The 70806-nt window shown below is 45.0% G+C and overlaps 2 protein-coding genes across 11 annotated transcripts in view; both read left to right on the top strand.

Annotated features, from left to right (window-relative positions):
- The first annotated feature begins 2185 nt into the window (after nt 1-2185).
- On the top strand, nt 2186-54306 carry DIXDC1 (DIX domain containing 1). Of its 10 annotated transcripts, none has more exons than XM_070765821.1 (22): nt 2214-2299; nt 3621-3779; nt 20453-20630; nt 24297-24426; nt 24581-24706; nt 25536-25785; nt 26666-26770; nt 35590-35723; nt 36636-36841; nt 38279-38368; nt 39239-39292; nt 41058-41108; nt 43027-43131; nt 44138-44191; nt 44580-44672; nt 45211-45282; nt 47227-47316; nt 48400-48561; nt 48639-48705; nt 49908-50016; nt 50175-50283; nt 51601-54306. In XM_070765821.1, the coding sequence occupies exons 5-22, from the start codon at nt 24631-24633 to the stop codon at nt 51679-51681; spliced, it is 1908 nt and encodes a 635-aa protein (XP_070621922.1). In that variant the 5' UTR covers nt 2214-2299; nt 3621-3779; nt 20453-20630; nt 24297-24426; nt 24581-24630; the 3' UTR covers nt 51682-54306. The 10 variants fall into 10 exon arrangements, with proteins under 10 accessions (XP_070621916.1, XP_070621915.1, XP_070621917.1 ...); XM_070765822.1 differs by having other exon boundaries at nt 47230-47316; XM_070765815.1 differs by lacking the exon at nt 20453-20630 and having other exon boundaries at nt 2186-2299; nt 47230-47316.
- A 1641-nt stretch (nt 54307-55947) lies between these two features.
- The window catches only part of DLAT (dihydrolipoamide S-acetyltransferase), a 19319-nt gene continuing 4460 nt past the window's right edge, over nt 55948-70806 (top strand). Inside the window, exons 1-12 of the mRNA XM_070765850.1 lie at nt 55948-56281; nt 57190-57291; nt 57511-57635; nt 58827-58989; nt 60402-60528; nt 61729-61922; nt 62655-62784; nt 63302-63369; nt 65833-65928; nt 68030-68137; nt 69379-69494; nt 70761-70806. The exon at nt 70761-70806 is cut by the window's right edge and continues 117 nt beyond it. Of these exons, the coding sequence (XP_070621951.1) occupies nt 56048-56281; nt 57190-57291; nt 57511-57635; nt 58827-58989; nt 60402-60528; nt 61729-61922; nt 62655-62784; nt 63302-63369; nt 65833-65928; nt 68030-68137; nt 69379-69494; nt 70761-70806 (1509 nt within the window). The 5' untranslated portion in view covers nt 55948-56047. The remainder of the gene's footprint in view (nt 56282-57189; nt 57292-57510; nt 57636-58826; nt 58990-60401; nt 60529-61728; nt 61923-62654; nt 62785-63301; nt 63370-65832; nt 65929-68029; nt 68138-69378; nt 69495-70760) is intronic.

Here is a 70806-nt window from a genome sequence, read left to right on the forward strand (position 1 = left end):
ACAAACCTTTGAAAGCATCACAACTAAATATGGGAATATTGTATGCTCTTTTTTTAAGTATTAAATCCACTGTAAGGTATCAGTTGCTGGTTATTTTCAAGCTAATTTACGCAACACTTTTACAGAAACAGCACAAAAGTGTCCTTTAAAAAAAGAAGAGTTAGCATTTGCAAATCTTGTGAATTCTATGCGGATGCAGGCAGGCTGATCAACCAGGTCATTTCAGCTTTGGAGATGCCACCTTGCAATAATTATCTTTCAATATCAGGGTTAATTTTTATCCAGTCTCCCTGATAAGTTATGAGTTTATGAATTGCTTACGAGTATTTCAGCCCGAACGGATCTCATTCTGGCCTTCTAAAGTCCACAAGAATAGATGTGGGTGAAATGTTTTTTCTCTCTAGAACATTAGATGTTTTATTTTATTTGGCCCTGTGGGTGTATTTTTGCTGGTGTTTACTTTCACAGCTGTTTTTCATATTGAACAATTCTTGATCTGAGCACAGGCTGTTTTCTCTTGCAAATAATGGAACTACCGACAGTTTCCACTGGTAAAATCATAATAAAATGGAGCAATTACTCTGTTAAACATTATATGAAGGAAATGGAATTCTGTGATCCTTTTCAGCCGCCGCCAAGCTGAATAGCATCAAAATCTGTGTATCCCCTTTTTCTAATGATTAATATTTGTTCGACAAATAGTTTAATAACGTTAGAAGCCCTGCAAAGAGAAAATCTTCTGGAAAGTGAGTCTTTTTTTAAAGGTCTGTTTTCTTCCTCCTTTTGGTGTTTAGACTATTAGACTATTAGTTAATAATTTCCTGGCTCCTGGTTCATGAGCTGCACCTTTTATTACAGAAGAATAAATATTTTTATAGCTAACCCTGGAAACTGTGTTGATTTTATTGTGGGAAAAAATGTCATCCTTCCCCTGGGTTTCGTTTCCTTCCTTTCCTTCCTTCCTTCCTTTCCTTCCTCCCTCCCTCCTCCCTCCCTTCCCCCTCCTTCCTCCCTCCCTCTCTCCCTTCTTCCTTCCTTCCTTCCTCCCTCCCTCCTTTCTTCTCTCTCTTTCTCATCATCAAGGTGAATTGCCTATTGCAGTGTTTCCCAACCTTGGCAACTTGAAGATATTTGGACTTCAACTCCCAGAATTCCCCACCCTCCAACTTCACATCCGAAGGAGGGGCCATTTTCTAGTTGGTGTGTTTATTTTATAATTTATATTTGTAATTAATAAATTTCCATCTGGATCTCCAAAGCAACTCTGAGCAGATAGAATAGAATTCTTTATTGGCCAAGTGTGATTGGACACTCAAGGAATTTGCCTTTGGTGTAGATGTTTTCAGTGGACATAAAAGAAAAGAGACATTTGTCAAGAATCATGAGGTTAAAAACACTTCATGATGGTCATAGGGGTCAAATAGGCAATGAGGAAACTAACAATAAAAATCTTAAGGATACAAGCCACAAGTTACAGTCATACAGTCATAAATAGGAGGAAATGGGTGATAGGAATAATGAGAAAAAACTAGTAACAGTAGTGCAGACATAGTAAATAGTTTGACAGTGGTGAGGGAATTATTTGTTTAGCAGAGTGATGGCCTTTGGGGGAAAAACTGCTCCTGTGTTTAGTTGTGTCCAGGATGCGAAGGGTCAGTAAATATTTTCACCACCCTCTTTTTGACTTGTGCAGTCTGCAGGTCCTCAATGGAGGCAGGTTGATGGCCTTTCTTTCTTTCTTTTCTTTCTTTCTTTCTTTCTTTCCTTCCTTCCTTCCCTCCCTCCCTACTTACTTACTTACGTACTTACTTAGATTCCTATGCCGCCCTTCTTGAGGCAACTCAGGGCAGCATGGAAACTTTATGTGTGCATTTATCTTTTATATTTATACTGTATTTGCAATCAATCCATTTCCATCTGGCTCTCCAAAGTGACACTGGGCAGCTTGCAATGCAGCAGAAACACACAAGGGCCAAACATCAGCACAACTCAAGGGACAGCAACACCGACTGAAAACAAAACTCCGCAGCCAGTTCGGCCCATGCATTTTGTTCTGCCCATCATTTTGCTCCAGCAGCCGGCCTGTCAATGCAAAAGGGGCGCGTGTTTGCATTTGGGTGATTTAATCTGGATTTCAAATGAGGCTTTCTGCAAGCGGTTTGTGGTCCGGCCGCCAGGTGGCGCTGCGGCGCGCGTCTCCAAGGCAACGGGAACGCGCTGGGATGGCGGGCTGCTCCCAGGAGGCGATGCAACCCCGCCGGGCGGGCCGGGCCTTGCTGCAGGCGGGGAGACCCCGAAGGTGGGTCCTGGGGGGAGGGAGGCCCCCCAGCAGTAGGTCCCCGGGGTCCATGGGGGCGGGGCCACGAGCCTGGCTCCCCCCGGGCAGCCCCGCCCTTCCCCTGCCGGCCCAGGCCGCTTTTCCAAGAGGGGGGGGGGCACAGTGTGTGTGTGTGCGGGGGCTGTTTTTGCAACGTTGCAAAACTTTGCGGGGAGGGGGCGGGTCAGCAGGGACGGAGTGCAATATTGCAACAAAAAAAAAGGGGGGGGGGGGTGGCAGCATGGAATGGAGTTTGCAATGTTGCAAAAATTGAGGGGGGGGGCAGCAGGGAATGCTGATATTGCAAAAATGGGGGGGGGGCACAGGGAACGAACTTTGCAATGTTGCAAAACTTTGCGGGGAGGGAGCGGGCCGGCAGGGACGGACTGCAATATTGTAAAAAATAAAATGGGGGTGGGTGGGGTGGGAGCAGGGAACGGACTTTGCAATGTTGCAAAAATTGAGGGAGGGGGGTTGGGCAGAAGGAAATGCTGATATTGCAAAAAAAAATATGGGGGTGGGGGCAGAGGGAATGAATTTTGCAGTGGTTCCAAAAATTGGGGAAGGGGCAGCAGGGAAAAAGGGGGTTTGCAAATAGGTCCCAAAGTTGTTGGATTTGAAGGGGAAACGAATGAGTGGAGGAGATTTGGGGGGAGATTTTTTTTTGCCAGATTATCCTCCTATACGTACATGCAAAATCCCAGCGACCAGTTCGGTCCCACAGAGTGGGTCTTCTCCGGGTCCCGTCAACTAAACAATGCCACTTGGCGGGACCCAGGGGAAGAGCCTTCTCTGTGGCGGCCCCGGCCCTCTGGAACCAACTCCCCCCAGAGATTAGAATTGCCCCCACCCTCCTTGCCTTTCGTAAGCTGCTTAAAACCCACCTCTGCCGTCAGGCATGGGGGAATTGAGATCCTCTTTCCCCCTAGGCCTTTACAATTTTATGCATGGTATGTCTGTACGTATGTTTGGTTTTTATATTAATGGGTTTTTAATCGTTTTTACTATTGGATTATTTTGTATACTGTTTTATTATTGTTGTTAGCCGCCCCGAGTCTCCAGAGAGGGGCGGCATACAAATCCAATCAATCAATCAATCAAAATCAAGTCAGAAATTTCCACTGATAAGAGCATTTTTGCCATGGTTCTTAAGCAAATTGTTTAGTGAAGTCCATATATTTTTAAATTGCCACATTGGGCAACCCTGTTCTACCGGCAGAAACCTGTTCTCCCAGCGTAGATCGTGGTACTCCTGCAACATCTGCTCTTCACGCGCACACCTGGCTTTTTAATTTTCTTTCAGGTGGCACAGGGAGCTTGACATCTTTTTAAGACAGAAAATGGACCTGGGCTTGCTGGAAGATCTCTGCCTCTCTGCTCATCCAGGTTTCTAAACACCAGCATGGAGACCCCAGTCGAGGAAGGACGAGCGGGCTGTCCGTCACAGCCGAGAGAAACTTCAGTAAGTCCTCCAACAATTATTTGCGGGACCGTATGATTCCCAGCGACCGATTAGGTCCCACAGAATCGGCCTTCTCCAGGTCCAGTCAACTAGACAATGTCGCTTGGCGGGGGTCAAGGGGAAGGGCCTTCTCTGTGGTGGCCCCAGCCGTCTGGAATCAGTTCACCCCTCCTGGAGATTCGCACTGTCCCCACCCTCCTGGCCTTTCATAAAAGTCTTAAGACTCACCTATGTTGGCAGGCTAGGGGCAATGAGGTCTCAGCCCCCTGGCCAACGAAAGGAGATTATGATTGAACTGGTATGATTGTTTTTAAATATTGGATTTTTAGATTGTAATTTTAAATGTACAGTAATTAGATTTGCCATTGTATTGTATTGCCATATGCTGTGAGTAGCCCCGAGTCCTCGGAGAAGGGTAACATATAAATCAAATAAAGGAAGGAAGGAAGGAGGGAGGGAGGGAAGGAAGGAAATAAAGAAGGAAAGAAAAAAAGAAAGAAGGAAGGAAAGAAATAAAGAAGGAAAGAAGGAAGGAAGGAAAGAAGGAAGGAAGGAAGGAAAGAAAGAAAGAAAGGATTTGAAGATGGATACTAATAATAATTGATTAAACCAGTAGGCCACCCTAATCTCAATAGCCACCTTGCAACCATCGAAGAAAGAAATTACAATTAAAATCGACAAAAATAGGGATAAGATTACAGATAGGACTTTTTTGACTCTTTGACACCTGGGTGATTCCCAAAAGAGCCTCCCATGTGCCAAGCAGTCTATCTTCATAATGTGGGCAACCAATGTGTCCATAAATACCGTGTTGGTTAGGAGCAAAATACTGTTTGGTTTTGCAAGGCAGCTCTGAATTGAAATTCTTGCAATTAGAAACATAGAAATATAGAAGACTGACGGCAGAAAAAGACCTCATGGTCCACCTAGTCTGCCCTTCTACTATTTTCCATATTTTATCTTAGGATGGATCTATGTTTATCCCAGGCATGTTTAGATTCCGTTCCTGTGGATTGACCAACCACGTCTGCTGGAAGTTTGTTCCAAGCATCTACCACTCTTTCAGTCAAATAATATTTTCTCATGTTGCTTCTGATGTTTCCCCCAATTGGAGGATGCATGTTAATTTTTTTAAATATGCAGATTTAAAAAAAATTAGGAATGATATCTGACTATATCATGGCACAGATCAGTGTCTGGACAGGGAAAAGGAGATATTTGTGGACAGAAGGATTTATTTTATTAGAATTGACCAGCAGAGGTCATTATCAACCAGGTGTAAATTTATATTTTAGGTAACTAGATAATTCCCTGCTACCGTAAAATTGCTGCCTGCTTTCCTTAATTTTTGCTTATTTGAGGCTGCATTCACAGGTTATTTCTGTGGCTGTAACCTTTATAGAAGTACTTTTATCTGAATGTTTGAAGTTTGTTTTTGGAATGGATAAGATATTATTTGGAATCAAAAACTGGTGCAGCTCCCTTACCAATGGCCTTGCTTAGCAGTGGAAATTTTGTTCTTGATAATGAACTGTTAAGTTGAAGGGGTTTTTTTTTGTGGGGGTGCCTCCACGCTAGGACTGGGTGATCCGTATTTTTATTACTTTTATCACCCTGTTGACAGACAATCTCTTTCCTAAGCTGGCCTGAGCAGCTTTGCTCCAGTGACCTCATTTATTATGATTTCTGGAGATGAATGAAAGGCGTTATTGTGCCCCCTTTGCAACCCATGGGCAGAACCAACTCTCAGGGAAAAAAAAGGTCTTACACTATTTTCATTTGCAAAAAGGCTGACTCCAGTGACATTGGGCTCAGCAAATCCGGAGATCAATTTCTCAACTTCCTGCCTTTTAAAAACCAATTTTCAGATTTCGGGGCTCTATCCAAGATTGATCTTACGTGCTTTGAAATCTCAGCCTGGCAGAGGAGAGACCCGTTTGAAGGAATGAAATCTTTGGAAGAAATTTGGAATATCAATATTTTTTTAAAAAATTATTAGAAAAAATAAAATTTATATACAGATAAGAGCAACAAAACATCCTGCAAATTGTTTCTGGCAGCATTCTTGGGGGAATTTTTGAAGGATTTCAGAATCTATGGAGGGGCAAAAAAATAGCCATTTTTGAAAGCTAAGTGCTGAGAACGAGAGACAGCTGTCCGTGATTTGCACTGAAAATTCCCCTGTGTCTTACACTAATAAGTCCAATTTGGTTTCATTAGCTATGGTTCCCTTTTCCCTGAGATTGTATGAGGAGGGGACTTTTGACATACTTCCATTGTGAATGTTTCGGTATTGGGTTTCGTGGGCATTTTGAGTAGACAATAACAAGCATCCTTTTTGTAATACAATAATATAGGGAGGTGGCTACATCCGAACATCATAACTTTAGAAATAGTAAAAAGATTGTGTGTAAATGTTCATTCCCGGTGCATTGAGACCTCAGAAGTTAGTGGAGTTCTGACATAATAATAATAATAATAATAATAATAATAATAATAATAATAAAAACAACAACAACAACAGAGTTGGAAGGGACCTTGGAGGTCTTCTAGTCCAACCCCCTGCTTAGGCAGGAAACCCCACACTACTTCTGACCAATGGTTATCCAACATCTTCTTAAAAACGTCCAGTGTTGGGGCATTCACAACTTCTGGAGGCAACTTCTGTTCCACTTATTAATTGTTCTGACTGTCAGAAAATTTCTCCTTAAGTTCTAAGTTGCTTCTCTCCTTCTTTAGTTTCCACCCGTTGCTTCTTGTTCTAGTCTCAGGTGCTTTGGAGAATAAGTGGACTCCTTTGTGGCAGCCCCTGAGATATTGGAAGGCTGCTATCATGTCTCCCCTGGTCCTTCTTTTCATTAAACTAGCCATGCCCAGTTCCTGCAACCGTTCTTCGCATGTTTTAGCCTCCAATCATCCCCTAATCATCTTTGTCGCTCTTCTCTGCACTTTTTCTAGAGTCTCAACATCCTTTTTGCATCGTAGGGACCAAAACTGACCGTAGTCTTCCAAGTGTGGCCTTACCAAGGCCTTATAAAGTGGTATTAACCCTTCACGTGATCTTGATTGTCTCCCTCTGTTGATGCAGCCTAGAACCGTGTTGGCTTTTTTGGCAGCTGCTGCACATGGCCGGCTCCTGTTTCAATGGTTGTCCACTAGGATTCCAAGATCCCTCTCAAAATTACTACTGTTGAGCAATGTACCATCTATACTGTACCTGTGCATTTTGTTTTTCTTGCCTAAATGTAGAACCTGACTTTTTTCACCACTGAATTTCATTTTGTTAGGTAGCGCCCATTGTCCACGTTTGTCAAGGTCCTTCTGTATTTTCCACCTATCTTCTGGAGTGATGGCAATTCCTGCCAGTTTGGTGTTATCTACAAATTTGATAAGTTTCCCATCTACCCCCTGGTCATGTTTATTTTATAACATTTTAGGAAGTCCACGTTGCGCACAGAAACACCTGTATGGACAGGTAAAGAAGTAAGATCTATCTGGATGCTTGGCTGCATAGCTAGAGGTATAACAAGCAGGAAGAGGGAGATTGTGATCCCCTTATATAGAGTGCTGGTGAGACCACATTTGGAATAATACTGTGTTCAGTTCTGGAGACCTCACCTACAAAAAGATATTGACAAAATTGAGCGGGTCCAAAGACGGGCTATAAGAATGGTGGAAGGTCTTAAGCATAAAACGTATCAGGAAAGACTCCATGAACTCAATCTGTATAGTCTGGCGGACAGAAGGAAAAGGGGGGGACATGATCGAAACATTTAAATATGTTAAAGGGTTAAATAAGGTCCAGGAGGGAAGTGTTTTTAATAGGAAAGTGAACCCAAGAACAAGGGGACACAATCTGAAGTTAGTTGGGGGAAAGATCAAAAGCAACGTGAGGAAATATTATTTCACTGAAAGAGTAGTAGATGCTTGGAACAAACTTCCAGCAGACGTGGTTGGTAAATCCACAGTCACTGAATTTAAACATGCCTGGGATAAACACAGATCCATCCTAAGATAAAATACAGAAAATAGTATAAGGGCAGACTAGATGGACCATGAGGTCTTTTTCTGCCGTCAGTCTTCTATGTTTCTATGTTTCTATCTGTTTCAATGCATGGTCATAAAACAGGCAAAACATTTCCTAAAATTAGGTTGGCCAGGTGGCCGACCTATTTTACAACCATTATGACTTAACCACCAGGCTCCCTGATGGTCATAATATTTATTATACTTATTATGTTTATATCATATTTATTGCAGAGGCATAGAGGGTGTATGTGTGTGTGTGTTAAAATATTAAGATGGTGGCTACAACAGGACAAATTGTTTTTGACATATGTTGTACGTGGTTTGTATGTGAAAAGGTACCGCACAATTGCAAACCCTCGTTTTGATGTTTTTGCAAAATCCTCTCTTTTATTAGCATTTATCTCACTTCTGTGCAGTGAGAAAGCGGGAAGGAAGACTGTTGGAGAACAATGACTTTATTTCGAAGCCGCCCTTCGTAGCTCAGAGAGGAAAACGCTTCCTTGGGTTGGTTGATTGAAAAAGAAAAACCACAAATAAATGGATATAATCAGCTCTGCAGACAGGATTATTCCTGAGGTTGACCTTGATACTTCCCCATCTGTTTTCTCAACAGTGCTGGGAGACCCTACCCCCCCCCCCCATTAAATTGTTAAAAAAATGGTTTTATTTAAAAAAAAAAGTGGGATGCTTTTAAGAAGAGATTGGACAGATACTTGTCTGAAATGGTACATGGTCTTTTGCATTGGAAAACCTTCAAAGTCCCTTCAGACTTTATTTTCTGTATTCTAAAAAAAAAAAGGATTTCCCCCCAAAAAAATAGAAGAGAGAAGCAAAGTAATTTACTGTTTTCTTTGCATGATTCCATTTTTACTCATTTTTACTCACTGTTTCCGAATGTAGCTGAGATATTAACTGCATCCACTTCCTGGGTCTTGCCATTTGATTATTGTCCCATTTTTGTGCAGATAAATACATCGAAACTTTTCTACTTTTATTGGCACTGTATAATCTCCCCTCTGACCTTCAGCTCTGCTTTTTAAAACACGAGAAATATGCAGAAAAGAGTTAAGAGGCCAACACAACTCACATCCCTAACCAAACTTCATTTAGCTTTCTCTAACTACTCTGTGACTTTCTGAACTGTAATTTTAAATTACCGGCATGTTTTTTTTTAACCTTTTCCTATAGTATTTCAGTAATGTCCATATTAAAAACAAAATGCACTCACAATATTTCATTGCTTGATTTCCATTTAAGCTGGGACCCTGTTTTCCCTAGGAATTCCCCTTGGAATTGTGTAAATTCAAACAATGCGACTATTTTGTGTGGTTAATTAACTTTGCTAAATGAGATCTACCTGCAACGCATTCCAAAGTTATTCCTTCCTTCCTTCCTTCCTTCCTTCCTTCCTTCCTTCCTTCCTTCCTTCCTTCCTTCCTTCCTTCCTTCCATTTATTTCTTTATTTCTTTCTTTGTTTGTTTGTTTGTTTAGCCAAGCATGTATTATATAACAGATAAAAGAAGAAGATGATAGGACAGTGGGTCATGGACGGTAGGCACAATGGTGCGCTTATGCACGCTCCTTATAGACCTCTTAGAAAAGGGGAGAGGTCGACTGTAGACAGGTTGAAGATTTGGGGGTTCAGGGAAGAAACCAGAGTCCGGTAGTGCATTCCAGGTGTTCATCACTCTATTGCTGAAGTCGTATTTTCTGCAGTCGGGTTTGGAGCGATTTACATTGAGTTTGTATCTTATTATGTGCTTGTGTGTTGTTTCGGTTGAAGGCGAAGTAGTCACTAACAGGAAGGACATTTTGGCATTTGACTTTATGAACTACAGTTTGATCAGATCAGAGGCGATGTGATTGTAAATTGTCTAATCGCAGCATTTGCAATCTGGTGGAAGAAGGTATTTTGCTGTGAGCGTAGGAGTGGAGGACTCTGATTGCTCAAAAATAAAAATAATGGGAACACTTAAAAGACAGAATATAACTTCAAGTAAATCAAACTTCTGTGAAATCAAACTGTCCACTTAAGAAGCAACACTGATTGACAATCAATTTTCCATGCTGTTGTGCAAATGGAATAGTTGTGCAAATGAGAATATTTCATTCATTCAGATCTAGGATGTGTTATTTGAGTGTTCCATTTATTTTTTTAAAGCAGTATATTTCTGGACTCTCTCGCTTGTATTAATGCCCGAGATGCGATGCGGGTTTATAAATGAATCTAATTACAGTGTTCCCTCACTTTTCGGGGGGGATTCGTTCCGAGACCGCCCGCAAAAGTCGAATTTCCGCAAAGTAGAGATGCGGAAGTAAATACAGTATTTTTGGCTATGAACAGTATCACAAGCCTTCCCTTAACACTTTAAACCCCTAAATTGCAATTTCCCCCTCCCTTAACAACCATTTAGATTATTACTTATCATGTTTATTTATTAAAGTTTATTTTAAAAAATATTTATTAAAGGTGGACGAATGTTTGGCGATGATATATGACGTCATTGGGCAGAAAAAAACAGGGTATAGGGGACAAAACTGCAAAGTATTTTGTAATTAATATTTTTGAAAAACCGTGGTATAGACTTTTTGCGAAGTTCGAACCCGCGAAAATCGAGGGAACGCTGTATAAATGAAATGAATTCTCTATAAATTGTGTTTATAAATGAATTGTGTGTCTTCTGGCTTGGGGCTAAACTTTCCAGAAAGTTTCAAAAGTTGGAAGCCCTGTTAACCTTTGGCTTCTTTTTATATATATATATATATATCACACACACACACACACACACACACACACACGATCTTAATGCACTTCCCTTTTTTAGCTGAGCCTCTTTGGACCTCCATCCCCCTCCTCACCCTCCCTTCCTTCCTTTAAATGCTCCCAGCCTCCTTCAGATGGGGAGAGAGAGAGAGAGAGAGGCCACCATATTCTGGAAATATGTTTCAGATGTTTTTCCTGTGTCGTTCCTGGGATTTGCAGAAGGAGCTGTTCTGCGCGAACAGATGGGGTGGGGGGAAACCCGCTACTTTCCTTGGAGCATGCCCAGTGCAAGCCTTGACCCGGGGTCCAGGACCCCCTCTGCGGTAAGGAGCTGCCCCTAAGGGACCCTGGAGGAGGTTGCCATCAGCTGCGCTCCTTCGTCTTCGGTGGAAGGAGGAAAACGACTCGTCTCCAAGGCAGGAGGAATCGCTCCATGCGAATCAGGAGTTGCATACTCGGGGAAAATGCTCCCTTCCCAGGGGTTTGTGGTGCACGAGAGCTTCACAGAGGTAAAGGATGCATTGACTTCGTCCCCAGTCCTTGTTCCATTGCTGTGGGGGGGAGTTGTGGGATGCGGGAGAAGTTGGAGGGAGATTTTTTAGGTTTTTTTTTAGAGGTCTGGAGTGGAAAGGCTGGGCAGTTTGACCGATGCTTTGCAAAGAATCCTTCGTTTTGGTGGGATTTGCACCAACGTTTCTCAAACCCTGACCTCCCGTTCGGCTCTGCTTTTTAAAACACTAGAAATATGCAGAAAAAGAATAAAGAGGGCAACACAACTCCCGTCCCTTAGATTGTGGGGAGAACCAAACTTCATTTAACTTTCTCTAACTTCTCCGTGACTTTATTTATTTTATTTATTATTTGGATTTGTATGCCGCCCCTCTCCGAAGACTCTCTGAACAATAATTTTAAATTACCGGTATGTTTTTTCAAAAAAAATATTTTTCTATAGTATTTGAGTAATGTCCAAATTAAAAACAAAATGCATGCACAATATTTCATGGCTTGATTCCCATTGAAGCTGGCGCCCTATTTTTTTCTACGAATGCTCCTTGGAATGGTGCAAATTCAAACAATGTGACTGTTTTGTGTGATTTATTGACTCCACTTCGTTCCCAGGCGGTGCTCTGTTCCTCTGGGGCTGTGCGTGGAGAGTTGTGGGGTGCAGGAGAAGTTGGAGGGAGATTTTGGAGTGGGGGGTGTTAGAGGTCTGGAGTGGAAATGCTGGGCGATTTGGCCGATGCTTTGCAAAGAATCCTTCGTTTTGATGGGATTTAAATCAATGTTTCTCAAACTTTACTAACTTTTAAGAGAGATGGACTTCAACTCCCAGAATTCTTTGCTGACTGGGGAGTCTGTCTGTCTGTCTGTCTGTCTGTCTGTCTGTCTGTCTCTCTCTCTCTTCATTCCATGGTAGTATACAAAGATATAACAATCTTTATATACATTATACTAGTAAGAGAAAAACATTAGGACAGGGGACGGAAGGCACGCTGGGGCCCTTATGCACGCCCCTTACTGACCTCTTAGGAATCAGGAGAGGTCAACAGTGGACAGTCTAAGGGTCAGGTTTTGGGGGTTAGGTGATGATACTACAGAGTCAGGTAGTGAGTTCCATGCATCAACTACTTGGTTACTAAAGTCGTATTTCCTGCAGTCAAGTTTGGAGCGGTTTACTTTGAGTTTGTATCTGTTGTGTGCTTGTGTGTTGTTGTGGTTGAAGCTGAAGTAGTCGTTGACAGGAAGGATGTTGCAGCAGATAATTTTATGGGCTACGCTTCTGTTGTGTTTAAGGCGACGTAGGTCTAAGCTTTCTAAACCTAGGATTGTAAGTATAATTGCGTAGGGCAGTGATGGCGAACCTATGGTAAGGGTGCCACAGGTGGCGTATGGAGTCATATCTACTGGCACGCAAGCCGTTGCCCTAGCTCAGCTCCAATGTGCCTGTGTGTGCTGGCCAGCTGATTTGTGGCAGGCACAGAGGCTCTGGGAGGGCATGTTTGGCTTCCAGAGAGCCTCTGGGGAGTGGGGGAAACTGTTTTCGCCCTCCCCAGGCATTGAATTATGGGTGTAGGCACTCGCACATGCGTGATAGCATGCACCCATGCTCTTTTGGCACCCGAGGGAAAAAAGGTTCGCCATCACTGGTCTAGGAGATCCATCTTTCAGTTGACTTTGTCTAGGAGATCCATCTTTCACTTGACTTCGTCTAGGAGATCCATCTTTCACTTGACTTCTTCTAGGAGATCCATCTTTCAGTTGACTTTGTTTTCACTCCTACTAAGAGCAGCTGATAAACCTCTTGATAAATCTCCGTTTCCAAGTTTCAGTAGGGTGTTTCTCCCCAACCCAACCCATGTATTCCTGTCTTGTACTTCGGACAACCTTATGTTCATCTTTCACAGTCAATACCACCATTAGTCTGGCTTGTCCTGAAAATAATTTCTCTTCCTTTTCTCTTGCTAAGAGCTTCAAATACGGGTAGGAAATAGGATAAATATATCCTGGGTAGCTTATTCCAGCTTTCAAAGCAAGTTTCCTGCAGAGAACTGAGGCTCCCGCGACTTTAAGTTCTCTGACTTCCTGCTAGTTCTTTAAAAACCAGCTCAGATCTTCAAAGCTTTTGGCCCCGTGTGGAGCATTTCCTTGGGTACAGCATGAACCTCCTTGGGGTGGGGCGTTCTATCTGCTCATCTAGTCTGCAGCTGCTGGACATTCACAGGAGTTTGTTTTGCAGTTTAAGCAATTCCAAGCGTTCGGAAATCACGGATTGTGCAGAATGCAGCTACGCGAGCAGTCATGCGCCTCCCAAGGTATGGCCATGTTTCTTCCGCACTCCGCGGACTGCATTGGCTGCCAATTGGTTTCCGGGTGTGATCCAAGTATTGGTCATGATCTATAAAACCCTACATGGCATCAGACCAGATTACTTACAGGATCGCCTTCTGCCACATGAATCCCAGTGACCGGTCAGGTCCCACAGAGTCCCAACAACTAGGCAATGTCACTTGGCAAAGCCTAGGGGAAGAGCCTTCTCCGTGGAGGCCCCAGCCCTCTGGAATCAGCTCCCCCAGAGATTTGTACTGTCCCCACCCTCCTCGCCTTCCACAGGAATCTGAAAACTTATTTATGCCTCCAGGCTTGGGGTCACAAGACCTTAGCCTGTGGCCAAGGAGTGTGTGGTATGTTTGTGGTTTGAATTTGAATGAATGTTTTTTAATGTTTTAGCCTTTTTAGAATGTTTATATTAATTGGATTTCAGATGTGTTATTGTTGTTTATATATATATATATGTTGTGAGCTGCCCCGAGTCCACGGAGAGGGGCGGCTTACAAAAGGAAGGAAGGAAGGAAGGACAGACAGACAGACAGATAGATAGACAGATAAATGATAGATAGATGAAAGATAGATAGATATAGATAAATGATAGATAGATGAAAGAAAGATAGATAGATAGATATAGATAAATGATAGATGAAAGATAAATATATATAGAGAGAGATACACGATAGATGAAAAGAAAAAAGATAGATAAATGATAGATACAAGAAAGAAAGAAAGAAAGAAAGAAAGAAAGAAAGAAAGAAAGAAAGAAAGAAAGAAAGCACTTGTATTCCAATCCAGTTAGTTTGCTCCTAGAAATGTATGGCTTGGAAAGGAGGCACACCATTAATCACGGTGACGGAGGAAAAGTGCTTTTAAGTGCGTTGTACAGCAAGGAACATATGGCTACGTCCAATAATCCCCGTCTTGTTTTCATTCATCCCAGCCGAAATGCATTTTAGGCCCTGGGGAATTTGGCAGCCGGTCTGCAGCCGGACTTGGGAAGGCTGGTGGAGCAATTTCCTTTGTTTCTGCTTCTTCCTGCCTTCTTTTTGATGGCTGGGGGCTCTCAATTGGGCCAAAGAGAATAGGGGGGTCTCTGTTTTGCACCTCCAAAACATGTTTTCAGGACGAGGAGGTCTGTAAGGGGCCACACGCGTACAAGCGCATCGATATGCCTATCGTCCCTGTCCTAATATTCCCATGTAATCTCATAACCATCTCATGTATGCGGGTTTATACTTTCACTGTAATCTTATACAGTGGTATCTCTGCTTATAGATTTAATTCGTTCCGTGACCAGGTTCTTAAGTAGAAAAGTTTGTAAGTAGAGGCAATTTTTCCTGAAGGAATCAGTGTAAAAGCCAATAATGTGTGCGATTGGGGAAACCACAGGGAGGGTGGAGGCCCTGTTTCCTCCCAGGAGATTCCCAGAGAGGCCCCGCGGAGGCTTCTCCCCGCCTTTTCAGGTCCTGTTTCCTCCCAGGAGATTTCTAGAGAGGCCCCGCGGAGGCTTCTCCCTGCCTTTTCCGGCCCTGTTTCCTCCCAGGAGATTCCTAGAGAGGCCCCACGGAGGCTTCTCCCCGCCTTTTCAGGTCCTGTTTCCCCCCAGGAGATTCCTAGAGAGGCCCCATGGAGGCTACTCCCCGCCTTTTCAGGTCCTGTTTCCTCCCAGGAGATTCCTAGAAAGGCCCCACAGAGGCTTCTCCCTGCCTTTTCTGGCCCTGCTTCCTCCCAGGAGATTCCTAGAGAGGCCCCACGGAGGCTTCTCCCCACCTTTTCCGGCCCTGTTTCCTTCCAGGAGATTCCTAGAAAGGCCCCACAGAGGCTTCTCCCTGCCTTTTCTGGCCCTGCTTCCTCCCAGGAGATTCCTAGAGAGGCCCCACGGAGGCTTCTCCCCACCTTTTCCGGCCCTGTTTCCTTCCAGGAGATTCCTAGAAAGGCCCCACAGAGGCTTCTCCCTGCCTTTTCTGGCCCTGCTTCCTCCCAGGAGATTCCTAGAGAGGCCCCACGGAGGCTTCTCCCCACCTTTTCCGGCCCTGTTTCCTTCCAGGAGATTCCTAGAAAGGTCCCACAGAGGCTTCTCCCTGCCTTTTCTGGCCCTGCTTCCTCCCAGGAGATTCCTAGAGAGGCCCCACGGAGGCTTCTCCCTGCCTTTTCCGGTTACATTTTCAGAAGCTTGGATTTGTAAGTGGAAAATGGTTCTTGAGAAGAGGCAAAATAATCTTGAACAGCCGGTTCTTCTCTAGAAAAGTAGAGGTGTTCTTAGGTAGAGGTACCACTGTATATACTGTACAGCACTATATATATACATTTTATATATATACAGCACTATATATATATATAATCCTGTGGAAGTTTCCAGTTTGGTCATCCTGGGAGATAAAACTTGAATAATTATGGAGCTGCTGACTGCCATTATCATGATCTTGTGACTTGGAGAGTGATAGGAGGAGAAAGAATTTATTTTCCTTGAAGGGAAAAAAGACCTGACCAGATGACCAACATGGGATGGAACAGGCACTTAATGGCCTTTTTGTTTTGTTGTTTTTGAGGTTTTAGAATCTGGAGATTTCTGGGGGAGGGGGCGGAAAAGACCCTTTTAAATAATTTCTAATATTTGGAATGGGGAAATATTTCTGAAGGCTGGGAATGAATTGCTTGATAAGGAAACCTTTTAAAAGTTCACCCACCACCCAAATTTGTAAGACTAGCTGCCTGGAAAGAGATTGATGAGATGAGATTTATCAGGGAGAGAGAAGCTTTTTTTAATAAATGAAGTTGTCCTGTCTTTGGACGGTTGGTTGACCACTAGAGTTGTACCGAAAAGATTTGATTGACAATGCTGGTGTTTCCGGGACTGTGAACGTCAGAACTCAATTTTATTAGGAGACTGGAGGCTAAAACATATGAAGAACAGTTGCAGGAACTGGGTATGTCTTGTTTAATGAAAAGAAGGACTAGGGAAGACATGATGGACACAAGATAGTTGTGAATGCTCCAATACTAGACGTTTTTAGGAAGAGACTGGACAGGAGATTAAAACATACGCAGAACGGTTGCAGTCCCAATGGACGACCATTTAAATAGGAGCCAGCCGTGTGCAGCAGCTGCCAAAAAAGCCAACACAGTTCTAGGCTGCATCAACAGGGAGAGAATCAAGATCACACAAAGTGTTAATACCACTTTATAAGGCCTTGGGAAGGCCACACTTGGAAGACTGCATTCAGTTTTGGTTGCCATGATGCAAAAAGGATGTGGAGACTCTAGAAAAAGTGCAGAGAAGAGTGACAAAGGTGATTAGGGGACTGGAGGCTAAAACATACGAAGAACGGTTGCAGGAACTGAGCATGGCTAGTTTGATGAAAAGAAGGACCAGGGAAGACATGATAGCAGCCTTCCAATATCTCAGGGTTTGCCACAAAGAAGAGGGAATCAAGCTATTCTCCAAAGCTCCTGAAGGCAGAACAAGAAGCAATGGGTGGAAACTAAACAAAGAGAGAAGCAACTTAGAACTAAGGAGAAAATTCCTGACAATTAGAACAAAATCAGTTGCCTCCAGAAATTGTGAATGCCCCAACACTGGAGGTTTTTAAGCAGATGTTGGATAACCATCTGTCTGAAGTGGTGTAGGGTTTCCTGCCAAAGCAGGGGGTTGGACTAGAAGACCTCCAAGGTCCCTTCCAACTCTGTTGTTGTTGTTGTTGTTGTTGTTGTTATTATTATTATTATTATTATTATTATTAACAATACAACACAGCAAGCAAGATCACTATGCTGGATTTCGTATTTCATCACCAGTCGGGCGCTTCCCAAGCACCTAGGACTGCGTGATGTAGCGGCGAATTATGTTTGCCGATCCCAGTAAAGGGGCCTTTTGCAATTGACAGATGGAGATTGTGTCAATTCCGATGGTTTTCAAATGTCCACTGAGATCCTTGGCACTGCGCCCAGCATGCCAAGGACCACTGGGACCACTTTCACGGGCTTATGCCAGAGTCGTTGCAGCTCAATTTTCAGATCTCTGGTTATCATCATCATCATCATCATCATCATCATTATTATTATTATAATATTGGATTTCTTGGCTGTGGACTCAGGGTTGCTTACATAATAAAACGAATACAGTACAAAATCTGAGAAACCCATATAAATGCTAAAAAACCCTATATAAGGTCTGAACTAAAACCCCACATAATTTAAAAGCGTTTCAATGACATTCATTCCCAATCAATCATCCATTCCTTTCCCAATCTCTACCGGCTTCAGGGGGGTTAATTGCTGAATTCTGACAGCAGAACCCAATTTCATCCTGTCCCCTGGTTGCCTCTCCTTGGAAACGGGAGAAAAAATAAGAGGAAAAAAATGTGCCAGCTATTTTTACATTTCCTGAACCTGTTGCTAGGCACTGCGGTGTACAAGGTGGTCTGTTTGGAGAGGGAGAAACGTGGCTGGCGAAGAGAGAAGCCGAGATGGATTCCTGTTGCAGCCACGTCTGATGCCACAAGGAATATGCGAACAGTGATGGGCTGCCAACATTATTACCGCCACACTGCGGGCGTGGCTTCTTGTATGGGTGTGGCTTGATGGTCACGTGACCGGGTAGGAGTGGTTTGCGGCCATGTGACCAGGTGGGAGTGGCTTGACAATCCTGTGACTGCGTAGAGCACGGGTAGGCAAAGTTGGTTCTTCTATGATTTGCGGACTTCAGCTCCCAGAATTCCTGAGCCAATCAGGCTGTCTCAGGAATTCTGGGAGTTGAAGCCCACATGTCGTAGAAGAGCCAAGTTTGCTTAGAGGTATCACAAGCAGGAAGAGGGAGATTGTGATCCCCTTATATAGAGCGCTGGTGAGACCCCATTTGGACTTCTGCGTCCAGTTCTGGAGACCTCACCTACAAAAAGATATTGGTAAAATTGAAGGGGTCCAAAGACGGGCTGCAAAAATGGTGGAAGGTCTTAAGCATAAAACGTATCAGGAAAGACTTCATGAACTCCATCTGTATAGTCTGGAGGACAGAAGGAAAAGGGGGGACATGATCGAAACATTTAAATATGTTCAAGGATTAAATGAGGTTCAGGAGGGAAGTGTTTTTAATAGGAAAGTGAACACAAGAACAAGGGGGCACAATCTGAGGTGAGTTGGGGGAAAGATCAGAAGCAACGTGAGAAAATATTATTTGACTTAAAGAGTAGTAGATGCTTGGAACAAACTTCCAGCAGACGTGGTTGGCAAATCCATAGTCAATGAATTGAAAAATGCCTGGGATAAACACAGATCCATCCTAAGATAAAATACAAGAAATAGTATAAGGGTAGACTAGATGGATCACAAGGTCTTTTTCTGCTGTCAATCTTCTATGTTTCTATGGCCGGTCACAGCCCACAGAGTCGGCCTTCTCCAGGTCCCGTCAGACAAGCAATGCCGCCTGGCGGGGCCGAGGGGAAGGATCTCCTCTGTGGTGGCTCCGGTCCTCTGGAACCAACTCCCCCCAGAGATTTAAGCGAATTAAAGCCATGAGCCTTGTCTAATCCTAACCAGGCACTGACCGTTAGTTAAGAAGATTCCTGTGCAAAAGACTTTTAGCAATAAATCAGTTTAGTTGAATCTTCACTGGTGGACCTGGTCATAAGATGTTTATTTATTTTTTTATTTGTTTGTTTTGTCACGTACACATTGGTGGTAGACAAAGATATAATATTCATATACATGATACTAGTAAGAGAGAAACATTAGGGCAGGGGATGGAAGGCACACTGGTGCACTTATGCACGCCCCTTACTGACCTCTTAGGAATCAGGAGTGGTCAACAGTGGACAGTCTAAGGATAAAGTTTTGGGGGTTAGGTGATGATACTTAATGAGTTCCAGGCATCAACTACTTGGTGACTAAAGTCGTATTTCCTGCAGTCACGTTTGGAGCAGTTTACTTTAAGTTTGAATCTGTTTTGTGATCGTATGTTGTTGTGGTTGAAGCTGAAATAGTCTTTGACAGGAAGGACATTGTAGCAGATGATTTTAACAGATTAACAGAGTTGGAAGGGACCTTGTAGGTCCTCCAACCCAGTGTTTCCCAACCTTGGCAACTTGAAGATATCTGGACTTCAACTCCCAGAATTCCCCAGCCAGCAAATGCTGGCTGGGGAATTCTTGGAGTTGAAGTCCAGATACCTTCAAGTTGCCAAGGTTGGGAAACACTGATCTAACCCAACCAGATGTTGTAGTGGTCAGGTGGATCTTCCCCAGGGAGAGAAAAAGGATGAGATCCAGACTAGACATAAGCTGATGAGATTCCACTTTTCGTAATTTGCCGGGGTCTCCAGCCATATAATATAGAAACATAGAAGTCTGACGGCAGAAAAAGACCTCATGGTCCATCTAGTCTGCCCTTATACTATTTTCTGTATTTTATCTTAGGATGGATCTATGTTTATCCCAGGCATGTTTAAATTCAGTTACTGTGGATTTATCTACCACGTCTGCTGGAAGTTTCTTCCAAGGATCTACTTACTCTTTCAGTAAAATAATATTTTCTCATGTTGCTTTTGGTCTTTCCCCCAATTCACTTCAGATTGTGTCCCCTTGTTCTTGTGTTACTTTCCTATTAAAAACACTTCCCTCCTGGACCTTATTTAACCCTTTAATATATTTAAATGCTTCGATCCTGTCCCCCCTTTTCCTTCTGTCCTCCAGACTCTACAGATGGAGTTCATGAAGTCTTTCCTGATACGTTTTATGCTTAAGACCTTCCACCATTCTTGTAGCCCGTCTTTGGACCCCTTCAATTTTGTCAATATCTTTTTGTAGGTGAGGTCTCCAGAACTGAACACAGTATTCCAAAATGTGGCCTCACCAGCGCTCTATATAAGGGGACCACAATCTCCCTCTTCCTGCTTGTTATACCTCTAGCTATGCAGCCAAGCATCCTACTTGCTTTCCCTACTGCCTGACTGCACTGTTCACCCATATAATGTTCCTTATCTTCACTAATAATCTCCTATTACGGGTTTGTCTCTTCCCTTTTATCCTTCTCGGGTTTCCTCCGATTTCCATGCAGAGCCAAAAACAGAATGGAACATCTGGTCGCGGTTTAAAGTACAAAAGAAATCTGTAATTAAAAAAAATGTCAAGGAAGCCGGCAACTTTAAAACTAATTTCCATTCACGGGGCAAACCCTCAGATGAAAAGCTTGCAAATGTGACCTGATTTGTGCCGGCAGACAGGACGAGATCTCGGTAATTAAAGCTCCTAGACAGAAATCGGCTGGGGGTCTTTTTTAATGGATTTCTTTTTTCTTTTAAAATAGTAGCAGGGGGGGGAAAAGAACAAAAGAGAAGAGATAATTGCAGTGCAAATGTGGTGCATTTGAGAAAGGGGGGAAAAATGCCTAAAAATTGCTTTTGGAAATAAAAAAATCCAACAACCCCCCCCCCCCCAAAAGTATAATATTGCAACAGCTGTTACCAATGGCAATTATACACACACGTACCATGTAATTATTATTTAAGTGTGCATATATTTATTTCTAATATTTTATTTATGATTTGATTTGATTTGTATGCCGCCCCTCTCCATAGACTCGGGGCAGCTAACAACAGTAAAAAGACAACATGAACAAATCTAATATTAAAAGTAATGTAAAAAACCCCAATTTAAGAAACCAATCATACATACAGACATACCATGCATAAATTTTATAAGCCTAGGGGGAAGGGAATATCTCAATTCCCCCATGCCTGACGACATAGGGGGGTTTTAAGGAGCTTACGAAAGGCAAGGAGGGTGGGGGCAACTCTGAAATCTGGGGGGAGTTGGTTCCAGAGGGCCGGGGCCACCACAGAGAAGGCTCTTCCCCTGCGTCCCGCCAAACGACATTGTTTAGTCGACGGGACCCGAAGAAGGCCAACTCTGTGGGACCTAACTGGTCGCTGGGATTCGTGCGGCAGAAGACGGTCCCGGAGATAATCTGATCCGGTGCCATGAAGGGCTTTATAGGTCATAACCAACACTTTGAATTGTGACCGGAAACCGATCGGCAACCGATGCAGACTGCGGAGTGTTAGTGTGACATGGGCATATATAGGAAGGCCCATGATAGCTCTCGCAGCTGCATTCTGCACGATTTACAATATCTTTGTAAAACATTCATTTTTTAACTTACTGTATTTTGCATCCATTTATTTATTTCACCCAGCTGTTCACATTTTAGAATTGGGTCATAAATACCGATCGGGGTGGGGTCCATTGTAACTTCAAACAGTCGCTAAGCCTCTTGACCTAAACTGAAGACTACTGCATCCTTACTACATCTCCAGCATAATGCTATCTTAATCATTTTCTTTAGAAACATGACCTCTAAAACCCTACATGGCATCGGACCAGAATACCTACGGGACCGCCTTCTGCTGCACGAATCCCAGTGGCCGATTAGGTCCCACAGAGTTGGCCTTCTCCGGGTCCTGTCGACTAAACAGTGTCTGGCGGGACCTAGGGGAAGAGCCTTCTCTGTGGCGGCCCCGGCCCTCTGGGATCAACTCCCCCCAGAGATCCAAATTGCCCCCACCCTCCTTGCCTTCCGCAAGATGCTTAAGACCCATTTATGCCAACAAGCATGGGGGTTGAACTAGATGACCTCTAAGGTCCCTTCCAGCTCTGTTATTCTGTATCCTGTTATTTTTGGGGGGTCTTAAGTCGTAACGTAAAGTCCGTTGAGCCTCTTGCTATAGGGGCTGAGACCGTCTCCTCTTTAGATAATGCGATAACTTTTATTCAACGGTGATGTGGAAATAAGTGTGAAATTCGCAGTCACGCCTAAATTTGCAAAGTTACGGCCGTGGTTTTTGAAAACCAAACTGCGGGTATTTTTGCTCTTTCGTTACATGGGCGATCTTGGGGAAACGCAGCCGTCTGTGGGTACCGTTTCTTTCCTCACCTTGTCACAGTGAGAGATTCGGGAGAGCATCAATGCTTGTAGAATTGCAAAATACGTTTATTTTCAATCAAGATTCACCCGAGTTTTTATTCTGCTCCAGGGAGCGAATGGGAAGCACTTTTTCTGCTATATTAACACAATTTGGGACGTGCGGGTGGAGAAGTTATAAATAAAGAAGCATTTGCCCTAAATTCTCTTCCTTTTCACATCTCAGAAATTTATTTTTTCTTCTTGTTGGTTGGGTTTTTTTTGTTAGTTTTCTGCTTTCTGTGCATTTAACATCCCTCTGCTGTTCTTTCTTTCCATTAAATTTTAATGCCTTATTATTTCTGCCGCTTGTTAATCCTTCAGCTGTCAGCGGTGACAGATAGCTGCTTTCTCCCACTCAGTCCCCCGTCCTTCCCCCAACCTCCCAATCCTTGTTTGGGAAAAATTTAGAATAATTCAGCCTGGCACAAAAAAATCCTGTAAGTGCCAAGAGAATTTCCCGCGCACATAATAGGCTGCGGGAAATTTTTGAAAGAGTCTCAAACCGTTCATGAAATTCCATGTTAAGAGTCATTGAAGTTTTGATGCTTTGATAATAAGGCATTGCTGGTAAAATCGAGATAAGGTGATTGAGTTTTAAATATTATGGAGAAGACGAGTAAGAATAACAAAGAATGTTATTGGTGCCAGGTTTTATATAGGGGGAGGCTTGGTTTTTTTATGCAGGGGGGATGGATGGATGCATAGATGATAATATAGATGGAAGATTATGGATAGATAGATAGATAGAGAGAGAGAGAGAGAGAGAGAGAGAGAAGGATGGATAGATATGTTTCCCTGAAAATAAGACCCTGTCTTATATTTTTTTGAACCCTGAAATAAGTACTTCACCTTATTGTACTCAAAAACCTAGTTGGGCTTATTATCTGGGGATGTCTTATTTTAATAATAATAATAATAATAATAATAATAATAATAATAATAATAATAATATAATGATTTATTAGATTTATATGCCGCTCCTCTCCGAAGACTTAGGAAAACTTCAGATCGTGCAAAATGCAGCTGCGAGAGCAGTCATGGGCCTACCTAGGTATGCCCATGTTTCACCATCACTCCGCAGTCTGCATTGGTTGCCGATCAATTTCCAGTCACAATTCAAAGTGTTGGTTATGACCTTTAAAGCCCTTCATGGCATCGGACCAGAATATCTCCGAGACCGCCTCCTGCCGCACGAATCCCAGCGACCGATTAGGTCCCACAGAGTGGGCCTTCTCCGGGTCCCGTCAACTAAACAATGTCGGTTGGCGGGCCCCAGGGGAAGAGCCTTCTCTGTGGCGGCACCGACTCTCTGGAACCAACTCCCCCCGGAGATTAGAACTGCCCCTACTCTTCCTGCCTTCCATAAACTCCTTAAAACCCACCTTTGCCGTCAGGCATGGGGGAACTGAAACATCTCCCCCTGGGCACGTTTAATTTATGCATGGTATGTCTGTGTGTGTGACTGTTAGCATATGGGTTTTTTTTAAATATTTAAATATTTTAAATTTGTCTGATTGCTTATGATTTGTTTTTTACATGTTGTGAGCCGCCCCGAGTCTTCGGAGAGGGGCGGCATACAAATCTAAGTAATAATAAATAATAATAATAAATAAAAACAGGGAGAGTAGATATAGATAATAGGTAGGTAGGTAGGTAGGTAGGTAGATAGATAGATAGATAGATAGATAGATAGATAGATAGATAGATAGATAGATAGATACGGAAGGAAGGGAGGGAGGGAGGATTGAGAGAAAGAGATGAATTGAAGGAAGGAAGGAAGGAAAGAGAAAGGAAGATAGATAGATAGATATGAAGGAAGGAAGAAAGAAAGGAAGGATAGATAGATGAGAGAGAAGGATACAGGGAGAAGTTAATGCTTTCATTATATTTAGTGAAGTGACTGCCTTCCTTCCTTCCTTCCTTCCTTTCTTTTTTCCAGCAACAGCTCCAGTCCTACGTCTCCTGGGTGAATTCACAGCTAAAGAAGAAGCCCGAAGTTCAACCGGTGCAGGATTTGAGACGTGACCTTCGCGATGGTGTGGTCTTTGCGTCTCTCATTGAGATCGTAGGTGAGTTGCCTCATTGCAAAGACACGTGGATGGTATTTTTTTGAGCAGTATATAATCCCAGTGACACATCCGAAGCCTAGGGGTTGACTGGTGTCCTTCCAAACTTTCAGGTTTTAAGAGTTTCCCTACAATTTTTGCTGCTCCTCTTTTGCAGCTGGAGAGAAGCTGAGTGGGGTGGAAGTATCTCCCACCAGCCAGCAGGCCATGAAGGAGAACGTGGAAAAAGTCCTACAATTCGTGGCCTCCAAGAAAATCCGCATGCACCAGACCTCGGCTAAAGGTGACCCTCCTCCACTGTTCAGCCACTCACCTTGAAGGGCCTGGGGGCTTCTCTGGCTAAAGTTAGGAGGACAGGGAAGGGAGAGAATGAGAGAGAGAGAGAGAGAGAGAAAGGCAGAAAATAAGAGAAAGAAAGACAGAGAAAGACAGAAAATGAAAGAGAGAGAATGAGAGGGGGGAGACAGAATGAGATTGAGAAAGAATGAAAAAGGCAGAAAATAAGAGAGAATGAGAGAAAGACAGAAAGTGAGAGAGAATCAGAGAGAAAAGGTTAGAAAATGGGGGAGAGAGAGAGAAAGGGGGGAGAGAATGAGATTGAGAAAGAGAAATAATGAGAGACAGAAAATAAGAGAGAATGAGAGAAAGAAAAAATGAGAGTGAGAATCAGAGAGAAAAAGACAGAAAATGAGAGAATGAGATTGAGAGAGAGAAAGAATGAGAAAGAGAGAGAATAAGAGAGAGAAGGAGAGAAAGAAATGAGAGAAATAGAATCAGAGAAAAAAGAGAAAATGAGAGAAAGAGAGAGAGTGAGAGAGGGGGGAGAATGAGATTGAAAGAGTGAGAAAGACAGAAAATGAGAGAGAGAGAATGAGAAAGATTAAGAGAGAGAAAGACAGACAAAAAGAGAGAATGAGAGAAAGAATGAGAGAGACAGAAAAAAAGAAAGACAGACAGAAAGACAGAAAATGAAAGAGAGAAAATGAAAGAGAGAGAGAGATTGAGAGAGAGAGAGAGAGAAAATAAGTGAGAGAATGATAGACAGAAAGAGAAAATGAGAGAGAGAGAAAGTGACCATCTCATTGCCATTTTGGCCTCTTTGTCTCTTCTAGACATCGTGGAAGGGAATCTGAAGTGCACCATGAGGCTGGTCCTTGCGCTGGCCGTTCACTTTAAGCCTGGATCTGGCAAGATCGCTTCCCCCGGGACCGCGGAGGAGACCCAGGGGGGCAGCCGAGTCTTGCTAGCCCGTCACAGGCCTCGCTCGGCCGTGGCTGTGGCCCAAGAGGCAGCGGCCGCCCTGGCCGAGGTGCGCCAGGATGTCTCGGGAGTGGGACGGGATGCCTTCCAGCCACAGCCCAGGTACGCGGCCCCTTCGGCAGAGCAGCAGGAACTACGCTTTGAATATTTACACGTCGTCCTCGCTTTAGGACCATTCAGTTAGTGAATGGTACACGGAGGTTGAAAAAAAGTGACCAATGACCAATTCCCCATCCCTACAACAGTTATACAACCAAAGTCTGGGTGCTATGATACCTATTTATGATAGCACCCAGGTATCATACACAGGAGGAGGGGTGGCGCAGTGGTTAGAGTGCAGCATTGCAGGCTACTTCTGCTCACTGATGGCTGCTTGCAATTTGGCAGTTTGATCCTGACCGGCTCAAGGTTGACTCAGCCTTCTGTCCTTCCGAGGTGGGTCAAATAAAGACCCGGATTGTTGGGGTCAAGAGGCTGATTCTGTAAACGGCATAGGGAAAACTATAAAATCACTGGGAAGCGGTATATGCATCTAAGTGCTATTGCTAAGTGGGAAGGAAGGAAGGAGGGAAGGAAGGACGAAAGAGAGAGAGAGGATGAGGAGAAGGAAGGAAAAAAGGAAGAGAGAGAGGGTGAGGAAGGGAAGGAAGGAAGGGAGAGAGAGAAAGAGAGAGAGAGGACAAGGAAGAGAAGGAAGGAAGAAAGGAAGAGAGAGAGAAAGTGAGATAGAGGACAAGAAAGATAAGGAAGGAAGGGAGAGAGAAAGAGAAGGAAAGAAGGAAGAGAGGACGAGGAAGAGAAGGAAGGAAGAAAGGAAGGGAGAGAGAGAAAGAGAGAGGACGAGGAAGAGAAGGAAGGAAGAACTGAAAAGCACTTTTGAAACCGACCACCGGATGGAGAGGAGACATCGTCTTATCTCGCTCTTTTTGGCCATTTTTGGTGCTCATCCTCCTGACAGCGCCGTCCTTCTCTTTGGAAACAGCCACCTGCACGGCGAGATTGAGCGGCCGCACTGGAGCGTCCGAGCGCTCGTCCAGCAGTACGAAGGCCAGCAGAGCAGCGGTCCTTCAGAGTCCTCTTTCTCCAGGTAAGAGATGCCCCCCTTCCTCTGGAAATTGAGGTGTCCGTCAAGGATGTGGGATGGGGGGGGAGAGAGAGAGATCTGGCACAAGAGATGGGAAGATTTATTTTTATTTTTATTGATTTATTTTGTCCACTACGTATTGGTAGTACACAAAGATATAACAATATTTATATACATGACACTAGTAAAAGAGAAACATTCGGACAGGGGACGGAAGGCACTCTGGTGCACTTATGCACGCCCCTTACTGACCTCTTAGGAATTGGGTGAGGTCAACAGTGGACAGTATAAGGGTAAAGTTTGGGGGATAAGGGGATGATGCTACAGAGTCAGGTAGTGAGTTCCAGGCATCAACTACTTGGTTACTAAAGTCATATTTCCTGAAGTCGATTTTAAAGCAGTTTACTTTAAATTTGTATCTGTTGTGTGCTTGTGTGTTGTTGTGGTTGAAGCTGAAGTAGTCATTGACAGGAAGGACGTTGTAGCAGGTGATTTTATGGGCTATGCTTAGGTCGTGTTTAAGGTGACGTAGTTCTAAGCTTTCTAAACCCAGGATTGTAAGTCTAGTTGCGTAGGGGATTCCGTTGCGAGTGGAGGAGTGGAGGGCTCTTCTAGTAAAGTATCTCTGGACATAATTGGGGTGTAATTGTGGCTTTTTGGTACGAAGGCCCCATCAAAGTCTCCAACTTTGGCAACTTTAAGGCTTGTGGATTTCAACTCCCAGAATTCTTCCTTCTCTTTCTGCTCATGGACAATTGGGGGGCCACTGTAGTTCGGGTTTTGCCCTGTGTAATATTTTGCATGTTTATGCGACGTTTCGGTGAAATCACATCCACCATCATCAGGCTGAAGTTTCCAAGCTTCGTGCTGTTGTAAAATGGATTTTACAACAGCACGAAGCTTGGAAACTTCAGCCTGATGATGGTGGATGTGATTTCACCGAAACGTCGCATAAACATGCAAAATATTACACAGGGCAAAACCCGAACTCAGAACAATCTACATACATATACCCATGAAAATTTACGAAAACAAATTTACGAAATCAGATTCAGATCTGATGGGTCTAATTGCTAGCTCTCTGCTTTACAATGCAGAAGCTTCCCAGATCGAATCCCAGTAAAGAAAGGGTGTGGCTAGCTGATGAGGCCTAATAAGGCCGAAATGGATCTATACTAGTCTCCCTTAATTTTAAAATTCCAGCTAAAAAACATTTAACACATACAAAATATAGTTTGTCGGCTATAAATATATTACTGCCTTGCAGTGGCCCGGGTTGGGCCTAGAGGCAAAAAAGGAGCTGTGACGTTCCTTAAAAATATACCAGGGTGATCCGACATAAGAAAAACATATATATATATATATATATATACACACATACATACACACACACACACACACACACACACACACATATACACATACATACACACACACACACACACACAAACACATAGTAAATTACATGATGAAGGTTATAGAGGAGATACTCATAGTAAAATATATCTAAGAAAGAATAGAAGAGAAGGTATAGGAATAGAACATATCAATGAAAGAATAGAAGAAGAGATATAGGAATAGAAGAAAGGTGTAGCAGATATAGGAGAGCAATAGGACAGGGGACGGAAGACACTCTAGTGCACTTGTACTCGCCCCTTACTGACCTCTTAGGAATCTGGAGAGGTCAACCGTAGATAATCTAAGGGTAAAGTGTTGGGGGTTTGAGGATGACACTACAGAGCCCGGTAATGATTTCCACGCTTCGACAACTCGGTTACTGAAGTCATATTTTTTTACAGTCAAGTTTGGAGCGGTTAATATTAAGTTTAAACCTGTTGTGTGCTCTTGTGTTGTTGTGGTTGAAGCTGAAGTAGTCTTATGACAAAATCACAATCTGTTTGTTGCAAAAGGCCACCGTGCTTGGATCTGCAGGCATCGTAGGAAAACACCTTGGTCTCTTCGGGCTAAAGAGAGGCTGCTTTGACTTCAGAGGAGACGGAGAAACTGTCCCTGCACAGGAGCTCATTCAAATAAGGCCACGCTGCATTTCATGGGAATTAAAAGGAGTGGCCCAGTCCCCTGGCTCCCATCCAGGTTGGGTAATTACAATTTGCCCCCCACTGGTTGCTCGGCTGCTGTAATTGGCAGCTCTTGCCTTCCTCGGCTCCTCTCCTAAAGCCAGAGACGTTTCTTGCTGTCGGAATAGAATAGAATGGAAGGGACCTTGGAGGTCTTCTAGTCCAACCCCCTGCTTAGGCAGGAAATCCTGCACCAAACAAATGGTTATGCAACACCTTCTTTGAAACTTTCAGTGTTGGAGCATTCACAACTTCTGGAGGCAACTTCTGTTCCACTGATTAATTCTTTCCACTCTCAGGAACTTTCTTCCTTTAGTTCTAAGTTGCTTCTCTCCCTGTTTAGTTTCCATCCATTGCTTCTTGTTCTACCCTCAGGTGCTTTGGAGAATAGCTTGACTCTCTCTTCTTTGTGGCAACCCCTGAGATATTGGAAGACTGTTATCATGTCTCCCCTGGTCCTTCTTTTCATCAAACTAGCCATGCCCAGTTCCTGCAACTGTTCTTGATATGTTTTAGCCTCTTTAGTTCATTAAACTACAGATATCCAACCATTCTTCATATGTTTTAGCCTCCAATCCAATCTATTCTTAACAATTTCCAGTGTTGGAGAATTCACAACTTCTGGAGGCAACTTCTGTTCCACTGATCAACCGTTCTGACTGTCAGGAAATTTCTCCTTAGTTCTAAGTTGCTTCTCTCCTTGTTTAGTTTCCATCCATTGCTTCTTGTTCTACCCTCAGGTGCTTTGGAGAATAGCTTGACTCCTTTTTTTGTGGCAACCCCTGAGATACTGGAAGACTGCTATCATGTCTCCCCTGGTCCTTCTTTTCATCAAACTAGCCATGCCCAGTTCCTGCAACCGTTCTTCATATGTTTTAGCCTCTTTAGTTCATGAAACTACAGATATCCAACCATTCTTCATATGTTTTAGCCTCCAGTCCAATCTCTTCTTCAAATCATATCGAATTTATTATTACAGTCATAGACCAAAGCAAATAAAAACACTTAGTGAACACACAATCTCTTCTTAAAAACCTCCAGTGTTGGAGCTTTCACAACTATCTTGTGTCCATTGCAAAAGAGTCAGTGAGTTTTATCTGTCCCGTAACACCCCCCCCCCAAAAGCATTTTTGGGGTGTTTCTGTTCCCCTCCCCCCATGAATGGGACAACCTAACGGCCGTCTTTCTGAACCCTTTGCCAGATGGAGAAGTGACCCTGTTTGTGCACAGACAGGCTCAGTTGTGGTGTGTTTGTGTGTGTGTGTCTGGGGAGTGTGAAGGAGGCATTCCAGAAGGGACGTGATGAGCTTAGGGGGGCTCGGAAGAGCCTAAAGCGGCGTCTCTCCCTCGTAATCCGTCTGCAGGATTAACCTGCCTCCGCGCATTAAGGCAGCAACGGGAAAACGCGTTAACGAGATCCCGTCCGTTTCTCTCTTTCTGGGTTAGAAGGACGAGCGCAGCCGTTCGTTTAATGACGGGTTGAAGCCACAATGGCGCTGGAAGAAGGGAAATTGCGGCCGTGTTTCACACTTAAGACCATTGCAGCATACCCCTGTCATGTGACCCCAAATTCAGACCCTTGGACATTCCTCCTCCTCTTCCTCCTCCTTTTCTCCTCCTCCTCTTCATCCTCTTCTTCTTCCTCTTCCTCCTCTTCTTCCTCCTTTTCTCCTCCTCCTCTTCCTCCTCTTCTTCCTCCTTTTCTCCTCCTCCTCTTCCTCCTCCTTTTCCTTTCTCCTCTTTCTCTTCCTCCTCTTCTTCCTCCTTTTCTCCTCTTCTTCCTCATCCTCTTCCTCCTCTTCCTCCTTCTCTTTCTCCTCTTTCTCCTCTTCCTTCTTCTCTTCCTCTTTTTTTCTCCTCCTCTTCCTCCTGTTCCATCTCCTCTTTCTCCTCCTCCTCCTTCTATTCCTCCTCTTCCTACTTCTCTTCCTCCTTTTCTCCTCTTCTTCCTCCCTTCCTCCTCTTCCACCTCCTCTTTCTCCTCCTCTTCTTCCTTCTCTTTCTCCTCCTCTGCCTTCTCCTCCTCTTCCTCCTCCTCCCAGCCTCACTCCCTCCTTCCACTGATGATGTTACCTAGTTGGCTCATGAAACATCTGGAAAGGGAAAAAAAACACCCCAGAAAGCCCCCAAAATCACCCCCCCTCCTCCTCCTCTTCCTCTTCTCTTGGCAGGCAGAGGTGTGGATAGCCAAGAGCTCCCAAGTGTCAATCATCCTGAAATCATCTGGATGCCAAGATTTAAGGCCTCTTCTTCTGGACTGTCCTTCTTGGCGCTTCCCTTCGCCTTGAAAGGCAGCTGGCATTTCTCTCGGTCCTCTTTGGTATTTTTGGTGTGAGTGTGTGTGTGTTTGTTTGTGTGTTTGTGTGTATTTTGGGTATCTTAGCAATGACCAGGGAAGGCAGTTGCTGGTGCTGAATAAGGAAGGGAGCATAACAGCAGATTTCATGCCTCCCATCCAGCTGCAGAACATGGACAGGGCGTCTGGGGGGGGGGGGGCGGGGGGGGGCTTTGACAAGCTTAGGTGCAGCCCTTCCCCCTCCCACCCCCCTTCTCCCAGCAAGGATTAAGGGGAAACGTAGGGTGGGGTGGGTGGTCTGCAAAGCCCTTTTTTTCCTGCTTTGCATACAGCATCCTCTCCGCCTTTTCAAATTGCGTTCGCATGCGGTGCGGGTCGCTACATAACACAACAGGTACCGTTGTGTGTGTGTGTGTGTATCACTGCAGAAGGCGGCTGCCGAAATGATCCAAGGGTCCCCCGGTCTTTCTCCTCTCGCCCCCCAAGGAGGAAATAAAACCCACCTCTGGCAAGGACGGGTCTGAAACGCAGAAGGCAGAAGGCGGTGCAGGGGCTTTGATCGGCTAATCCCCACCCCACCTGCACCAGGGGGGGTGGGCACAGAGCAAAAAACCCTTTGCACCCAGGGAGACAATAAAGAAGGGGGGGGTTGTCCTTCCCCATCCCGCGTGGCTTGCAAATGTTTTCTTTTTTTTCTTGGGGGTTAACCTTCCAGGAAAGGGGGAGGCAGCGGTTGTGAGTGACTCACAACAGCCCTGGCCAAATCCCGCTGCTTTCCCCAGGCAGCTCCCTCCCTCCCCTCCCCTCCCCTCCATCGTCCACGGCTTAGACAACTCCGCGGAAAAACACAGCGGCTGCCTCGCACAACCCCAGTGACAGCAGAGCGCCAAGGAGAGCAATATACGGCGCGTGTGTAGACACACACCCTTTGCAGGGTGCGTGTGAGTGTATTCCATCCTCGGGTGGCGGTGGAGGGGGGGGCCTGGCTGCCTGCCTGCCACCCCACGCGACCCACCAGGCCTCGATCCTTCGTCTGCGTTTGACGTCCGGGCGGCTGAAAAAGGGACTCGAGGGCCGCCCGGGATGGGATGAGAAGGAGGCTGCAGACGGTCTGGCTCTCTCGGGGCTGCCGAAAGGAATTTGGCCATGCGTCAGACCTGCAACGCAACAGTGGAAAGCAAAACAACATCCCGGCTGAGCTGAGAGATGGACGGACGCTGCCTCGGTTTCCAACTCGCGAAGGAGACGGAAGGGTGATTTTGTCAACCCTCCTGCTCGGCACTAACTATTTTCCCACCGGGACGTTTTTTCGACCGTCCGACCTGGGCCGAAGGTTTCTCGGGGCCTCCGCTCGGCTGACGGAGGGATGTGGCATGTGAGGACCCAGGCCGGCCAGGAGACGGCTGGGGGCCGAGCCAAATTTGGAAGATGGGAGGGAAGCCGGTGAAATGGTGAGCCTTCCCAGTTTGGCACGTGGGGGGGGGGGGCTTTCGTGCGGGGGAAGGTGGCGGTGGGGGGGGGAAGGACAGGGGTGCAGGGTGGCTGTTTATTTATTTGTTCATTTTTAAATTTGTTTTTGTCAAGTAGGTATTGGTGGTATAACAGTGTTTATATACATGACAAAGAAAGAAACATTAGGGGAAGGGAGGAAGGAAGGAAGGAAGGAAGGAAAATTTCATTTCATTTATTTGTTTATTTCTTTTGTCAAGTATGTATATCTGTTTATATAACAATGTTTATATACATGATACTAGTAAGAGAGAGGACAGGGGACAGTAGACACGCTGGTGAAAATGGAAAAGGAAGAAAGGAAAAAAGAAAGAAGGAAGGAAGGAAAGAAGAAAAGAAGGGAAATTCTATTTTATTTATTTATTTTCTCAAGTACGTGTATCTGTCATATAACAATGTTTATATACAGTATATGATACTAGTAAGATTGACATTAGGACAGGGGACGGAAGGCTTGGCGGGGCCTAGGAGAAGAGCTTTCTCTGTGGTGGCCCCGGCAAAACTTCTCACCTCTCCTCCACCCACCCAGGCATTGAGATCCTGATGCAAGAACCTTGGCTTTGCTTTCTCCATGGAAATTAGGGGGTGAGGGGGGAGGTCTTTCGGGAGGTCAGTGTTCAGTGGTGGGATGGTCCAGAGGTCTAGAAGTGAGATCGGGGCCAGAGGTGGCACCTGCTTCTCTAGTCTGATGGCGAAGGTGGGGTTGAAGCGTCGTTGGGAATGCTCTGCGTGGACCGTATTTTATTTATTTATTATCCATTTATTTATTATATTTGTATGCTGCCCACTCCCCAAGGACTCTGGGCAGCTTACAAGAATAAAATCAGTACCGGTATTAGAAAAAAACATGATTTAAAACCGCATTAATGCAGTTGTGCCATGCCACATATATGCTGGGCTGTTGCACATTGCTGCATACAAATCTAATTAATAATAATAATAATAATAATAATAATAATAATAATAATAATAATAATATGATGATGATGATGATGATGATATAATAATAATAATAATAATAATAATAATAATAATAACAATGAAAAAAATATTGTATCTTAATAAGGTTGGAACTAAAGGTGTCTGTTATTTTTTATTTATTTATTTATTAGACATGGGGGGGCATTTTTGCCCTTCCCAGGCTCCCTGAAAGCCTTTATTGCCTGGGGAGGGCAAAAACAGGCCTGTGGGGGCCCTGGAAGTTAGGAGACAAGCTGTTTCCGGCCTCCGGGGGGGCAGGGGGGCATTTTTGCCCTTCCCAGGCTCCCTGAAAGCCTTTATTGCCTGGGGAGGGCCAAAAACAGGCCTATGGGGCCCCTGGAAGTTAGGAGACAGGCTGTTTCCGGCCTCCGGAGGGGACAAGGGCAAAAACAGGCCTACGGGGCCCACCCAAAGTTGGGAAAATGGGGTGGGGAAGCATTGAACTATGGGTGCGGGCACTCAAGCGTGTGCAGTAGTGCATGTACACGTGTTTTCGGCACCTGAGGGAAAAAAGGTTCACCACGACTGGTATAGATCAAGGGTAGGCCAAGATGGCTCTTCTGTGACATGTGGACTTCAATTCCCAGAATTCCTCATCTGGCATGATTGGCTCAGGAATTCTGGGAGTTGAAGTCCACAAATCGTAGAAGAGCCAACTTGGCCTCCCCTGGTACAGATGCGATAGGAGGCCTGCCCGACACCTGCACCCGCCCAGGCTCGGCCGTGGGAGCCGACTCGGGAAGACCACGGAAGTGAGCTGGGAAGACTCTCCCATCTTTGTCTCCCTCGTTCGGCTAATTCCTCTTTTGTCCGGGGAATCTTTGTGGCTCCGTCTGGGAAAAGGGGACGTTTGCTCTTGCTCACACACCCGCCAATGGGGGGATTCTTTGGGGAGGCGTTAAATGGGTCAGCGCCTTCGGATGCCTTTCCCGGTTGTCTGGGAGACGCCGGCGCTGGGAGAATCTCCTCGGGTGGGGAAAGAAGGGTTTGGGGTGGGAGGAAGCCCCTCAAAATACTGTCCTCCTCTTCTCCTCCCCTCTCTCTCTTCTTCTCTCCCTCCTCCCCTCTCTCTCTCCCTCTTTCTCTCTCTTCCTTCTTCCCTTTCTTTCCCTTTTTCCTTCTCTCCATTTCTCTTTCACGCTCTCTCCTTCTTCCCCTGTCTCCTCTCTTTCTCTTCCTCTCTTCCTCCCTCCCTCTCCTGCCTCCCTCTCTCCCTCCATCTCCCTCCCTTTCCCTCTCCCTACTTCCCTCTCTCTCTCCTGCCTTCCCGCTTTCTCTTTCTCTCCATCTCTCTCCCTCTCCCTCTCTCCTTCTCTCCATTTCTCTCTTTCACTCTCTCCTTCTTCCCCTCTCTCCTCTCCTTCCCTCCCTCCCTCCCTCTTCCCTTGCCTCCTTCCCCCTCTCTCTTTCCATCTCCCTCCCTTTCTCTCTCCCTCCTTCCTTCTTTCCCTTTCTCCCTCTCTCCATCTCTCACCCTGTACAATGAGATGTAGAGGGAGGACCAGAAACGGCCTTGCTAGTTTGCATGGGCAGAGGGGCCCTGACTGACAGGCCTGAGCCCGCGGAAGGGGGCAGAATGACCTCTTGGATGATGGACCTTTTGGAAGCCATCCAGGGCCCTTCTGCAGCTCCCGGTCCATGAACTCCAGACTGCCTTGACCCGTTATTAAAAGACTTTCCCCCCATTCTGGTTGGGGAATTTTGGGAGTTGAAGTCCAACCACCTTCAAGTTGCCACAGGTTGCGCAAGAGAGTCCAAGGTCACTGGAGGGCTGCCACCTTCTGGGATGAAGAGGGCTCTTCCCAATTGTATTGGATGGGTCTTTACAGTCTTTAAGGGGGCTTTTTTTGGCAGGATCTGCCGTTTCAGGTCCAGGAAAGTGACACCTTCAAGCCGAATTGGTTCTGCCCCCACTTGTAAGTGTTTTGTGCTTCTGCCCTCTCCCCGACCCCCTGCAGCCTCACCTCTCCCAGCCCCATCAACAGTGCAAAGAGTGAATCGGGCAGCACCCGTTCCGAGGAGAAGGGAGGGTTTGACCTCGGCCACGAAGAAGAAGAAGAAGAAGGAGAGGAAAAGGCAGGAACAAGGACAGGTAGGGGACAGACAAGGAGAGGGAAGGGTCCCCCGACCTGGAGATATGAAAGTTAAATCTGTCCATCCATCCATCCACCCATTATCTGTCCATCTGTCTGCCTCCCTCTCTTATCTATCTTTATCTCTATCTATCCATCCATCCATCCATTATCTGTCTGTCTGTCTGTCTCTCTCTTATCTTTCTTTATCTCTATCTATCCATCCATCCAACCATCTATCCACATCCATCCATCCATCCATTACCTGTCTCTCTCTCGCTCATCTATCTCTATATCCATCCATCCATTTATCCACATCCATCCATCCATTGTCTGTCTGTCTCTCTCTCTCTTATCTATCTCTATCTCTATCCACATCCATCCATTATCTATCTGTCTGTCTGTCTCTATGTGTCTTTCTGTCTGTCTGGCTCTATCTCTATCCATCTATCCACATCCATCCATAATCTGTCTGTCGGTCTGTCTCTCTCTCTCCATCTAGCCACTTCTGTCCATCCATCCATCCATTCATCTCCAATACGGGGGGATGACTACTAACAGTCAGAATACAATGTAAAAAAACAAAGAAAGCCCATAGATATGATATAAATACCAATCAACACATTTGTCCCTCACAAAGACATTTCCCATCCTGTTTTCTGGTGCTGTTTCTTTTATTTAGATAAGAACCTGGACTGGCTGAATGGAGGAATTTGTTTAAAAAAGCTGAGCTTTATTTAAAAGGGGCCTTTTCTTGATTTGGCAGCTTGCTTTAAAAAAAACCAGATCCTGTCAATTAGATCATTTTTTGGAACAGGATCTGAAGGCTTTGAAACAAATATAAATGAAAATTAAGATGTTTAAGGATTGAAGCAGAAATCTATTTTTCTCTCTCTCTCTCTCTCTGCTTTCCTGTCCTCCTTCCTCCCCAGAAGCCTGGAGCCACCCTTTCCCAGGCTTAGACCACAGGTATGTTGTTTCCCACGTGGAAGAAAACGGCAGCCGGTTGCCCGTGGAATGGTCCCCAAAGTGTCCTGCCCCGAGCCTGGAGACTTCATGGGAGGAACATCTCCTGGAACAGCAGGATCACTTGGAGAAAGAAATGGAAGAAGCCAAAAGGATGATCTCTGGGTTGCAGGTGGGCCCTCCCTCCCTCCTTCCTTCCTCCCTCCTTCCTTCCTTCATTCCTTCCACTCATCCATTCACTCCCTTCCTCTTTTCCTTCTTTCCTTCTGTCCTCCCTCCCTCTCATTCCCTCCTTCCCTTCCTTACTTTCTTCCTTCTTCTCTCCCTCCCTCCCTTCCTTCATTCCTTCCACTCATCCATTCACTCTCTCCATCTTATCCTTCTTTCCTTCTATCCTCCTTCCCTGTTTTCCTTCCTTCCCTCCCTCCTTCCCTTTCTTTCTTTCTTTATTCATTTGTCCAATACACAAATACATAGGAAGAAAAATAGACATGTGGTAATATATGTAAGGGTAAAGTGAACTTAGAGGAAAGGATATATGAAAGAAAGAAAATATATATGATAAGTGAAAGAGAGGAAAGACAATTGGACAGGGGACGAAAGGCTCACCAGTGCATTTATGTACGCCCCTTACTTGCCTCTTAGGAACCTGGAGAGGTCAATCGTGGAGAGTCTAAGGGAGAAGTGATGGGGGTTAGGGGTTGACACAATTGAGTCCGGCAATGAGTTCCACGCTTCGATAACTCGATTGTTGAAATCATATTTTTTACAGTCAAGTTTGGAGCGGTTCGTATTAAGTTTGAATCTGTTGCGTACTCTTGTGTTGTTGCGATTGAAGCTGAAGTAGTCATTGACCGGTAGGATGTTGCAGCATATGATCTTGTGGGCAATACTCAAATCGTGTTTTAGGCGCCGTAGTTCTAAGCTTTCTAGGCCCAGGATAGTTAGTCTATTTTCGTAGGATATTCTGTTTTGAGGGGAGGAGTGAAGGGCTCTTCTGGTGAAATATCTTTGGACGTTTTCAAGGGTGTTGATGTCCGAGATGTGGTATGGGTTCCAGACAGATGAGCAATAGTCTAGGATGGGTCTGGCAAAAGTTTTGTAGGCTCTTGTGAGTAGAGTGAGATTGCCTGAGCAGAAGCTGCGTAGGATCAGGTTGACAACTCTAGAGGCTTTTTTGGAGATATTGTTGCAGTGGGCTTTGGCACTGAGGTCATTTGATGTTAGTATTCCAAGGTCCTTTACAGAATGTGGGTTGGCAGTGAGAGATTGTTTATTCAGTCCGTATGAGCGGTTTGGATTCTTTTTGCTGATGTGGAGGGTAGAGCATTTGTTGGTTGATATTTGAAGTTGCCAGGTGTTAGACCAGTCTGAGACAAAGTCTTTCCATCCATCCATTCCCAATTCCTCCCTCCCTCCGAAATCTCTGACTTTGCTCGCAGAGGTCCCGTCTCTTGCTCCCCACCCTCCGCTTTGATCCAGGAGGCGGAAGAAGCCCCTGGCATCTCTCTCTCCTGGGTCTCCCCCAGGGAGGAAGCCAGATTCCTCGGTGTTTGTGTGTATGTGTGTGCTTCCCGGCTGAGCCTGCCCTCCTTTGCCGTCCCGCCAGGCGCTGCTGCTAAACGGATCTCTTCCTGAGGACGAGCAGGAACGGTCGCTAGTCCTGTGCGAGCAGGAAGCCACTCCCGAAGAGCAGCTGGTGAGCATTTTCTCTTATTTATTTATATTTATTTATTTTGTCATATAATAATGATGATAATGATGATTGAAGGCATGCAGCCCTCTTTTAGTGGGTCGACCTCTAGGGAGGCACAGCATGCCATGATCGCCACATCAGAATGAAGCGACATGGAGAAAGTTTTCTCGATGAGACGACCTCGAATGTATCAAGATCTCTCCTTTTATTGTGTTTCACTCTTCCTGACATGTGGTACAGAATAACCAATTCGCGAACGCCACATACATTAAGCCACCCCCCTTACTACCATTCATTCCTACACCATATAAGGCTTCCCTTGTGGCTTCCCTATAGGTAATTAACGGAAGCTCCATTCTTTGCCTTTTTCCTGGAAAGGAATGAGAGTGAGGCATATATTTCCTTATATGGAAGTTAGCTATAGGTTTTCTTCATATTGCATACCAAGTTAAATGCTTTCCATATGTGGTCATAGATTCTGCAGGATGCTTACCCAGCCTGGACTTTGCTGCCTTTCCATAGAGGAAGAATTAAGGTTTCATACAGCACACAATTGGGCCAAAATATCACCCTCCAGCAATATTCCATTCCAAATTTCAGTGCTTAAAAACCTATGATTACAACAGATGATAATGATGATGATGATGATAATAATAATAATAATAATAATAATAATAATACTTTATTAGATTTGTATGCCGCCCCTCTCCAAGGACTCGGGGCGGCATACAAATTAAAATATTAAAATACAAGGGACAAGTAAATGTCTAAATATTCAAATACACCCCCCTCTTCTCTCGGGGCCCTCCGGTTCCTCCTGGGGAGGGAATCGCTGGGGAGGGAGTGACGCCCCTCTTCTTCTTCGGACTTTAGGTCATCATCCGGAGCCGCCTGGACCAGAGCCTGGAGGAAAACCAGGACCTGAAGGTGAGAATGCAGTTCTGGAGACCTCACCTACGAAAAGAGATGGATCAAGTGGAACGGGTCCAAAGACGGGCTACAAAAACAGTGGAAGGTCTTCAGCATAAAACGTATCAGGAAAGACTTCATGAACTCAATCTGTAGAGTCTGGAGGACAGAAGGGAAAGGGGGGATATGATCAAAACATTTAAATATGTGAAAGGGTTAAATAAGGTCCAGGAGGGAAGTGGTTTTAATAGGAAAGTGAACACAAGAACAAGGGGGCACAATCTGAGGTTAGTTGGGGGAAAGATCAGAAGTAAAATGAGAAAATATTATTTGACTGAAAGAGTAGTAGATGCTTGGAACAAATTTCCAGCAGACATGGTTGATAAATCCACAGTCACTGAATTGAAACATGCCTGGGATAAACATAGATCCACCCTAAGATAAAATAAAGGAAATAGTATAAGGGGAGAGTAGATGGACCATGGGGTCTTTTTCTGCTGTCAATCATCTACGCTTCTAATGCAGCTGTGGGAGATGGGAAAGAGGCTGCTTGAACGTTGCCTGCTGCTTCCAGATGTGCCAATCCAGGCATACAACTGTCATGGAGCCTCCCTCTTATGGTCATATGTCAGGACAGTCATAAAATGAGCCAGCCACCCTGATTTTAGGACGGTTTTTTTTGCAATGGTCTTACTGCAGATCCTGTGCTAGTTAAGGGGATCAAGAAATTTAGGCCAGTGATGGAGGAACCAATGGCGCGGAGGCCACAGGTGGCACATGGAGCCATATGTGCTGGCATGCGAGCCTTTGCCCTAGCTCAGCTCCAACATGCATGTGTGTGCCGGCCAACTGATTTTTGGCTCGCATGGAGGTTCCGGTAGGGTGTTTTTGGCTTCCAGAGATTAGATTAGATTTATTGGATTTATATGCCGCCCCTCTCCGCAGACTCGGGGCGGCTCACAACAATGGCAAAAACAGTACATAGTAACAAGTCTAATATTTAGTAATCTAAATTACAGTTTTAGGTTAAAAAATTCATAAAAACAACCCCAATATATATAAAAAACAAGCACACAACCAATCATACACCAAAACAACATGGGCAAGGGGGAGATGTTTCAATTCCCCCATGCCTGACGGCAGAGGTGGGTTTTAAGGAGTTTACGAAAGGCAAGGAGGGTGGGGGCAATCCTAATCTCTGGGGGGAGCTGGTCCCAGAGGGTCGGAGCCACCACAGAGAAGGCTCTTCCCCTGGGTCCCGCCAGACGACATTGTTTAGTCGACGGGACCCGGAGAAGGCCGACTCTATGGGACCTAACTGGTCGCTGGGATTCGTGCGGCAGAAGGCGGTCCCGGAGATATTCTGGTCCGGTGCCATGAAGGGCTTCATAGGTCATAACCAACACTTTGAATTGCCTCCAGGGAGATAGGGGAAGCCTTTGGAGCCTGGGGAGGGCGAAACATGAGCCTACTGGGCCCACCAGAAGTTGGGAAACAGGCCATTTCTGGCCTCCAGGAGGCGGGGGAAGCTGTTTTTGCCCTCCCCAGGCATTGAATTATGGGTGTGGGCACTTGAGCATGTGCTATAGCATGCGCAAACACTCTTTCGACACCCAAGGAAAAAAAGATTCGACATCACTTCTAGGCTCTCTTGGCCTCCTCTGGCCTAAAAGGGCGACCCAGGTTGGGTGGGCTGGTGGGCTAGAACCGAGGGCAAGTGGGATAATCGGGGGGAAAGGGGGCTGAAACCTCTAACTCCTTTCTTTTCTTGGCATCTTTGCAGAAGGAGCTGCAGAAATGCAAGCAGGAAAGCCGCAACCTGCAGGGAATCAAGGTGAGAAGCAACGTTGGTGAAAATGGGGGTGCAAGTAGGCCATTTTTGGGCTGGGGGGGCTTGCCAGATTCCCTTGGGTGGCAAAATTTGGGAGGGGCACACTATAAATCTAAGAAACGGTGAAATAATATGAGGTCAGGTTAATGGAACTTATCGGGGGGGCCCTCTTTAACAAAAAATTAGCCACCAGCTATCAAATATCAAAAAATATCACCAGTATGTTGGAAATGTCAAAATGCATACGGCACATACAGGGGGTGGACAAAACAATGGAAACACCTTGAAAAATCATCAAAATGTCTTTTAATATGGTGTTGGTCCACCTTTTGCAGCAAATACAGCCTCAATCCTCCGAGGGATTGATCCATACAAATTGTGAATTGTTTCCAAAGGAATTTTAGCCCATTCTTCAGTTAAAGCACCCTCTAGTTCTTTTAGAGACGATGGTGGTGGAAATCGACTTCTTACTTGAATCTCTAAAATTGACCATAAATGCTCAATATGTTCAAACATTATGATGCCAAAAAGTGTTTCCATTTTTTTGTCCACACCCTGTATTTTAGGGTTTATCATGGGTTGTTAGGGTCATGGGGTTTTATTTATTGTAGTGGTTCGACTTCTTTTTATTATTGTATTGTTTTTATTGTTGTAAGCCACCCCAAGTCCGATGGGATTGGACAGCATATAGCTTGAATAAAGTAAATTAAATTATCATCAGTGGGTTTTTGCAAAAAAGCAGAAAAAAATATGGATTATAGTTAGAAAAATAATAGAAGAAATAATAAAGATCATATTGATTGGAAGCCGGAAATCTTTTTATAAGGAATTACATCAGGAAATTATGTAAAAAGAAATATATTATTTAATAATCCACAAAGTGACGGTTGCCAAGATTGTATAGGCAGCACAATGGAAGAATAATGAGATACCAAATGATGATGAAATTATAAGGAAAATATTCGACTGTGCTAGATGGACAAAATGACGAAAGAATTACGAGACAAGGAGGAATTGAAATGCTATTTAACCTGGAATAGATTTTATGAATGGTTAAAATGTTAAACCATGAAATGGTTTAACCGTTCAAAGAAATACTTCATTACAGAATGTACAAATATCAACTTATTAAATGTAGCCGCCCTGAGTCCACGGAAATGGCATACAGATCAAATCAAATCGTGAATGAATGAATGAATGAATATGGATGTAAGAAATAGGACAAAATAGACCAGAAAATAGATATTTATATATAGAAGAACACGTAGAAAAGAATGATAAATATTTACAATACAGTGTTCCCTCGCTTTTTGCGGGGGATGCGTTCCGAGACCGCCCGCGAAAGTTGAATTTCCGCAAAGTAGAGATGCGGAAGTAAATAGACTATTTTTGGCTATGAACAGTATCACAAGCCTTCCCTTCACACTTTAAACCCCTAAACTGCAATTTCTCATTCCCTTAGCAACCGTTTAGATTATTACTCACCATGTTTATTTATTAAAGTTTATTTAAAAAAATATTTATTAAAGGCGGACTAAAGTTTGGCAATGACGTATGATGTCATCGTGCGAGAAAAACCGTGGTATAGGGAAAAAACCAGCAAAGTATTTTTTAATTAATATTTTTGAAAAACCGTGGTATAGCCGTTTCGCGAAGTTCGAACCTGCAAAAATCGAGGGGACACTGTATAGGTATGTGAAATTTTGTGGACTGATAATTAAGATAGGAACCAAGATTCCTAACGCCGTATGTTTGTACTTTATGACGTGTTTTTTATGAATATAAAACAATAAAATAAACAAGTAATTTAGCAGATGTGAAGGTGCAGGCGTGCCACTCTGCAGCAGCATTGACAAGAGGGGTGCTGGAGCCTTAAATGGGGGGCATTTATTTCATTTATTCCTTTATTTTATTTTCTCAGGAGGCCCTGCAGCAGAGGCTGGCGCAGCAAGACCCTCTGATGCTGCAGATAAAACAGGAGCTGCTGAGAGCAAATATGGACAAGGAGGAATTGCACAGCCAGAACGTGAGTTTGTCTTTTTCCAGGTGTGCGTGTGTGTGGCTGATGGAAGAGGGTAAGGGTTGCCCTCCGGGCAGTGAAGGGTTCCAAACATTTTTACTACCACACTGTGGGCGTGGCTTATTTTGTGGGTGTGGTTTGCCGGCCATGTGACCAGGTAGGAGTGGCTTGGCAGGCTTGAAGGTCATGTGACTGGCTTAAAGGTGGCCAACCTGACATCGCTCATGTCAAGGGTTAGGGTTAGGGTGCCTGGCCTCTCCTCGCCTCCAGAGATACAATTTCCTTTTTTTTAAATAAAAGGTTTATTTAGTTTTTCAAATACTGTACAATAAAAAGGAAATAAATCTCATTATATACATGCAGATCATTGCCTGTTTGTCTTTCACTATACAAATGTTCAATTTCTAATTGATTAGATTCGTCGTTAAAAAGACGAATTAAAAAAATAGATAACTACTATTTTACTAAACGTAAATATTATTTCGTTGTTATCTGAGTTTCTCTTCTAACATTTTTGAGTTATTCTATTCATACCATTTATCCCACGGCTTATGTGTTTCATCAATGTTTGTGCCCCTAATGTCTCATAATGCATCCAAAATATACTACACCGCTCAAAAAAATAAAGGGAACCCTTAAACAACACAATATAACGCCAAGTCAATCAAACTTCTGTGAAATCAAACTGTCCACTTAGGAAGCAACACTGATGGACAATCAGTTTCACAGGCTGTTGTGCACATTCACCGTTGTACAGAACAAAGGATTCAATGAGGATATTTCATTTATTTGGATCTAGGATGGGTTCTTGGAGTGTGCCCTTTATTATTTTTGAGCAGTATACTTAATTCTATGTCGATATGCCATATGTGTACATACATATTACAGGCACACAAAAATAGACATCATCTCCTAGCTAAACTGTATGTGTATGTACACGCGCACACACACACACAGAGCTAGGAGTTGTCAGCCAGGGTCCCAGCTCCGTGTTCGAATCTTGCTTCGCCAGGCTGATCTCCAGAGGAAGGTGGAAGAGCGCAACCGGCTTCTGGCAGAGTACAAGGTAAGGGGCTGGGGATCGGGGTGGGTGGGGTGGGGGACTTTGCTGGCTCCCAGGTAAGCAGGAAGTCCTTTTGGGTCATCTTGCTGAGGTTCAGCAGAGGACAGAAAGAAAAACCAGGAAAAAACCCAGAAATTCCAGCTGCCACTTGAAAAAAAGAAAAAAAAATCTTTATCCCCTTGTGATGACCCCCGTCCACATTCTGCTCTTCCCCATCTCGGAGTATCCCCCCCCCCTCTTTTCCTCCGAAGCAACTGAGGGGAGGGGGGTGCTGGCCAGCCAAGGCCCCCAAGTGCAGCCCCCTTTGTGCTGAGCTCACCCCCCAGATGGAGCCTCCTTCCTTGGCTGATGGCTCCTTCCTTCCCTCCCTCCTTCTCTCTCTCTCTTTCAGAAAGAGCTGAGCCACAAGGACCGACTCCTGCTCCAGCACCAGGCCAAGATGGAGGAGATGCTGCAACAGCTCTCGGAGGCAGGGTATCAGCAGGTAGGGGGCTTCCCCCCTCCTCCCACCTCCCCAGGCCCTCCATCCCCTCCAGCTGGGAGGGTGGGTGCCTCCCAGAGCCCTTTCCCTTCTCCCCTTTCCTTTCCTCCAATTTCCTTCTTCTTTCTTTTCCTTCCCTTCCCGTCCGTCTCTTCTCCATTTTCTTTCCTTTCTTCCTTCATTTTGCCTTCCTTCTTTCTCCTTCCCTTCCCCCTCCCTTACTCCCTCCCACCCTCCCTTTCATTCTCCATTCTCCTTCCTTCCTCTCTGCTTTTTTCACTTCTTGCTCCCTTCTCCCTTCCTTCCTTCCCTCCCTCCCTCCTTCATTTTCCTTCCTTTCTTACTCACTCCCTCCTTTTCCCCTTCTTTCCACCTTCTCTCTCCTCCCTCCCTTTTTCCCCATTTTCTTTAATTTCCTTCTCCATTTTCCTTCCTTCTCCTTCCTTCCTTCCTTCCTTCCTTCCTTCCTCATTTTCCTTCCTTCCTTCCTTTAACCAATAAAAAATAAACCCACCGTCCCCGTTGGCCTCTTCCCTCCTAGGCCGAGTTGGAACGGGAGCTGCAACACAAGGAGGCCCTGCTGTCTCGCTGCCTGAAGAAGGACGTGGAAGAGGTTTGTGGTGCTTTGCTTTGGCACATCCAGCAGTGATTGTGCAACGGGGGGGGGGGGGGGCACCAGTCACGGACGAGCCACAGAGACTGTGGCCCCTCTTGCTTTGCCTCTGGAAGGCCGGCAAAGAGGAGCTCCGTGAAGGAGCCCAGGGCTGAACCCAGGGGTTCTTGGCGCCCTCTGAGCTTGCTTGTTAAGGAGCCTGGGTGGTGCAGTGGTTAGAGGGCAGCCGTGCAAGCTACTTCTGCTGATCACCCGCTGCCAGCAGTTTGTCAGATCGAATCTCAGTAGGCTCAAGGTTGATTCAACCTTTCGTCCTTCCGAGGTGGGTCAAATGAGGACCCAGATTGTTTGGGGCAAGAGGATGACTCTCTGTAAACCACTTAGAGAGGGCTGTGAAGCTGTATATAAATCTAAATGCTACAAGTCTAAGTGCTAGGTCTTAAGCATAAAACTGACCAGGAAAGACTTCATGAACTCCATCTGTCTAGTCTGGAGGACAGAAGGAAAAGGGGGGACATGATTGAAACATTTAAATATGTTCAAGGATTAAATGAGGTTCAGGAGGGAAGTGTTTTTAATAGGAAAGTGAGCACAAGAACAAGGGGACACAATCTGAAGTCAATTGGGGTAAAGATCAAAAGCAACGTGAGAAAATATTATTTCACTGAAAGAGTAGTAGATCCTTGGAACAAACTTCCAGCAGACGTGGTGGATAAATCCACAGTCACTGAATTTAAACATGCCTGGGAGAAACATAGATCCATCCTAAGATAAAATACAGAAAATAGTATAAGGGCAGACTAGATGGACCATGAGGTCTTTTTCTGCTGTCAGTCTTCTATATTTCTATTACTATTTAAGGAGATTATTCCAGTATTTAAAAGATGTATGATTTAAGATTTATTAGATTTGTATGCCGCCCCTCTCCGAAGACTCGGGGTGGCTCACAACAACAACAATACAATACACAGAATACAAATCCAATAGAGTTAAAAAACGAGATTTAAAACCCATAGATATTAAAAGCAATCATTACTGCACAACCACACCATTCTCATATATTACAGTCAGGAAAAAAAGGTGGGGGGGGGAGAAGAGATAGTATTTCAGTGTTTGAGACGGTGCCACAAAGAGGAGGGGAGTCCATTTATTTAACAGAGCACTTGTAGACAAAGCAAAACCTTTCCCTTGCCCCCCAACAAATGGGACCCAAGGGAACCCTGCCTGCCTCAACCAACATAGAGGCGGCACTTGGACATCCGTTTCAATAACCACTGATACACTTGGCATCCATGAATCTGTCTAATCCTGCCTTGAAGCTCTCCAGGCTGACAGCTGTCACGACCTCTTCTGGAAGGGAATCCCATCAACCAACGTCCCTCTGGGTGAAGAAATATTTCCCTTGATTTGTCCTCACTTTCTTACCTATGAGCTTTAGGGAGGGCCCCCTCGTCCTAGTAGTGTGTGATAGAGAAAATATTTTTTCTCTATCCACCTTTTCTATCCCATGCCGGATTTTATACCCTTTGATCAAGTCAACCCTTCAACGCCGTCTTTCAAGGCTGAAGAGACCAAGGTGTTGCAACCTGGTTTCATAAGGGAGGGGCTCCATTTCCTTGATCTTTCCTGTGGCCCTTTTTTGCACCTTTTCCAGTTCCATTCTATCCTTCTTGAGGTGCGGTGACCAGAACTGTACACAAGACTCCAAGTGTGGTCTCACCGTCGATGTGTACAGAGGCAATACAACGCTTGCCGACCTATTTTCGATTCCCTTCCTAACCACGCCAAGCATGGGATTTGCTTTTTTTTTTTTTTTAAACTTCTGCTGCGCATTGGGGTGACATCTTCATTGAGCTGTCCACCAAAACCCTAAGACACGGTTGCTGGGTAATCACCAGGTCCTTCCTGGCTTTGCCAACCAATTTTTCTCCTCTCTTTGCAAAGCAGGTGATCCTCTACGCCAACCACAACTCTCAGAGCAACGGGTTCCTCCAGTCCTTGGGGAAAGGAACGGCATCCTCGACGCATAGAGGGGTACGTTATGGCTCGGGTTCCAAGTCTTCCGGGGGGGGGGGGGGGGTCTTTTCCCAGGACTGGTGAGACCCTTCTTGGTTAGAACATAAGAAGAGCCTTGCTGAATCACGCCAAAGCCCATCAAGTCCAGCATTCTGTGTCACCCAGTGGTCCACCAATTGTCCTTGGGGATCTTGAGCAGAAAGAGAAGGCAAAACCCTCCCTTTCCCTTGACCCCCAACAAATGGGACCCAAGGGAACCCTGCCTGCCTCAACCAACATAGAGGCGGCACTTGGACATCCGTTTCAATAACCACCAAGGATACACTTGGCATCCATGAATCTGTCTAATCCTGCCTTGAAGCTCTCCAGGCTGACAGCTGTCACGACCTCTTCTGGAAGTGAATTCCATAAACCAATGATAGATAGGCAGACAGACAGATATAAACAAGATAGATAGACAGAGAGAGAGATGACGGATGGATGATAGATAGATAAGAACATAAGAAGAGCCATGCAGGATCGGGCCAAAGCCCATCGAGTCCAGCATTCTGTGGCCCACAGTGGCCCACCAATTGTCCCCTTTGGGGATCTTGAGCAGAAAGAGAAGGCAAGACCCTCCCTTTCCCCTGACCCCCAACAAATGGGACCCCAGCGAACCCTGCCTGCCTCAACCAACATAGAGGCGGCACTTGGACATCCCTTTCAATAACCATCAATACACTTGGCATCTTTGAATCTGTCTAATCCTGCCTTGAAGCTCTCCAGGCTGACAGCTGTCACGACCTCTTCGGGAAGTGAATTCCATCAACCAAGGAACCTCTGGGTGAAGAAATATTTCCCTTGATTTGTCCTCACTTTCTGACCTATGAGCTTTAGGGAGGGCGCCCTCGTCCTAGTAGTGTGTGATAGAGAAAATAATTTTTCTCTATCCCCCTTTTCTATCCCATGCACGATTTTATACACTTTGATCAAGTCCCCCCTTCATTGCCATCTTTCAAGGCTGAAGAGACCAAAGTTCTGCAGCGTGGGGAAGGGAGGGCTGGAGGAGAGGGTTGGGGTGGCCGCATCTCCCACCACCTGCTTCTGGGTCTCTCCCGGCAGACCAGCGACCTGCAGCTGGTGCGCGAGGCCCTGCGCAGTTTGCGGAACAGTTTCAGCGGCCACGATCCCCAGCACCACACGATTGACAGCCTGGAGCAGGGAATCTCCAGCCTGATGGAGAGGCTGCACCGCATGGAGGTCCAGAAGAGGCAGGAGAAGAGGGTGAGGAGCCGCTGGGAGGCAGCAGGGCGAGGGTCCAAGGAAGCCCACCCCTCACCCTGTCTGTCTCCCTTGTCCAGGTCCGAGGGAAGTCGCCTGCAGGCCACGCGGGAAACGAATACCGGGAATCTTGGCCTTCCAACTCCAGTGAGTGCAATTCGGAGATTCTTGTCCTCCGTATGGAAATTAAAACTACAGTGGTCCCTCTACTTACGAACTTCATTCGTTCCGTGACCAGGTTCTTAAGTAGAAAAGTTTCTAAGAAGAAGCAATTTTTTCCCATAGGAATCAATGTAAAAGCAAATAATGTGTGCGACTGGGGAAACCACACGGAGGGTGGAGGCCCTGTTTCCTCCCAGGAGATTCCTAGAGAGGCTCCATGGAGGCTTCTCCCTGCCTTTTCCGGCCCTGTTTCCTCCCAGGAGATTCCTAGAGAGGCCCCGCGGAGGCTTCTCCCTGTCCTTTCCGGCCCTGTTTCCTCCCAGGAGATTCCTAGAGAGGTCCCAGAGAGGCTTCTGCCCGTCTTTTCAGGTCCTGTTTCCTCCCAGGAGATTCCTAGAGAGGCCCCACGGAGGCTTCTCCCTGCCTTTTCCGGTTACCGTTTCGGAGGCTCGGGTTTGTTGAACACCCGGTTCTTATCTAGAAAAGTTCGTAAGTAGAGGCGCTCTTAGGTAGAGGTACCACTGTATTTAAGTAGGATTTAGCTGTTCTCAAAGGGGGCTTGCAGTCGCTTCCTGAGAATAAGCTGCCATCTAACGGTCACAGTTAGGAAGGCAGCATTGGGATCCCAATCCCTACCTGATTTGGGTTTTTTTTAAGATGCTACAGGAAAGACTTCATGAACTCCATCTGTAGAGTCTGGAGGACAGAAGGAAAAGGGGGGACATGATCGAAAGATTTAAATATGTTAAAGAGTTAAATAAGGTCCAGGAGGGAAGTGTTTTTAATAAGAAAGTGAACACAAGAACAAGGGGACACAATCTGAAGTTAGTTGGGGGAAAGTTCAAAAGCAACGTGAGAAAATATTATTTTACTGAAAGAGTAGTAGATGCTTGGAACAAACTTCCAGCAGACGTGGTTGGTTAATCCACAATAGCTGAATTGAAACATGCCTGATCCATCCTAAGATAAAATACAGGAAATAGTATAAGGGCAGACTAGATGGACCAGGAGGTCTTTTTCTGCCGTCAATCTTCTATGATTCTATGAGAAAATACTAGTAGTGATAGTAGTGCAGACTTAGTAAATAGTTTGACAACGTTGAGGGAATTATTTGCTTAGGAGAGTGATGGCAGTAAAAAAATTGGGCAACCCATCACTGCCTGTGGCCTCTCTCCTCCTCTTTGCAGAGCTGCCTCATTCGCACAGCACGCCAGCTGTCAGCAACAGCGCTTGTACCAAAGTGCTGTATTTCACCGACCGCTCCCTCACCCCCTTCATGGTCAGCATTCCAAAGAGGTAAGCCAGCATTCCACCCTTACACACCCGTTCTCCAATCCTAGATCCTCTTTCCAGAATCCCAGAGTTGGGGTCTCCGAGAGATTCCCATCCCCGGCAGGAAAGCTGACATCCAGCTAGGTGGTAGCGTGCCCTTCCTCCCCTCTCGCCCTTTGCAGGTTAGGGGAAGTGACTCTACGGGACTTCAAATCGGCCATCGACCGGGATGGGACACACCGCTACCACTTCAAAGCTCTGGATCCAGAGTTTGGGACGGTCAAAGAGGAGGCAAGGGCATACACGGCGGGAATCAAGAACGACACGGGCCAAGGCTCATAGCGTTTAGACTTTTTTTTATTATTATTATTATTATTATTATTATTATTATTATTATTACTTATTAGATTTGTATGCCGCCCCTCTCCAAAGACTTGGGGCGGCTCACAACAATAGTAAAAAACGATGTCAAAGAACAAATCTAATATTAAAAAGAAACCCATATAAAACCCCTCATTTAAAAACAAACAACACATACATACCAATCATAAAATATACCGCTTCACATTGCTTTTCCAGCCCTCTCTAAGCAGAGTCAGCAGTTGGATGTGGTAGTATGTATGTGAATGCTTGATTTTTAAAAGTTTAATTAAAAAATAATAATTTTAAATTCATTATCACTATATATATATAGGACTCGGGGCGGCTCACAACATCTCTAACAAAAATACAATATGTAAACATTTCTAGGTCCAATTAATAATGGTAATGAATTTAAAATTATTTTTTTTAAATATATATACGGTATATATATATCCCCCCCAACAATCTGGGTCCTCATTTGACCCACCTTGGAAGGATGGGAGGCTGAGTCAACTTTGAGCCTGGTGAGATTCGATCTGCTGAACTACAGCTAGCAATTAGCAGAAGAAGCCTGTAGTGCTGCACTCTAACCACTGCGCCACCCCAGCAAAGGAAGGAAGGAAGGAAGGAAGAAGGGAAGTGAAGGGAAAAGGAAGGAAGGAAGGAAGGGCAAAAGCACTTAGACTTATATACTGCTTCATAGTGCTTTGACAGACCTCTAAGCAGTTTGCAGAGTCAGCCTCTTGCCCCCAACAATCTGGGTCCTCATTTGACCCACCTGGGAAGGATGGAAGGCTGAGTCAACCTTGAGCCGGTGGTGAGATTTGAACTGCTGAACCACAGCTAGCAGTTATCGGAAGGAGCCTGCAGTGCAGCACTCTAATCATTGGGCCACCCTGCCTCTGAGTTGTCATAGTGACAACAGTTCATTTAGTGACTGCTCAAAGTTGCAAGAGCACTAGGAAAAAGTGAATAGAATAGTCCTTCGATATTGGGTGGCATACAAATCAAATAAATAGAATAGAATAGAATAGTTTATTGGCCAAGTGTGATTGAACACAAGGAATTTGACTTTGGTGCAGATGCCCTCAGTGTACATAAAAGAAAAGATGCATTTGTCGAGAATCGCGTGTGGCCTTCCAACTTCCAGAATTCCTTAGCTAAGGTTGAGAAACATTGCTATGGAAAGATGGAAGGATGGATGGATGGATGGATAAGGTCCTTCTCTTTGCTTCTCATGCCTAGGTTTTCCATGATGACGATATCATTCCTGGATGGGAGGGAAAGATTGTGGCTTGGGTGGAAGAGGACCACGGAGAAAACTAAAATCTTTGCTGTCGGCTGCTGGATGTGCCAGATGTTCACCAAAAAAGAAAAAAGAAACCAGACCCTCACACAAATGTTGATACGTGTGAGTTAAACTGCCAAACGAAAGGAACCATAATGAACTTTGGCTTCAAGGAAGGATGCACCAGCACGTTACAACCAAATAACGTCCCTTTTGGTCGTTGCAACACACTGCCTCTCTGTTCGGTCAGGGATGGTCCCAAAAGATGTGACTTCCTGCTGATTTGATCATCTTGGAGAAGTTCAGTCAACGATGTACAGTATTATGAGATTTGCAGGTTTGTGATGGCCAAATTTCTAGGAACTCTTTTCCAGCGCCGTTGTAGCTCTTGCCAGACAATTTTCCCCCCATGGAAACTCTGAGTCCAGGTCACATCAGGCACCAGCATGATCTCCCCGAGATCCAGTGGTTTGTGGTCCAGATCCAAGAAGATCCAGTCAACAGCGTTGTGTTGGAAGGGGCCGGGATTCTCTTCCTGTTGCATTCAAAATTTACTTTATTTCAGGGTCTTGACACCTGTTTCTTCACTGTCCAGGTTCTCCTGGCCTTGTCCTGGAAAAAGACCCCATCTCTCCTTTTACAGGATTGTGTTGAAACACCACACAATCTCTCCTGTGCCCTACTTTCCCTCTGGATGCTCTTTAATTAATTCATCACCAGCAGCATCGGAGGGAAGGCTGACCTCTTTGGTTTCCCCCAGAGCTTGGCCTGAATTTGTCATGGATTTTTCCACTTCGTGGCTAATTTCAGCCTGCCTTATCAGCCGAGTCGGGTAGATAAAAGAAGCGAGATAAATCTTCCACAAAACGTTGCAGTAAGATTTCTGGGTGGCCTGTGGGCAAAACTCCAGGCCTTCCTTTGTGGTTTGATGCAACTCCAAAAGCCTTTTTCCCCATTGGTGACAGAAGGTAGGTCCCCTGCCTTGTTTGCCCTGGAGCAGAAATTAATTTAGAGGTCTTCAAATTTGGCAATTGTAAGAAGTTGTGGGCTTCAACTCCCAGAATTTCTCCAGAAATTCTGGAACTTGAAGTCCACAAGTCTTAAAGTTTGTCAAATTTGGGGACCCCTGATTTAGGCCCTCAAAGCTTGCCCCAATATCTGAGCCGAAACTGGTGCAGATTGCAATGGCCTGCCCAATACATGGCTCGGCCTTTGGAAATCAGCCCACTGGTGATCTTAGCTACTCCAGAAGCTGTAAGAATATTTGCACCAGTCAGAGGTCAAACACAAACAGGACACATGCATAAACTTTATGGACAATTGAGTTTGTGCAGATTAGAGATAAGCCCTTCCAAACAGAACGAACTTTTGATTTTTTTAGCTTTCCAGGGAAAGTAAACCTGGACAGGTTTGAGTGTTTAAAAGGGAATTATTTCGATCCGCAAAGCATTTGTCGTTTTTCTGCACAAACCTTGTTTCTTGGGAGCCAGTCAGGAGAACCAAGTCACCCAGATGTGAAGCATTTCCTAGGCAGGTGTGTCCACACCTGTGCAGAAGTCTGACATAACAGGGTCGGTTTTTTCCTTCCAACATCCTCATTGTGTTTTGCGTTCCAAAAATGCTGAATTAGGCATTGGAAGCATCCCAGTTGTATATCGTGGGTCACCAAACATCCTGGCCCTGCTTGAATGAAAAATTGGAGCTCAGCTTTGCTCTTCGCCGTTCCATCTTTTCCAACGTTGCAGCACCAGGCTCCGAAACCTTGTGGACGTTAGTTTGCACCGACCATCGGAAGGGTCATCTATCCCTGTCTGTTTGTCTTCTGCAGTTTTCCTCGCGGGAGGCTGAACGTCAAACTGAAACCCTGTCTTGGATCATTTTATAGATTTCCACTCGTCTGTTGGGTAAACTTGTTCCTGTTTCTTGGAATTACTTTGTATTGCTTCACGTCGTTGTCAAATAAGGACAGTGTGTATATTTTTATACCAGCGCCAGTGCTGCCCCCCCCCCCCTGTATATTTCTGAATATTGTATTTTATCCCTATTTCTAGGAAAATGCAGAAAGGCTTTACACGTGCCTCTTGTTAATGCCAACCCACCTGGTCCCCATAATTAGCTTTATTTTGCTAAGAAGCTACATCTTTAAATCCACAGTGGTCTTCTATTTTAATTTTTGTTCGTTGCAGATAGAAGATTTGTCTGTCGTTTGTCCTATTGTGTCCTCTGTGTACAGACACAATGGGCCTTTCTGAGAGCCTGTTGTTTGTATCTGCAGTTACACTTCGAGCGTATCCTATTCTACAGGACCTTTAAAGTTGGCTTTTGAGACAACGGTGGATGAGGCAATGTCGTTCCTGGAAAGCAAAAAACCCACTTTTTTTGTGACTGGTTTGACTGTTGCATGAATTTAGTGGGTTGCAAAGAAATTGCATGGAATTACGGTTACTTTAAAAAAAAGACTATTTCAGCAAGAGATTTGCTATAAAGTTAAAATTGTACATTTTTTTTAAAAAAAGAACATATTTTATTTAAAGTTAATTAAGACATCTTTATCACAAGGGCTTATCACCAAACATTGGGTGGGTGGGTGGAAAGAAGTGCAAATAGTTGTATGACTGGTTTGGCATCTTTTATTTCCATAAAAATAATCTCGTTTTCTTTGACCCCAGTTTCTCTCTTGAGTTTTGTCCCTGAAATAATATAAACAAAGTTGTTGCATTACCGGTTTTGGGAATCATTTATTCTCCCTTGGCACCATGCCCGACCGGTTTGCTCTTGAGATGGCTTGGATCGGAGCAGATCTTAATCAGGACCAATCCAAGGTGGGATTATGGGCATTTTTACCCAGCAGGCGAACAGGTCTAGGGAGTTTGCTCTACCCAGGAGGGTCCAACCTTGCCAAATTTTAAGACTTGCCAACTTCTTTTGACTCCCAGAAACGTAGCAGAAAAACAACCTTCATGAAGGTCAAGCGTGGCGTTTTTCATTCTGCAAAGGGTGGGGGGAGAGCAGGTTCTCAGCCCCAAAGGTTGGGGGGACGGACAATTTAATTTAATTGACTTCTATACTGCCCAACCAGAGTGTTTTTCCAGAGGGCAAGACAGCAACAGGAAAGCAGCTTTCCAACTGTCCCAACTAGTGACATTGCTATGCAGGGAGGCCTCCATTTAACAATTCATTTGAAGAACGGTTGCAAGAAATGGCTAGTTTAATGAAAAGGACTAGGGGAGACATGGGAACAGTGCTCCATTATCTCAGGGTTTGCCACAAAGAAGGAGTCAACCTATTCTCCAAAGCACCTGAAGGTAGAACAAGAAGCGATGGGTGGAAACTAAACAAGGAGTGAAGCAACTTAGAACTAAGGAGAAATTTCCTGATAGTGAAAACAATTAACCAGTGGAACAGCTTACCTCCAGAAGTTGTGAATGCTCCAACACTAGAAGTTTTTAATAAGATGTTACATAGCCACCTGTCTGAAGTAGTGTAGGGTTTCCTGCCTAGGCAGGGGGTTGGACTAGAAGACCTCAGAGGTCCCTTCCAACCCTACTGTTGTTTTTAGTGACCGTTCAAAGTTGCAACAGCACTGGAAAAATGTAGCATCCCTCAAGGTCACGGGACCAAAAATCAGAACGCTCAGCCACTGACTCACACTTATGACGGTTGCAGCCGCCTGGGATTACGTGATCCTGTTTTGCGACCTGCCGACAAAGTGAACAAGGAAGCCAGATCCGCTGAACGACCGTGTGATTAAGGGCTGCAGCGATTCACTTAATAGCTTGGCAGGAAGGTCGTATAACCGGGCAAAGGCCACTTACCTCGGCTAAGTCTGGCTTAAAGGCGGCCTTTGGGGTTAGGTGATAATAATAATTTAATAATAATTTATTAGATTTGTATACGACGCCATGATGGTCGTAAGTCGAGGACCCCCTGAATCGGCCTCCCGTGTGGGCGCGAAAGGGGGCGCAAACCCCTCTCCCCCCGTGCAAAGAGACCCCTCATTCTTGCATGGGGACCCCCCCCCCCCTTTCTTGCTTGCAGCCGCATTGGCCTCCGTCGCAAAGAGGGGAAGGGCTGCACCTGAGGTAGGCCTCAACGCCCTCCCTCTCTCTCTCCCCCCCACCCCACGGGCAGCTCCGTCTGCAGCGGCAAAAGCACGACGCACGCGCAAGGCTCGCTGCAGCAGAGCGCACGCGCGCGCTCGGGAGGTCGCCTCGGGTCAGGGCGCGTCGAGAGAAGCCCCGCCCCTTTCGCTGCGAGCTTTGCGGCCCTTTTGCGACGGCGTCGCGCCAAGCCCCGCCCCTTTTCCCCGCGCAGCACGGCACGCCGCCCCGCGGGGGGAGAAGGGAGGTCACCCGGCCGCCCTCCGCCTGACAGGACCGGGACGCCGCCGTCGCCAAGGCCGGGATGTGGCGGGTGCTGGCCAGGCGCCTGCTGGCGTGTCAGGGCGCGGCCCCGCGGGAGGCTGGGCTGGCGTCGGGGGCCGCCCGGGGCCGCGCCTGGAGGGGCTGCTGGGCCGCCGCCAGGGGTTCCTCTTGGGGAGGGCGAGGGGGAGGAGGCCCCGCCCCGCTGCTGCCCCTCCGCGGCTGCCCCCTCGCGCCCCCCCGCCGCCACTGGTGCAGCCTCCCGCCCCACCAAAAGGTGAGGGGTGCAGGGCCCCCTCTTCACTACCTGGAGGGAGGGGGCTTCTCCGTCTTCCGGGCGGGGGTCTCGTCTTCCCGGCCTCCCCTGTGGGTGCGGTGGGGGTCCCACGGGGGGCTTTGACTCTGGGCCCAGGTTCCTCGTGAGGACCCCCACCCCCAGAAGCCTCCCTCCCCTTGAGAGCCCTGCGGTGCCTTCGTGCCTGGCTGCTTCTCCGCCCCCACCCCAAGCAAGAATAGCCATAGCATTTAGACTTATAGACCACTTCACAGGACTTTACAGCCCTCTCTAAGCGGTTTACAGAGGGCAAGATAGATAGATAGACAGACAGACGGATTTTAGCGATTGATAGATAGATGATAGGTAGGTAGGTGGATGGATGGTTGGTAGGTAGGTAGATGGTAGGTAGATAGAGATAGATAGATAGATAGATAGATAGATAGATAGATAGATAGATAGATAGAGATAAATGGATGATAGGTAGGTAGATAGATGGATGATAGGTAGATAGATAGATAGATAGATAGATAGATAGATAGATAGATAGATAGATGATAGGTAGGTAGGTATATAGAGATAGATAGATAGTTGGTAGGTAGGTAGATAGAAAGAAAGAAAGAAAGATAGATAGATAGATAGATAGATAGATAGATAGATAGATAGATAGATAGATGGATAGATGATTTGGAAGGGGCTGCCTCTCATCAATGAGAACTAACCAAGGAGAGAGGAATTTCCGGACAGTTAGAACATTAATCAGTGGAACAACTTGCCACTGGAAGTTTTAAAGAAGATGTTGGATAACCATTTGTCTGAAATGCTACAGGGCCTTCCTGCCTAAGCAGGGGGTTGGACTAGAAGACCTCCAAGGCCCCTTCCAACTCTGTCATCCCCTTGTCCCCCCACAGGTGCCTTTGCCCGCCCTTTCCCCCACCATGCAGATGGGGACCATTGCACGCTGGGAGAAGAAAGAAGGGGAGAAGATCAACGAGGGGGACCTGATCGCAGAGGTAGGTGAGGTTGGCTGGGCATTTGGCCCTCAGGTGTCACCTTTGTGGATTTGGGCTTTTGGATGAGCAAGATAGTGCAGGAGATTGCTGCGTTTTTACTTGCCCGGCACTTGATTTCCTCATGGCTAAAATGGGAAGTAGAACTCGGACAGGACGGCTCAGCCACATACAGTTGTGCAACGCATTTCAGGGGAATTGTTGTGTGCGTGTGTGTTAAAGGTAGAGACGGACAAAGCAACCGTGGGGTTTGAGAGCCTGGAAGAATGCTACCTGGCCAAGATCCTGGTCCCCGAAGGAACGAGGGATGTCCCCATCGGATCCGTCATCTGCATCACCGTGGACAAGTGAGTCAGACCCTGTGAAGGGGCCCCGTATCTTTCGCTTTCTTCGTTTAGACCAGTGGTTCTCAACCTGGGGGTCGGGACGCCTTTGGGGGTCGCCTTAGACCAGGGGTCCCCAAACTTGGCCACTTGAAGACTTGTGGACTTCAATTCCCAGAATTCTCCAGCCAGTTATGCTGGCTGGAGGATTCTGGGAGTTGAAGTCCACAAGTCTTCAAGTGGCCATGTTTGAGGACTTCTGTCTTAGACAAAAAGGGGAAAGACATATATCCCATGGTGTTAGGAACTACGAGCTTCTTTTCTGGCGCCTTGGAACATATTTTTACAATCCGACCAATCAGGTGCTTACAGTGGGGGTGTCCCTCTGACCTTCCTGCCAATTAGCTTCAAGCTCTGGTGGGAGAATTGGTGCTAGACTTATGGTTGGGGGTGACTACAACATGAGGAACTGTATTAAGGGGTCGGGGCATTAGAAGGGTTGAAAACAACAGACAACAAATCGAAATATACAAAGAATAAACAACACAAAATGGATTGAAACCTTTCAGTAACATTTAAAATAACTAGTCACAATCTAGCTGCCAACAAATATGGTTGTCAAATTTGTTATATATGTGGAAGGTTTAGATGGTAACGTTAAAAACTCAAGGAGATTAGCATGATTACTGACTACATAGGATTCACTCACAGAGAAAATGGAAATTGTATTATGAAAACACAAATAATAATATATTTTATACATTTACTTATATACTGTACTGACTAATTTTACTATGAACAAACTTTATGTCGTGAAAACGCTTTAAATTGTTTCTTTAGTACACTTTTTATGATATTTACCATTTATATTACACTATGGAAATTGTATTCTTTTTGTTTTGTTTGTATTGTTATTGTTTTTCTGTTTTGTTCTGTTTGATTTCTTTTTCTTCTATGTTTTTTAATATATGTTCAATACTTTTTTTTAAAAAAAAGGAAGGTTGAGGACCTTTAGGTTTAGATTTTTGCCCAATTATTCCACTTTCAACCGCACCAACATCTTTATATTCGGTTAATGTCCTTTTCAAACCTGAAACATTTCCTGGACCTTAGGTGGTCTCGAGTCCCATCTTAAGGTTGGCGAGGGTCCCTGTTTGGCAGTGTCAGGGAACTGTCCTTCCTCCATAGTGGCTTAAGGTTCCTTCCTTCTTTTAGGCCTGAACTTATTGGCGCCTTCAAGGATTACACTTTGGATTCAGCAGCTGCTGCCCCACCGGCCTCAGTGCCACCCCCGCCTCCTCCACCGGCAGCTCCCCCAAAACCGGCCGCTCAGCCATCCACGCAAGCACCAGGCAGCTCCTACCCTCCCCACATGCAGGTACGAACAGCTCCCGGTTTGCTTTCTCTTCTCTTTCCTTGTGGCATATTTTGGCTTCCGACCCCTTCATCACCTCCAGACTCTGTGAACCTAAGAAGAGCTCTGCTGAATCAGGCCAAAGCCCATCGAGTCCAGCATTCTGTGTCCCACAGTGGCCCACCAATTGTCCGTGGGGATCCTGAGCAGAAAGAGAAGGCAAGACCCTCCCTTTCCTTTGACCCCCAACAAACCGGTCAGATCCCACAGAGTCGGCCTTCTCCAGGTCCTGTCAACTAGACAATGTCGCTTGGCAGGACCTAGGGGAAGAGCCTTCTCTGTGGGGGCCCCGGCCCTCTGGAATCAGCTCCCCCTGGAGATTCACACTGCCCCCACCCTTCTCGCCTTCCGCAAGTTTCTGAAGACTCATCTATGCCGCCAGGCCTGGGGTCATTAGACACTACCCTCTGGTATTGTGAGCTTGCTGATTGAATGGGTATGAGAGCATTTTTACTGGTTTTTCATGTTTTTAGATTATTAATTTAATTGGATTTGGATATAAACTGTTCCTTATATGTTGTAAGCCGCCCTGAGGGGTGGCGTATAAATCCAATTAAAAGATGATGCTGATAATAATAATAATAATAATAATAATAATAATAATAACAACAACAACAACAACAACAACAATAATAGAATAGAATAGAATTTTATTGGCCAAGTGTGATTGGACACACAAGGAATTTGTCTTGGTGCAGATGCTCTCAGCGTACATAAAATAAAATATACATTTGTCAAGAATCATGTGGTACAACGCTTAATGATTGTCATAGGGGTCAAATAAGCAATGAAGAAGCAATATTAATAAAAATCTTAGGATATAAGCAACAAGTTGCAGTCATACAGTCAACCTGGGAGGAAATGAGTGATAGGAATGATGAGAAAAACTAGTAGAAATAGAAGTGCAGATTTAGTAGAAAGTCTGACAGTGTTGAGGGAATTATTTGTTTAGCAGAGTGATGGCGTTCGGGGAAAAACTGTTCTTGTGTCTAGTTGTCTTGGTGTGCAGTGCTCTGTAGCGACGTTTTGAGGGTAGGAGTTGAAACAATTTGTGTCCAGGATGTGAGGGGTCACTCAATATTTTCCCCGCCCTCTTTTTGACTCGTGCAGTATACAGGTCCTCAATGGAAGGCAGGTTGGCAGCAATTGTTAATTAATTGTTAATAATTATATTATTAAAAACAGAATTCTCCCTTGTTTGATGCTCATGTCTCTTTCGTCTCCTCAGGGCAATTCCCTAGTCAGTTAAATGCCCGCAGTAAGTTTTATTTTACTTTTATTCTTTTAACAGAGGCGAGAATGGCTCACGTTGAGTAGTGATAGTGCTGGGTTTTGAGATGCATCTCAGTGCAGGGCTGTCTCTTCCGTTCTCCTAGATTTCTCTTCCCGCCCTCTCCCCCACGATGACCATGGGCACCATTCAGAGATGGGAAAAGAAGGTTGGCGAGAAACTGAGCGAAGGGGATTTGTTGGCAGAGATTGAGACGGACAAAGCAACGATAGGTGAGAATTCCTCCATCCTGTCTGACAGTGGGAGGCTTTGCTGTTTGCCTTCCTTAAACAAAAAATCTCCAAACAGTGCAATGACACCGATTCCAATTTTTTAAAAGTGAAAAGAGCAGATTGGATTTTAAGTTATATTTAATATCATAGCCAAATTTTCAGTCATAAGGAAATTCTCCATCATAGGATAAGATGCTCAATAACTGTTCTGTCGGGCTGTCTGGTAGAATCCTCCCAAAAATCCACAGGTACACATTTTAGACACACACACGTTTGAAAATTCAAAACAATGTTCTTTATAATGAAAAGTCACTTAAACCAAGCCCTCATCTCCAAACAAACTGGTAATTTGTACAAGTCCCTTATCAGTTCTGTGATACTTAGCTTGCAGCTGTGAGGCAATTCACAGTCCTTCTTCTTTCACAAAGTGAAACACACTTTGCTCTGGTTTAGTTTGAAAGCGGGGGGAAATCAGCACACAAAAGGTCCAAGTCAGTAAAGCAGTCACGAAACCCAAGGATCAGATAATCCTCCACAATGGCCAAACCCACAGGCTGCTATTTATAGCAGCCTCACTAATGACCACAGCCCCACCCAACCACAGGTGGCCTCATTTTCTTTGATAATAATCTCTCAGTTGTTGCTGCCTCTGCATCGCTCTCCGCATGCGTGGCTGTATCATTAACTCTTGTTCTGAATCCAAGGAGGAGCTAGATAATTGATCTCCTTCTGAGCTGTCTGCCCCACTCTCCTCCTCCCTGTCACTCATGTCTTCTTGGTCAGAGGAGCCTTCATCATCAGATTCCACCGGGGGCAAAACAGGCCTGCAGCATGTGGATGTCTCCCCCACATCCACAGTCCTTGGGACAGGAGCTGGGCCAGAGCTAACCACAACACTAACTGAACTGATCCTCCATTTCATCCTTCCGCTGCTAGCTAAGAGCACCGGATAACACTGCCAGAGCAATATTGGAAGCATTACTCAATTGCCTGGGAGGGTTAGATATTTGCCCAAAAGAAAATAAGCCCCAGATTTGTTTGTCTTGCAGATGGCACCTCCATATTTCCCGATTTAATGGATGGTCTGCCAATGATTCCGTTTGCTGGGAGGCCTGATGACTTATTCCATCTCCAAGCTTGGTTGAAGCCCTTTCTTTCCCTTCCAAACTGCTCATTTCTCTCTCTCCCCCCCCTTTCAAGGCTTTGAAGTGCAAGAAGAAGGTTACCTAGCGAAGATCTTGATCGCAGAAGGTACCCGAGACGTCCCCTTGGGAACCGCCCTCTGCATCATTGTGGAGAAGGAGGCCGACATTCCTGCTTTTGCAGACTACAAAGACGCTGGGGTCGCTGCCAGCAAGCCCCCGGTGGCCCCACCGCCCCCATCCACAAGCCCTGTACGTACAGCCTCCAGAAGGCCACCTGGGGAGGGAAAGCAAAGCCTGGGGGGTGCCCAGCTGATTTCTCAGAGCCCCAGAGACATTTCAGCTTCCGTTCCTTTTTGGCAAGAGAATTTTTTTAGCCTCTAATGGCTTTCATTCATTCATTCATTCATTCATTCATTCATTCATTCATTCAAATTTGTTGGTCACGTATCTTATTGCAAGGTAATTCTGGCCAGTTTGTAAAAGATAATATAATCTCTACATTGATACTCACATCTGTTGTCTAAAGATAATATATCTATACATCACCAAGCATTTCTTCAATGGGGATTTTAATACTCTAAGTCAGCAGAGAACTGACGAAAGCTTAGTAATTTTTAGTCATTTACATAAATTTTAAGCGTTATGGAGATCGTGATGGCTATTGCCTCTTCAGTTACATCTATATTTGTATCTATATCTATCTATGTGAAGAAATATCTCCGGGACCGGTTAGATCCCACAGAGTTGGCCTTCTCCAGGTCCCGTCGACTGAACAATGTCGTTTGGCAGGACCCAGGAGAAGAGCCTTCTCTGTGGCGGCCCTGACCCTCTGGAACCAACTCCCCCCAGATATCAGAGTTGCCCTTTGGGGGATTAATGCCACACCCTAGGTGTATGTCCAGCAGACTCAATAAACTTGGAAAGCGGAGAATATACAAAGCTGCCCATCTTACGAAATCTGCTATCGTTTTATTTCTTCAGGCAGCTGCTGTTTCAGCCCAGCCCGCGGCCTCTCACATCAGGGCTCCTGCGAATAAAGGGAGGGTGATCGTGAGCCCCCTGGCAAAGAAATTAGCCGCAGAGAGAGGGATCGATCTCTCGCAGGTGAAAGGTGAGCAGCGTCTTTTCGGAGGCCTCATCAACCATCCTGCTAAAAGTGGTTTAGTTGCCTCTTTTTTTTTTATTTAAACTTTATTAATTTTCAATAAAATGACATACAAACTTACAAACATTTAAACACATAGTAGGGGTTACAATTACCCCTCTTTTCTTGAAGTCAATTTTTAATACAGAAAAAAGGATAAAATCTTAAATCTTTAAGTCAAAATAATATTCTGATTGAAAAGAAGAATTTTGTTTACATATTCTAATACACTTAGAGTTAAATTGATTTTAAAAAAAACCCAACAACAATAGCAACAACTAAAAATATCAATAACATTTGATTATATTCATACAGTTTTCATAACCTTATATTGAACTTTATTCTTATCTATCCATGTATAAACTTTCTTCCAAGTAGTATAAAAATCAGATTCTTCTTGATCATTCAGCCTTCTTGTCATCATATCCTAGTTGCCTCTTGGGTAAGAGATATTTTTTTCTTTCCCCCTTGTATGTCTCATCAGGTACGGGGCCCGATGGACGGATCACCAAGAAGGACATTGACGCCTTCGTGCCATCTAAAGTTGCCCCAGTGAGTAGCCACGTTGGCTCTTCCGAACTCAGCGTTTACCAGGAGCTTCTCCACAGGGGGAAAAGCTAGGATCCGATTGGGGGGGGGGGGGGGGGGTATATCTAAAACTTATGTTTGCGTCGTTTTCCTAGGAAAGGTTCCCCAAACAAACATCATTTTAAGAGTCAGAATTACAGTGTTCCCTCGATTTTCGCAGGGGATGTGTTCCGAGACATCCCGCGAAAGTTGAATTTCCGCGAAGTAGAGATGCGGAAGTAAATACACTAGTTTTGTCTATGGACAGTAACACAAGCCTTCCCTTAACACTTTAAACCCCTAAACTGCAATTTCCCATTCCCTTAGCAACCATTTAGATCAGTGTTTCCCAACCTTGGCAACTTGAAGATATTTGGACTTCAACTCCCAGAATTCCCCAGCCAGCATTCGCTGGCTGGGGAATTCTGGGAGTTGAAGTCCAAATATCTTCAAGTTGCCAAGGTTGGGAAACACTGATTTAGATTATTACTCACCATGTTTCTTTATTAAAATTTATTTTAAAAAAATATTTATTAAAGGTGGACAAAAGTTTGGTGATGACATATGACGTCATCGGGCAGGAAAAACCGTGGTATAGGGGGGGAAACTGCAGAGTATTTTTTAATTAATATTTTTGAAAAACCGTGGTATAGACTTTTCGCGAAGTTGGAACCCGCGAAAATCGAGGGGACACTGTACACTGTTTTAAGATGATGGGGATTTTGTTGTTGTTGTTTCTTTTTTGGGGGAACATGGTGCAACCATACATTTTTTCACCTGACTTTCCAACGGCCCCCAGGTAGAGTAATATACACTAGTAATTCTGCCAGGGATTTGCTTGAGGCATTTCGATTACTCAGCCTGTTTCGAGAAGGGGTGGAAACCCGTGAAGGTTTTCCAAATTGCAGGACAAGACCTGGTTAGAGCAAAAGTCGTTTTCACTGTCGTTGCCACTGCGGTGTCTTTTTTGCTGTAAATCCCTAAATCTGCCCAGTTCTTCCTTTCCCCGCCCCCCACCTTAATGAGTTTGCTCTGCTGAAAACTTTCTTTTAAGCTCAGGCTTAAGTCTTTAGGGCAGTGGTGAAATCCATTTTTTTTTTTACTACCGGTTTTGTCGGTGTGGGCGTGGTGTGGTTGGTGGGTGTGGCAGGGGAAGGATACTGCAAAATCTCCATTCCCTCCCTACTCTGGGCCCAGTCAGAGGTGGTGTTTACCTGTTCTCCGAACTACTGTATTTTTCAGAGTATAAGAACCACCGGAGTATAAGACGCACCTTAGTTTTGGGGGGGAAAGTAGAGGGAAAACCTGCCTACCAGGTATTCCTCTGGCTAGTGTCCTTAGTCTGGTCAGATTCAGCACATTATTTTATCCCCTGGTTACGGCTTAAAAAAAAAAACCTTATTCAGAGAGAGTAACAATGAAAGAGCTGCTAAGAGCTGGGAACATCATTAGCACCTGGTTAGGGCTAGAAAGAAATTTACTCGGAGCAAGTCAGAGCAATGGAAAAAAACCTAAAAAGACTTAGGGCTTGGAAAGAATTCTTTGCAGAGAGTAACAATGAAAGAGCTTGCAAGCTGCTTAGCACCTGGTTAGGACTGGAAAGAAACATTCTGAGTAAGTAAAGCAATGAAAAACCCCCTGCAAAGACTTAGGGCTTGGAAAACATTCTTTGCAGAGAGTAACAATGAAAGAGCTTGCAGGCCACTAGGAGCTGGGAACATCGTTAGCACCTGATTAAGGCTAGAAAGAAACTTACTTGGAGCAATGGAAAAAACCCTGCAAAGACTTAGGGCTTGGAAAACATTCTTTGCAGAGAGTAACAATGAAAGAGCCTGCAAGGTAAGAGCTGGGAACATCATTAGCACCTGGTTAGGGCTGGAAAGAAACATTCTAAGTAAAGCAATGAAAAAAAACCTGCAAAGACTTAGGGCTTGGAAAGCATTCTTTGCAGAGAATAACAATGAAAGAGCTTGCAAGCCGCTGGGAACATCATTAGCATCTGATTAGGGCTGGAAAGAAACTTACTCGGAGCAATGAAAAAAAACCTGCAAAGAATTAGGGCTTGGAAAGCATTCTTTGCAGAGAGTAACAATGAAAGAGCCTGCAAGGTAAGAGCTGGGAAGACTGTCAGCAGTTAGGGCTGGAAAAAAAGCTACATTAAGAGTATAAGACACACCCTAATTATCAGCCTCGTTTAGGGAGGAAAAAATCCATCTTACACTCCAAAAAATACGGTACTCAAAACTTGTGCTACTGGTTCTCCAGACCCTGCTGCATTTGACCCCTGTTATAGGGACCGGATGGAGCAAAAGGAAGAGTTAGAGGCATTTTGTATCAACAGCAGGGAGGGGGCTTTGGTGCCCGTGGAGGAATCCTAAGCTCCCCTTCCATTCTGCCAGCCCTCCCGCCCTGTGGCGCTTCTTCACTGGCGTGCTTGTCTTCCCACAGGCCCGGCCACCAGATGTGGTACCTCTGGCTGCGCCATCTCCTGCCGCTGCCCCCACAGGCGTCTTTACTGATATTCCCATTAGTAATATTCGAAAGGTGAGTCAAAGCCCTTGGCGATCATCGCATGCCGCAGGCAAACAGATTGAACAATGTTTCACCTTGGCTTCCGTAAAATGTGAATGATGTGAACTTTATTTAATTGCCTACTTTGCAGTGGTCAAGGATGAAAGGGAGGGGGGAGGGAGATGATAGAGATGGTAGAGAGAGATTGATATGTGTGGGATATATATGTGTGTCTATAACGGAGAACATGTAGTCTAGAGGTTAAAGCTACTGCCTTACAGGCAGACTCCCCAGGTTCAAATCCCGGTAAGGGCATGGCTAGCTGATGAGCGCAAAATAGCTTGAAATAGATCTATACTAGTCTCCCTTTTCATTATCAACAAAAAATACATACATTCTACATACATACATACATACATATGAGTCTACAGAGAGGCGGCATACAAATCTAATAATAATAATAACAACAATAATAATAATAATACATACATACATACATACATACATACATACATACATACATACATGTGTGCATGTGTAACATATTTTTCCTGATAATGCAAAGGAAGGGAGACTACTATAGATCTATTTTGGGCTTATTTGCGTTCATCAGGTAGCCGTACTCTTGCTGAGATTTGAACCTGGGGCCTCTGCCTTGTAAGGCAGTGGCCTTAGCCTCTAGGCTACAGGCTCATCTCCTGTATCAGCTTGTATCAGGGAAAGGTTATGTGTGATTTTTTTTGTCAAGTTCCCTGGTATATGGAAGGAGGATCACAGATTCCTTTATGTATATCTACCGTGTTTCCCCGAAAGTAAGACAGTGTCTTACTTTCTTTTTATCCCCAAAAGCCCCACTATGTCTTACTTTCGGGGTATGTCTTATATTGGAGCTTCCCTAGCGGTGACGGCGTGAGCTTTTGGGGCCCCGGTGGGAGGGCACCGGCCACTGTTGCTTCTAAGCGGCGCCGTTGTTGTCCTCACGGCGCAAAGCCACACAGTCCCGGATCGCTTGCTTCCCCGGCCAGCAAGCCGGCTGCCTAGGAAAGCAGCGCATTTGAAAAACGCGCGTTTTAAAAGCGCGCCGCTTTCCCAGGCAGCCGGCTTGCTGGCCGGGGAAGCAAGCGATCCGGGACTGTGTGGCTTTGCGCCGTGAGGACAACAACGGCGCCGTGGTGGCTTTCAAGCGCCGCCCTTCATGGCGCCCCACCACCCGTTCCTGCAGACGCGGCGACGTATGGAGAGGGGGACGTGGGCAGGAGGCGGCGCGCAGCTACGAGAGGGAGGCGGCAACCCCGTGTTTCCCCGAAAGTAAGACATATGTCTTACTTTTGGGGTACGGCTTATATTAGCCGACCCCCCTGAAACCCCCGATACGTCTTACAATCGGGGAAACAGTGTATATAGGAAAAGGAGGAGACAATTCTCTTAAGAAAAAGGGTTTTTGGAAGTGACTTGTTGCTTGCTTCCTAAGATTGAGAGAGAGACTGTTGGCTGTGGATCTAAAGCAGAGCTAGAATCACGGCCTCCCAGGTTCTAGTGCTGTAGTAACCACTACACCAAAGTTTTGGGTTTTTTTTTAACAGAGACCCACGAAGAGGCTTTGGGATGACTTTTGTTGAGTCCTTGCAGGGGGTGGAGGGCAGGTTTAATCTATCAACACCTCCCTCCGGACTCTTTTTGGACATTTGCATTCAAGGTGTTAATTCAGACAGAGAAAGCTGGAGTAAGAATTAGCCAGAAGTGATTAGATAAACCTGATATCAGGGACCAAGTGTTTGGAGGAAATTTTTAACTTAATAGTTGGGAATATGCTTTTCTGGATATTTGAAAAACGGTGCACCAAAACTCCCAGCTTTAGCCTGGTCTGTCTTAAAGCCGTTGCCCATGTTGTTTTGCCATTTGACTGATTGACCGTGTGCCTGTTTTTTATATATATTGGGATTGTTTTATGAATTTTTTAATTTAAAATTGTAATTAGATTGGTGGGAATTGGATTTGTTACTATGTACTGTTTTTATTATTGTTGTGAGCCGCCCCGAGCTTGCGGAGAGGGGCGGCGTATAAATCCAATAAATCTAATCTAATCTAAAGTCATGTTTCCTTCTCATTTGCATCCTGTTTTCTTTGCTCTTAGGTGATTGCCCAGCGATTGATGCAGTCCAAGCAAACGATACCTCACTATTATCTCTCTGTTGATATCAACATGGGAGAAATATTGGTGCTGAGGAAGGAGCTCAACCAGGTAACCTAAGGATTGTGTCTTATGCAGCAAACGGAGTGTTTATATGCCTCTCACTATCTAGCTGCGGATAGTTCCTTAAGTTTGCATTTCTAGGATTTGGAAATGTCAGAGAGAGATTATTCGTCCAGAGCTAATTCCACAGGAGGACATAAACTTTAGAAATAGCTGTAGCACTTAGACTTACATGCCGTTTCACAGTGATTTTACAGCCCTCTCTAAGCGGTTTACAGTGTCATCCCCCAACAATTTGGGTCCTCATTTTACACACCTCGGAAGGATGGAAGGCTGAGTCAACCTTGAGCCTGGTGAGATTTGAACTGATGGTGGCCAGTAGTCAGCCAAAGGGCCTACTCACTCTAACCATTCCTTCCTTCCTTTCTTTCTTTCTTTCTTTCTTTCTTTCTTTCTTTCTTTCTTTCTTTCTTTCTTTCCTTCTTTCTTTCTTTCTTTCTTTCTTTCCTTTCTTTATCTATCTATCTATCTATCTATCTATCTATCTATCTATCTATCTATCTAATCTAATCTAATCTAATCTATCTATCTATTGGATTGGTATGCCGCCCCTCTCCAGTGACTCTGGCTGGCTAACAGCAATAATAAAACAGCATATAATAATAATCCAATACTAAAAACAGTTAACATTGCACCACCGCAGCTCCTAGAGATAGAACGAAGTAACACTTAACATTGTGATAAATCCAGTTAAACCCTCTGGGCTTTAAAGTATAGCAAAACCATTTCTTTAGAGCAGTGTTTCCCAACCTTGGCAACTTGGAAGATATTTGGACTTCAACTCCCAGAATTCCCCAGCCAGAGAATGCTGGGAGTTGAAGTCCAGATACCTTCAAGTTGCCAAGGATGGGAAACAGTGCTTTAGAGAACATGGCTTTGTGGGAAACACGTGTCCAGTTTGGAAAGCATGGGAACAGCAAGGTGTGAATGGAATCCCCAATTTCCTTGGCTGGGTCACTCTGACTGCACAATCACAACTTATTGTGGTTCTTATGGCAATAGGAATACACACATCCAGCTGTCGGTTTTCTTGAATTAAGTGGCTTCCTGGTATGTGTGGACTTCAGCTCCAAGAATTCTCCAGCCGGCTGGGACATTGCTGAGAATCCTGGGAATTGAAGTCCGTGGTTTGTGGAAGTTCCCCACTTTGGAGAGAATAATTCTTTGGTGACTTTGCCGACTGATCAATTTGAGCATCATTCCTCCCCTTGGCTTCCTCCCCTCTGCAGGAGATGTCACAGAATACCAAGCTCTCGGTCAATGACTTCATTATTAAAGCTTCGGCTCTGGCATGTGTGAAGGTGCCCGAAGCGAATTCTTCGTGGTTAGAAACGGTCATTAGGCAGTAAGTATGCAGATTTCATTCATTCATTCAAAGAAACGTAGAAGATTGATGGCAGAAAAAGACATCATGGTCCATCTTGTCTGCCCTTATACTATTTCCTGTATTTTTTAAAAATGTTTTATTTTTGTTTTTATTGCATATGGAAATACATCTATTTACAGATCATTGCCCATTTTTGGTATACATTCTTAATAGTTTTTTAGTTTTATAGCACATAGGTAGAAACAAATAATGGGAAAACGGGGAGCTTACATCAATCTCAGTTAATATGTGATAGAATAGAATAGAATAGAATAGAATTTCATTGGCCAAGTGTGATTGGACACACAAGGAATTTGTCTTGGTGCATATGCTCTCAGCGTACATAAAATAAAATATACATTTGTCAAGAATCATGTGGTACAACACTTAATTTATTATTTATTTATTTATTTATTTTATTTATTCGATTTTTATGCCGCCCTTCTCCTTAGACTCAGGGCGGCTTACAACATGTTAGCAATAGCACTTTTTCACAGAGCCAGCCTATTGCCCCCACAATCCGGGTCCTTAATGATTGTCATGGGGTCAAATAAGCAATGAAGAAGCAATATTAATAAAAATCTTAGGATATAAGCAACAAGTTACAGTCATACAGTCAACATGTGAGGAAATGGGTGATAGGAATGATGAGAAAAACTAGTAGAATAGAAGTGCAGATTTAGTGATAAAAAGAAAGGGGAGAAGAGAAAAGAAAAGAGATTTTTTAACATTTACCCATCTTGCATGATTAACCATATGGTGAGATAATCAATTAATTTGTACTATTTCCTGTATTTTATCTTAGGATGGATATATGTTTATCCCAGGCATGTTTAAATTCAGTGACTGTGGATATTTTTTTTAATGCTGCCCTTCTCCTTAGACTCAGGGCGGCTTACAACATGTTAGCAATAAGCACTTTTTTTAACAGAACCAGCATATTTGCTCCCAACAATCCGGGTCCTCATTTGACCCACCTTGGAAGGATGGAAGGCTGAGTCGACCTTGAGCCGGTGGTGAGATTTGAGCCACTGACCTGCAGATCTAGTAGCTTTAGTGGCCTGCAGTACTGTACTCTGCCCACTGTGCCACCCAGGCTCATCCAGAGGGTCCAGGCAGGGATGGAGATTTGGCTCCTCCTAGAAGGCCAGTTAAAGACTGTTCCTTAGAGAAGCCGTGTTTATTCACGTGTATTTTGTGAATGGTTGTGGATTCCCATCAACGGACGAACTTTCTGTCTTTCAGAAATCACGTGGTTGACGTAAGCGTGGCGGTCAGCACACCTGCAGGG

The sequence above is a fragment of the Erythrolamprus reginae genome, chromosome 12 (assembly GCF_031021105.1).
Source record: "Erythrolamprus reginae isolate rEryReg1 chromosome 12, rEryReg1.hap1, whole genome shotgun sequence".
Taxonomy (NCBI): domain Eukaryota; kingdom Metazoa; phylum Chordata; class Lepidosauria; order Squamata; family Dipsadidae; genus Erythrolamprus; species Erythrolamprus reginae.

Bases quoted from the DNA above. Each gene is read 5' to 3' on its own strand.
- DIXDC1 (XM_070765814.1), top strand. From the start codon at position 3,720: ATGGAGACCCCAGTCGAGGAAGGACGAGCGGGCTGTCCGTCACAGCCG. The intron at 3,780-24,296 runs GTAAGTCCTCCA...TCTTTTTTCCAG, and splicing joins CACAGCCGAGAGAAACTTCA to CAACAGCTCCAGTCCTACGT. The intron at 43,132-44,137 runs GTGAGTTTGTCT...TTGCTTCGCCAG, and splicing joins AGGAATTGCACAGCCAGAAC to GCTGATCTCCAGAGGAAGGT.